Source organism: Scomber japonicus, chromosome 12, assembly GCF_027409825.1.
Source record: "Scomber japonicus isolate fScoJap1 chromosome 12, fScoJap1.pri, whole genome shotgun sequence".
NCBI classification, from domain to species: domain Eukaryota; kingdom Metazoa; phylum Chordata; class Actinopteri; order Scombriformes; family Scombridae; genus Scomber; species Scomber japonicus.
Window position 1 is genome coordinate 1,058,798 of NC_070589.1, and position 72,089 is coordinate 1,130,886.

The 72,089-nt window shown below is 40.5% G+C and overlaps 1 protein-coding gene across 1 annotated transcript; it reads right to left on the reverse strand.

Moving 5' to 3' along the window:
- Positions 1-23,694: 23,694 nt before the first annotated feature.
- Positions 23,695-27,367, reverse strand: LOC128369152 (uncharacterized). The gene is given in 2 exon segments (XM_053330142.1): positions 23,695-24,397; positions 24,400-27,367. Coding segments are annotated over 2 exon segments (3,588 nt in total). The 3' UTR covers positions 23,695-23,777.
- Positions 27,368-72,089: the final 44,722 nt, after the last annotated feature.

A 72,089-nucleotide genomic window follows, 5' to 3' on the forward strand; every position in this document is an offset into this window, starting at 1 on the left:
GAATATGAAATTATAATGTTCAAAGGCTTAAGTTTTTGTAAATGTTAGTGGTTTACAGAATTTCCCCCTTTTTGTGCTATTTTCTAAGCCTTTTTCACAGCCACAGACAGAAAATGTCCTGCGGTGTGACATATCACTACTGTAAAGATTCAATTTACAAATATTATTGATTTCAACTGCAAATCACATATGTTAAAGTTTAAGAAGCCCTTTATGAAAATCATTATTGAAATTCAACATGCATTTATTTTTCACAGCTGTTTTTCAGTTCCACTCCTTACTTGAACCTTCTTTTCTCACTCACTCGCATAGAAACTTTTTGTAAAATGAAGAAAAATCTTACTGCACTGTTTGTTTTTCTTGTGATAGTTAAATTATACAATGTTTTAAAAGCTACATTACAATAAAAATGAATGAACTTACTTAAAAGGCATTTAATTGCATTTAAAGTGATGTCACACCGCAGGACATTTTGTCACACCACAGGACACAATGAGGCACACAAGCGACAGTTCATTTTGAGGTAATTTTAAGTATCTTAAGTATTTCACCTGACTAAAAACATCTATGTAAAAGTGGGCACATATGGCTATAGAAAACCGCAACAATAATGAGAGTAAACTGAATGTAATGAAATTAGTTTTTATTACAGTGTAAACACAAATGGATCAAAGCCAAATAGGCTTACTATAAACTGATCACTGTATAAAGTGTAAAAAATTAATTTCCATTTTCATCTTTTTAGCATTTTTCATTTTTATATTTTATCTAGAAAATCTTTTTAAAACCATGAATTTGAATGAACATGAATTTGAAGAGAACTGTGAATAACACATGAATATTAAAACTTGACTGATGCAAGAGTAAAAAGAGCAAACATGTCAGATCTAAATGTATGTAAAAATGTAAAATATATTTGGCAAATTACAAGTTAAACAAAAGCCAGTCCAGGTCGGCTAATTTTGCGCCTCTCCCATAGGGCTCAGGCTCCGAAATCACCCCAATGATGTCACTTTTGGAGTAGTAAATGCAGTCCTCCTTTCCAGGCCACTGGAAAGCATTTTTATTTCCATGTTGCGCCATACAGTTGACTTGTATTTCTTCCCCCAGAATTTGCATGATTTGGCCCACATATCTCTTGTCATCATATTTCACGATGATGAATTTTCCAACCTCCAACACATCTTGTTCAAATTCATCCAGTTCATCTCCAGCCACTGAAGGAGGAGGAGAGTTCACCTCGTGAGTAGGGCTATCAGGGGTCATTGTGACTTGTGATGTTTTGAAGCAGTCACACATGCTCGGGTAGTTGCAGAAGCAGCTCACTATCCGATGAAACACCTTTCCTGGTGTTGTTGAGTAGATCTGGTGTGTGTTCAAAATTCCTTTTACAGCTGGCAGCACAGATGGAAGAATCTTATCAAATTCTGCTATGTCCTTTTCTTCTATCCATTTTATTTGAATTTTCATTCCTTCTTTCCTGGACAGCAAGTCATAGAGGGCCTCTGGAGTTTGCAGATCACCTCCATTCTGGACAAACTGGTCTGCCATCCTCTTTACACATGCCCCAACCCCATCAGGAGCTCCTTTTCCGTGACCCCGTTCTGAGAAATTCCATGTGACACTCTGGAACCCCCAGCTAAAAGGCACAGTACTCATGAGAAAGCAATTGGTCCTGTTACGGTACTGTGTCACTGGACCATCACTGATCAGATGGAGGGACTTGAACTGTGTGCCATGCTGTGTCTGTAGGTCCTCAATGATTGGCTGTAGGTGAGCCCATACAGCACGCTCATCGTGCCTCAGGGATTTTGAGATGGTTGCATAGCTCTGAGTAGCCGTTTTGGTGTATGCCACCACTGTGTGGATTGTTGCCTGCTGCCTATTTCCACCAAAGTGGAAACTTTGTATTTCAGAATTGAGCTTACAGGCGTAGTTTTCGGAAAAATCAATGTGCAAAGCTAGATCATTCTCCTGGAGCTTTTCTTTTAACTCTCGGAATTTCTCTGCTTGATGTCTCCAGTTGAACTGATGGGATGCTATGACCTCCAAGGCATGTTGAAAGGTTTCTGAAAGCTGACCCAATGTTCCACTGAGTCCTTTCTTCACCCAGTTTTTGTAAACTCTTTCTCCCACAGTCACTTCCTCCTTCTGCCACTGCTCCCACCTTGCTAATTCAGTTGGATTTTGTAGGTTCAGCTGTACTTCATCAAAACAACAGCTGGTACACTGCCTGTACGAGCACTTCTGATCTTCGGAATTGCAAGTGATGGAAGAAAGTAACTGAGAGAGGCTCTTGGTTGGAATCATACCCTTGCGAACCAAACACTCAATTGACCTATGGCTAAGCCACGCCCCCAAACGCGATGAGCAAATCACAGTGCGCATAGCTAGCCCATACACTCGGACATTCTCTGCTTCCACGTCCATTGAAATGCATTGCAGTTAGTCAGTTTTCGTTCGTTTTTATGTGTTTTTTCTTGACATTTTAAGTTTAAAATGGTCAAACGGTGTTCATGGGGTACATGCAACTCTGACACTAGGTATCCCGAGAGGCTGGGCGACGGGGTGTTTTTTTTACCCTTTCCCAAGCCACATCTCAACCGAGAGAAGTGTCTGCTCTGGATAAAGTTGTGCGGTAGACCACAACACCAACTAAACGTGGATAAGATTAACAAGGATGTCTACATATGTTCTAAGGTAAGTCAACAACGTAACATATTGTCACTCTGCTAGAGATGTTTAGATGTTAGAGATGTTAGTTATCTTTACATCTCTAACGTTAGCCTAACCCTTTCTAACGTTAGGCTAACGTTAGCTAACGTTAGCTTCTAGCTGCGTTGTAACTTACATCATGTCACCGTGTTTGCTGGGAGTTATGTGCTAGTTTTTGTACTTTGGCAATCGTACATCATTGTTAGCTGTTGTCCAAAGGGCTCTAGTTGTACTAACACGTTAACTTTTGGAGCTTAGCTTCATCAACGTATCTGTAACCGAGATAACAAATGTTAGCAATGTTGTGCTGAATGATTCATGTAAATACTGTAGTAACGTTACCAAACTAACGGAAAGGTACTTGTCCTGGAAACGTATGCAACTTAGACCTGTACATATTTCATTTGATCATGACAACTTTCTACCAAAACAACTGGGGAATTTTGTGATATACTGTATATATATTTTTGCAAAATATGTAACCTTTTCACCTCTTCAATATAACTAAATATTCTAACTATTTACATACAGTGTCAATAGACAAGAGGTCAGGATGCTCAAAAGGTCATTGATTTATGCTGATTTAATGTGGGTAATAACTCCAAAAAAAATCCTATATTTTTTGTTTAAGCATTTTGTCAATGGAGGGCCCAGCACTGAGTTTCCCCATCCTCACCAAGCTACAAGGACTGGATCTACTGTAGGACAGAGGTGTCGTCCATCTCCAAAAAAGAGGTACCTCAAACTCGTGTTGGGTGCACACATACATGAACACACGCAGGTTCAAGTCACACTTGATCATTGATGACATAATATCAAGCTGAAGGCAAAAATCAGAAAAAGGATTTGCATACTGTTGAAAAAATCCCAGCAGCTTTAATAGCAGAAAACATTGGGTTTTGAGAAACCTGTAGAAACATTTTATGACATTTATGAATCCACTTAATATCAATTAATCCATAAAATAATCAAAACACATTGATATGAAAATAATTGTTTCTTGCAGCCCTAATGATGTTATTTTTCTTTCATTTACAGGTGTGAATCAGCTCCCAGGACCAAGAAGGACAGAAAAAACAGGAGAGGAGGTGAGATCTATTTCTTGGGACAAAAGTTATTTACATGAAATTCATGAAGCTTTGCAATCATTGAATTGATGAACAGGACATCTTTGTGAACTCTCTCAATGTACAGATCTGCTCTTGTGTAAAGGACAAAATCACAGAAATTAAGTCCACTTAAAAGCAGCTGCCCTTGGATTTGATAGTAGCAGTTGTGGCTTTTTGATACTTTGATGTCTTGTCCATTGTTGATGACATAGAAGTCTTTGATAGTTGAGGCAGCTTCTTCTATGGTCATGTCTCTTGATCCAAAGGGGCACTTAATTTCGAGCAGTCCAGTTTCCCCATCATCACATATAATAGCATCCGGGGTTGCACCAAGAAACGGCAGCTCTGGCTGTAGCATTAGGCCAGCATCGTGTACATGCCTAGATGGATATTTCTCTTGGTAGAGCTCCTTTGCCTTTGGCTCACTGGCAGTGCCATAGCTCGTTGCCTTTGAGGTGAAGGGTTTGGGGTAGTACATCGACTGGATGAATTCCTCTGTAACTTTTTTTCTTTTCAATATTTTTCCAAAGTTAGAGGCTGTCAGCCTTCCCTCACGATCTTTGTGCCATTTCTCACAGGCAGCCTGTGCCTTTGTCGCCACTTGAATTTTCCTTGCTTCTTCAAGATTGAAGCTCTGATTGACTTGTTCAGTAGGTGTTGGTAGAGAGATGTCTGGGGTGAGGGGCCTGGGGATGTTGTCGGCACAGGAACAGGATACAGGCAGGGATGATGACGGCTTGTTTAACACTGGAAGCTACAGGAAAAGGAAATTGAAGTTATGGCAAATACAGAAACAGCAAAAATTACAATATAACTAATAATAACATATGAGAGGGAGTGCTCTGTTGTGGTCATTGGCACTGGTGTACTGCGGTCTTAAGGTATGCTATTTAGTCAATTCATAGTAAATAATTAATTTTTCCTTTTTTTTCTAACACAATTTTCTCTTCCAAATTTTAAAAGCATTTATGTTCCATGGCTATAGAGTTTTCTTTGTTTTACTTTTTTCAAATATTATGTGCTCTATGTGTGTACACTTCAGTTTGAATAATTTTACTGATATGTTGGTTGGTTTGTGACATTTGGCTTGTACCAGAACATCTTTATGTTTTCCTTCATTCATTTTAAACCATAAATTTATATTTGCAGTGCCGCTAGAGGATGAGCAACCACCCGTGCAACAGCAGCCAGAGGAAGTGCCAGATCATCTGAACCACCAGCATCCGCCACTGGAGCTGCCGTCAGGGGAAGGGGCGCAAGAGCTGCTGACGTTAAGGACTATGCTAGCTCAGAAGCTTGCTGAAATTGAAGATTTAAAAAAAAATCAGACTCTAACAACAACACTGACACCAGAACTCCTGCACCACAGCAATATTTCAAACTATTTCCGGTACTGCACTGGCTTCAGTTACAATGAGTTTAACGACTTGTGCTCTGTGTTTTCTGTGCCAAATACTTATACAGTTCCACAAACCTTTGTCCCATTAACATACAAGAGGGTTGATGGAGAAATAAATAAAATGCCACTACGTCACCAACTTTTGCTGGTTCTCATGAAGTTGCGCCAAAATTTTGACTTAAAGGATCTGGCTTACAGATTTCAAATACCAGAACGAAGCGCAGGCACTCTTTTCAACTCATGGGTCGATTACATGTTTGACATACTTGGCGAATTACCTGTATGGCCACATAGAGACACCATCATCTCCCAAATGCCGGATAAATATAAGATCAACTTTGGAACAACTCTAGCAATACTTGACTGCACAGAAGTAAAGATTGAGAGGCCAAGTTCATTAGTACTGCAAAGTCAAAGTTTCTCAAATTACAAGTCGACAAACACTCTGAAATCACTGATTGCATGTGATCCACGTGGCGCTATCATGTTTACATCAACTCTTTTTACTGGATCATTGTCTGACAAGGAAATTGTTCAGAAAAGCAAATTCCTAGAGTTGCTGAAAACACTCATGTCTCATAACTACCTGAACAAAGGTGATGGTGTTATGGTTGACAAAGGATTTCTCATTGAGAAAGACTTGGAAGAAATCGGACTGAGAGTAAATATCCCTCCTTTTGCTCAGTCAAACAAACAGATGTCCGCCGCTGATGTACACAAAACAAAAAAGATAGCTGCTCACAGAGTTCACGTGGAGAGAGCTATTGCCAAAATAAAGAAATTCAAAATTGTATCGGGGAGAATACCCAACATTAGGTTGGGCAACATAAATCAAATTTGGTATGTTGTGAGCATGCTCTCCAATTTCCAGCCTCATATATTATAGGCCTGTGTTGAGCAAGGTATTTAAAATGTCAAAAATAATTTTATTGTATGTGTGTATATATGTGTAAAGATGTTTTTGTGTGAATGGAATAGTTGTATAATCTACTGTGATTAGCTGTAAGTGTTTTGACCTCTGGGGGTCCCCCATACATCATTATAAGAAATGTTTTATATAAATAAAAATAAATTGATCAACTGTTAGCTGTCATAGTCTACTTATGTTGATATGAATATGAATATTTGAACCATCTTTCATCCAGATACTGTGCAGTGTGCAGACTGTTAGTGTATTATTTACCTGGTAACTCAAACCACATCCGATTGGAAGTTCCTTTCCCTGTACTGTCACCCTAGCAGCTGTCTGATTGACCAGGTAACTTATTGGGGCCCCGGTCATGTTTTTTATGACATCATATACCTCTGCTCTCACACCTGACTCTTTCCTAAAAAAGGCAGCAAGGTTGTTTTAGGTAATGTATTGCAAAACATGAGCTTCATATTTACCTCACAATGTTACAGCCATACTTGGATATTGTACAGTGCAGAATCACAAAGATGAAAACATGCTGTTTGTCTGAGTTCATGAAGAGAATATGAATGAATGAAAATAAAGCACACATACAGTACTGTTTAACTGCAGAATAAGTACTTTGCCCACCACTGTGTACTGTACATGAAATCAACCTATGATTACCGTACCTGTTTGATTTATAGGAGCAGATGACCGGCTTCTTCTTCCTCTTAGCCTTTGCTTTTGCTACGATGACAGATGTGATGGGTTGGCTTGTGATCAGCTTGCCTCTCGGCCGATGCCACTGCTGGGCCTGACTTGTACAGGACAGCTGATCTCTCCCCCGCAGCCGGTCAACGTAGTGGACTAAACCGATGATATGGGAGCAGTAACCCGGTTCCCTATGGATTCAATCCCAATCATATGTCAGATCAATGACATGGAACTTGTTACTTTTAGTGTGTTAGTGTATATTAACAGATGTTTAACAAAGCCTATATATAAAACGCTGAAGAAAAATCTAGCTATACCGGTATGCTAATACGGAGCTTTAAGCTAGGTTTAGATGAAAAATAAGATAGTAGCAGTTTAGTAGTAGATTAATAAATTGAAAGTAATAATAAATGAATAAATTGAAAGTAAATCACACTTCTTACCCTGCAGTGCATGAACAATGCTGATCCTCTATCTTGTTGTCTGATATGGTGATGACAACAAGATGCGGTTTATCCCGTTTACACTGTGACCTGTAAATTTTTGCCTGGAGCTGAAGCTTTTCATCAACCCTCTCAATAATAAAATTATTAATGTAATCCTCCAACGCATAATTCAGGCCCTTTTGGTGACTCCGAGATGATATGTGATCTTTCTGTCTCCAAAAATCATCAATTGCCTCCTGTGAAATGTCTCCTACTGTGACAGCTGCCATAGCGCCGGGTCACCGAATGTTGACAGTTGTCCGAGTGAGTGGAGGGGGCGGGGCTTAGCCATAGGTCAATTAGCAAATGCATGTTTTCATGCTCATAGCAAGCACAAGTATTTCTATCACTAGCCTTTGCCTCTGTAATGTATTTGGGCCTGTACCTAGTAAATTGTCGATATGACATGCGATGCAGTGGGGTACTTCCTTTGTTGTAATCAGCATGGAGCTCCATCAGAGTTTTGGTCAGAACACGTCGCTGCATTTTGTGTGTCCGCCCAACTGTGTCTTTTTTTCCTGCCAAGAGCCTGCTGTTCTCATCGTGGGAAAGAAAAGCAATGACTTTCTGCTTTTTTTCTGCGGCAGCTTTTTTGGACAACCTGATGGTGGGTCGACGGGCAGCTTTCTTTACTGAATTCCAGCGATGCTTTTGAACTCTCAACTTACTGATGGCTTTTTTCTTATGTTCCAGCTCTGCTTGAAGTTTCTTGTTTTCTTTTTGCAGTGTCCTCATTTTAGCTCGTAACTTGTTTTGGTGAGTTTTCATGTGACTGCTATTGCACTGTAAATGTGCTATGGGTGCATTAGTAGATGACAACATCTGAGCAGGTGGAGGAGTTGTTGACAGAATTGCCGCTTGAGGACTTGGAATTGGAGAATCATGAGCCGGAGATCCATGGCCTATAATATTGGCATCATCATGAGACACATCAAGTTGCTCAGGTGATGGAGGGGTTTCGTTCAAGATCACATCCAGGTCCTTTTTCATCTTTCGGTTTCTTGCTTTTCTATTCCTCCATACCTCACGAAGTCCGTGTTGCTTTTGTTTTGGCAGTGAGCCTATATTTCGAGATTTAATCTCTCCTCTTGCTTTCTTTTCTTGATACCTGTTGATAAAACGAACCACTGTTACATGTAATCGAGGCAAGTTGTAGTATATGAATATTAAAAGGAGAAGTTTGGTGTGAATCAATTGATAGCTCTGTTGTTTAAGGTCACCAGGTGCTGTCAGTAGGAAAAAGAATGAGAACATTTGATACAGCATGGACCAAATGCTGAACAGGCAACCAACACTGAGTGAATGGGGCATGGTAAATATATGCCCCATTCAGTTAACATTAGTTATCAGTTCGTTAATTGGTCTATGTTGCATGAAAGTATCAGGTTCTTTTTTTTCTCACAGAAAAAGAACCAGAAGTGACCTTGAACAACAGAGCTATTGATTGATTCACACCGGATTTCTCCTTTAATGTGCAACATTTTTATCATATTCAAACTCCCTCAATAACTCCCTTTCCCTATATCAACTTATTTACTTTCTTCTTCTCTCCCTAAGGATCTCCTCACGCCTGGCTTCATCCTCATTTAACCTCTCCCGGTACCTTCTTGTCCTCTCTTTGCTCATTCCTAAAAACATCATAAAGCACTTTAAAAACACTTTAAAAATAAATATCAGTGATTGTGGGTCATCTACATGCAATAAACATGAATACAAATACATCATATATTTAGAATTTTAAAAAGGCACTAGCAATACATTGCATTAAGCATGTCACACCGCAGGACATGAACGTCACACCACAGGACATTAACAGCATTGTGGCCACTTTAATCCCTTTCTATACATGACTGACCTTGGGGCTAATGCTAACTGACTAGTAATATTGCTTTTAACCTTAATATAAGTGTTTTTTTTAAAAAAACAAACTTTTTTCCTTTAATAAGGCCCGTCACACCACAGGACATCATAAATGGACACGAACATTGTCTAACAGAAACAATGAAATCTGTTCAAATATTAAGAGATTAGTACTCACCTTTTAACTTTCACAGCACTCTCCAATAACTGAGTTACTTCCTGGTAGGGGGCCTGTCTTGAAGACCTCTATAGTTGTCTATGCAACTGCCCGTTCAAAAACTTGATTTGCAAGTCACGCCGCAGGACGGCATTTATGTTACAAAATTGAACTTGCTGTAAATATTACTGTATAATGTTTTTGCATGTCAAAAACTTTTTTTTATTAAGTTAATATCTGCAAAATAATGCCAAAGCTTTTATGAATTATCTCAAATGTTTCTGGTTTATTTTATTGCTATTTATATCTCATGTGTCATTCATGTTACAGTCACGCCGCAGGACATTTGGCATTAAAACCTTTAAATAAATATGATAAAAATATATTTTTTCATACAAAAACTAAAATTACAACATAATATACTGTACTTTACTTCATTTATGCATGGTGTTTATAAGGAAAAACACATTTTGGTAAGTATTTACACTATGTTACATTAAAATCACACGTCACGTCAAACACCCACAATCATCTTCATGCATGACAATGCACCATCTCATGCTGCAAAGAATACCTCTGTGTCACTGGCTGCTATGGGCATAAAAGGAGAGAAACTCATGGGGTTGTCCCCATCCTCCCCAGACCTCAACCCTATTGAGAACCTTTGGAGCATCCTCAAGCAAAAGATCTATGAGGGTGGGAGTCAGTTCACATCCAAACAGCTGCTCTGGGAGGCTATTCTGACATCCTGCAAAGACATTCAAGCAGAAACTGTCCAGAAACTCACAAGTTCAATGGATGCAAGAATTGTGAAGGTGATATCACAGAAGGGGTCCTATGTTAACATGTAACTTGGCCTGTTAAGATGTTTTTTTTATTGAAATAGATTTTGATTTCAGTAATTATGACCTCCTAATGCTGCAAATTCAACAAATGACCATTTTCAGTTCTTTACAACCTATAAAATGTTTTGAAACTGTGTTGTGCATAATAATTTGGAACAGTGCATTTTGAGTTTTTTATTTTTGAAAAAAATACTGTTATCATTGGGACGTTTGTTCAATAAAATTTGAATTATACTCTAACGGTTGATGACTTGAAAATTATACTGACTGTCATTCTCATTGACTATTTAGGAAAATCTGAGAAAAATATCATTTGCATAATAATTTGGAACGCGGTGTAAACCTAACCTCTACCAACCCTAATGCCTAAACCTAACCCTAACGCCTAAACCTAACCCTAATTGGGAAGCTAACCCTAATCCTTTGCCTAACCCTAAAATTAATCCTAAATCTAATCCTAACCCCAAACCCGATCCTAACCCTAATAGAGACCCTTCTGTCCCCGAGTATTGTCCTTTAAGGACCCTTTCCGCAAGAAGCGATGAATAATTCCACATGGCCGATGCTTCGTCCACATACGGCAATGTAACATGTGAGGTACGCAAAAGTCCCCAGATAGGGCATTTCCGGGACGAAGGAGTCAACAGAAGGACGGAGAAGTGTGGGAAATTGGACACGAGAAGGATAAAACATAAGGGAATTCGGCAAAGAAATAGGGGCTAAAAACAATTTGGTGGGTACAGTTTATTAATAAAAAAATCAATAAATACATACAAACAATCATAAACAAGTTAAAAACAATTAATACTTACCTAAACCTAATACTTACCATAATTTGAAACCTAAAATAGAATAAGAAAGGGTTAAAAACAATTCGACACAGAATAAGGGCTAAAATACGGGGTAACATTCAACACGAAATTTCTGGGGAGGGAGAGTATAAAAGGGAGACACGGAGCAGCAGCACACAGTTTGGCACAGAGCAGGGAAGGAGCAACATCTCTCCTCTCTTAAAGCAGGTCCAGGTGGCTTGCCTGAAGAAGTCCACAGATATGGACGAAACATCGCGAGCGCCACCTATGGACCAAAACAAAAATGGTTAACCACAATTGAAAAAAATGAAAAGCCAAACCAAAAAACAAAATAAAAAAATACCAAAAAAATGGAAAAAACAAAATACAAAAAGAAATACATATTTGATATAACAAAGGCGAAATTGCAAAATATAATATAATCACACTAACAAATTATAATGACTTACGTGTACCCGACTGCCTGGTTCGATTTAATCCTAAAGGGACAGGAGTCTTCTGGAAGAAAGGACGAGCAAGTTTCAGTATTCCCAATGCGGTTAAGAAAGGACAAGCAAGTTTCAGTATTCCCAGTGCGGTTAAGAAAGGATAAGCAAGTTTCAGTATTCCCAGTGCGGTTAAGAAAGGGCAAGCGAGTTTCAGTATTCCCAGTTGGGTTTTATCCTGAAAAGGACAGGAGTCTACTGGACAGAAAGGACAAAAAAAGTCTAACAATAAACAACAATAACAACATAAATAATATGTGATCTAGCATAAATATAAACACTAATAATAAATAACATAATATAAAAAAATATATGTAAACAAAAACCTAAGAACAGAAGATGGGGATGGGGGACTGACCTCCACATCGAAGGACCGTGCATCCACTGGGATCTAATCCCGGATTCAGTTCCCCCAACCTAACCCTAACCCTAACCCTAACCCCTCCAGGATCGGCATGGATTTGTATAAGTAGCCTGGAGCTCCTTACCTAAACCTAACCCTAACCCTAATCCTAACCCTAACCCTCCAGGATCGGCATGGATTTGCGTAGGTAGCCTGGAGCTCCTTACCTCAACCTAACCCTAACCCCAACCCTAAAATGCCCAGTTGTGGCCCTAACCCTAATTTGTTTCCTAACCCTAATCCTAACCCCAAACCCTAACTCTAACCCTAGAACCCAAAAGGAGGTCTATAAAAATCCAAAAAAGGAAAATACACAAATATGCCGTATATAGCTAAGGGAAAGCAAAATAAAATATACGAGGTACGTTAAAAGGGGAACAGTGAAGGATGGGAGTAAGGTAATGGGAAGGAACATAAATTAAGGGAATATGGGATAGTTAAATTCATAAATAAATACAATAGACATAAATTATAATTCATAAATATGTTTATTGATAATTGGAGGGTTAACAATGGTTTTAAAAGACAAAAAGTTCACGAAAAACAGGGTTACAAAGCTAAAACTATAGACAAACACGGAACAAAACTTACCGTGACGGGAGTATAAAAGGGAAGAGCTCAGAGGAGCTGATTCAGTTTGGAAGAGAGAACCGAAGGAGCAGTATCTCCTCATAGAAGCCAAAGAAGGCACTTACCGTCTGGGGTGGCTAGCCTGAAGAAGGCCCGAATTGAGGCCGAAACGTCGCAAGCGCCACCTACAGACAAAACAAAGAGCGGTTAACCTGAAAAAGAAGAAGAAAATGAAAAATACAAAGAATACTTACCCAAACTGAAAAAAACAAAAAAAACCCTAAAAAAATGGAAAAGAAAAAGACAAAAAATGATTTAATACTTGATATAACAAAGGCGAAACCAGCAACAAACATATAATCTAAATTAATATCTAACCTAATAAATAAGTAAACATAAAAAAATGTTACAAACTAAACCTAAACACAGAAGATGGGGCTGAGGCACTGGCCATCCAGGGAAAATAAACTGTGGACCGTGCACCTCCAGGACCGTCCCGTATGGGTATAAGTGTCCTGGATCTCTACCCAAACCTAACCCTAACCCTAATCCTAATCCTGGCCCTGACCCTAACCCTAATCCTAACCTCAATCTAGCCTTATGCCTAAATCTAATCCTGAAAAAGAAGAAAATCAAAAGGAAAACACAAAAAAACAGTGTACTTACCTCTATGTTTAAAAGTTTCGTGTAAAAAGTTTCGTGTCGAATACAGCTCCACGGGAGAGTATAAAAGGAGAAGCTCGGCTGTCCCTCACTTTTGAGCTGGCTGTTGAAGAGTGAGCATCTCTCAGCTTTACACTGAGTCCCATTAGTTTCATTGAGAAAAATTACGTGTGCTTCCGCTTGAGAAAGACCAAGACAGGTCGAAACGTTGCGGCGTACGGCACACACACATTTTATTTATATTAAAAAAAACACGGAAAAAAATTAAAAAACACGAAAAAAACAGAAATAACTGAAAAACAACCTTTAAAACAAGCAGTTTTGATTCAATTTCATTTTAAGAGGCATTCTTTCATTAAACATCAAAAACGGAGACAGGACAATGGACACAGACGGGGAGTGGACATATGTGTACCAGAAAAAACGGCACCGATACCCCCCTTATGGGAATTGGTATGGGGGACGGGATACCCACCGGGAGATGGACCGTGCACCACACCCCCCCTATCCTTTTAGGGGGAGGACCTTCACCCAACCTAACCCTAACCCCTAACCCTAATTTGAATTCTAATCTGATGCCTAAACCTAACCCTAACCCTAATTTGGATATTTGTTTTATGCCCAGCCTGGAGTCTAACCCTAAACCTAACCTCAGTAAAACCTACGCCTAATCCTAACCCTAACCCTGGAATCTAACCCTAAACCTAACCCTAGAACTAACCCTACTGAAAAATAACACTAATTGGCTGTAACCCTAAAAATAAATAAATGAAAAATAATAAAAAAATCCACAATAAATTAGAGTAAGATTACTCACCTCTTTATTTAATTTTGTTCCGTGACAGCTCCAGCCAGAGTCTGTATACAGAGGAGAAGCACGGCTGTCCCTCGGTAGAAAGATTTCGTGACCGTAAAGTTTCGGAGAAGCCACACTATAAAAGGAGAAGCACGGCTGTCCCTCACTTTTGAGCTGGCGGTTGAAGAGAGAGCATCTCTCAACTTTTCATGGACTTCATTCAGTTGCATTAAGATACTTACGTGTGCTTCCGCTTGAGAAAGACTGTGCAAGATCGAAACGTTGCGGCGTAGAGCACACAATAGCTTTATTTTATTCAAATTAAAATTAAAAACACGAAAAAAATATAAAAAAATTAAAAAACAAAGAAAAAAAATTAAAAACACGGAAAAACTAAAAAACAAGCAGTTTTTACTTTGAAACAAATTCATTTTGTTCAAATAAATAAAAACTTTTTTAAAAAAAGAACATTTAATTCAATTTCATTTGAAGAGGCATTTTTTTTCGTTAAAATAGAAGAGGCATTTTTTCATTATTAGAGGCATTTTTTCATTAAAAACAAATAAAGGAAACATGACGATGGATACGGACGGGGAATGGACGTATGTCTACCGTAAAAAACGGCATCAGTACCCCCCCATATGGATATTGGCGGGGGTGGACGAGATCCTCGCTGGGACAGGGACCGTGCACCGTACCCCCCTTACTTGAGGGGGAGGGCCCAGTGTGTGCCGGTACCCATTTCCCGGGTCCGAATTCCTCCTGCTCCATCCAGGGGAGCTTCAGGTCGCCAAGTCCAGCAGACACGGAGACTGGACATGCCCACTGATCCAGCCTTCGGGCAGATGGTGCGGCTGTTCTATAAGGGGATCAAAATGGTACACCACCTGGACAACGTGACCCCAAGAGAGGGGCTCCCACAACCCAGGATGGTCACACGTACCATTTCTAATTTGGCTACCCTCATCCAACCGGCTTCCCCCACCTCAGGCACCCTGGACAGGATCGGGAATAATGCCGAATTATGGGGCCAGAACACCCTCCAGATTCTGGAGGACCACTACGAGAGCACGTTGGACTCCATCCTGCGGCAAATCTCATCGAAGCCTCTTCCTGATTGGAAAGAGGCCTTCCAGGTTGCCACAAAATGGGCCCAGAGGAACCTGCCCCGCATAAAGAAAGAGGTCCTTGACCGTGCGGAGGCAATGATTCTAGCTTGCGTGGAGGAAAACATACAGCCGGAGGAACCACAATTAGCTTCACCACCTCCACAGACAACAAAACCTAAACCAAAACAACAAACAAAACAAGCTTCATCCACTCAAATAGAGAGGAGGGATGTAAGCACACTGACCACAGTAGGCCCTCAGGAGACTCCTACTCCTGCTTCGATCCCTACTCCCCAGTCCAAACCCCAGATCAGACCTGTTTCTAGGGCACATAACCTGAATTTAGATGGGGGGGCTGGCCACCAGGTGCTGTGGACCGTGCACGTGCCTGGGACCAGCCCGTTGGGTGTAAGTGTCCCAGGACCCCCTTTTCCTCTACCCTAACCCTAACCCTAAACTGCAAAGACAGAAAAACACGAAACAAAAATACTTACCAGGAAAACACGGAACAAAATACTTACCGGAGGGAGAGTATAAAAAGGGAGAAACACGGAGAAAAATCAGTTGGAAGAAGAGCACTGAAGGAGTAACATCTCCTCATACTTACCTGTCTGGGGTGGCATGCCTGAAGAAGGCCCGAAATGAGGCCGAAACGTCGCGAGCGCCACCTACAGACAAAAAACAAAACCATGGTATACCTAAAGGGAGGGAAAAAGAAGAACAATGAAGAATAAATAAACCAACTGAAAAACAAGAAAAAACAAAAAGAAAAAAAATGATTTAATATTTGATATAGCCAAGGCGAAACCAGAACCTGAAAAAAGGAAGAGGAAAAGAAACCCAAAGAAGGAGTGGAATAAAACCTAAACAAAGGAGAAGAAAGAAGAAAAGAAACGTAAAAGAAGGATTAGAAAAAATAACCTTAATATAGAAGATGGAGTGTGGGAGATTGGCCACCCAAACGGAGATGCCCATGCACCACGGACCCTGGTGTGAGCAGGGACCCCGTTCTTTCCCCTAACCCTAACCCTTTCATTTCTATAGTGTTGTCCCATGAAAAGATATAATAAAATATTTGCAAAAATGTGAGGGGTGTACTCACTTCTGTGAGATACTTCCAGCAGCTCCTCATCACTGGGTTCCAGCACGGCAGAGACACCAGCCCCCTCACGCGGTGCAGCGGCGGCAGCAGCGGTCGGAGAGAGAGAGGGGCCTGTACTTGGGAGGCTTAAAGAGAAATACAGTGTTCAATAATCTCAAATATTTGCAGAGTATAGAGCAAAATATTAAGAGCAGTCAAAATGAATCCCAGCTTCTCTTTCATAAACAATATTCCATATTTAACACTTTATTTTTACTACTTACACTCTTCAGTGTCAACTACCGCCTTGACCAGCTCTTCATCTGATGGCTCCTCAGATGACAATGAGGGAAGAGCTGGTCTGGAGGAGGCTGCAGTCACACAGTCAGAGGGAATCAACAAAGAGCAAAAACAGCGAACGAGAAAAACAGTCAAGTTGAACTCTGTGATGTGATCAGACTGTACTGGAACTTGCCTGGAAATGCAGGCTTTGGTGGCATCAGCTTCTGCAGCTTGGCCTGCATTTCCAACCCAGACAGAACGCCGCCCGGAGAGAAAGGCCTTTATGGCAGGGTCAAGAGGTCTACAATGAGAAGAAACACACAACAGCATGTATAATGTCACAACATGACAAATGCGTCTCTGCAGAGAGTGCATCTATTCAACTAACATCACAGCTTTAAAACACTTGCGTAGATCCACTCTTGGTGGCCCAGGCAGAGGCTGTGCTGCTGCTGCTGGTGGTGCTGGTACTGGTGGTGGGGGCTCTCCTAAAAGTTGGATGTTCAGTCTAAGCAGAGAAAATGAACATCAGCGTTATGAAAAGTGCAAGTACAGATATGAAATGCAAATGGGGTGAAGACACATGTAGTACTTACAGTCATACTTTCAAAAATGATCTGTATAAAACAAGAAGACAACACAGTTACATTAGTGTTCAGCTGTGCTCATAATTTCTCTCTTTTAAATGTCACTGTGTGTGTGTGAAAGTAATGCAGCAACTTATAACATGTGTTCAGCTGTGCTCATAATTTCTCTCTTTTAAATGTCACTGTGTGTGAAAGTAATGCAGAAACTTATAACATAGGTTTACATTAGTGTTCAGCTGTGCTCATAATTTCTCTCTTTTAAATATCACTGTGTGTGAAAGTAATGCAGCAACTTATAACATAGGTTTAATAATGAGCTGAGTGGCGGATAATGGTGTCTCAGCCATCAAACACATGCTATCCTTTAACAGTACTTTGATAGGAATAGTTTTGGGGTGTATGTGTGAATGTGTGAATGTAATGTGATTAAACACTTGACGCTGACAATATATCATATGTGTTACAGGAGACTGCTATGGTGATGGAGTCCATCCTTGCCGAGTTCCGGGGACCAGCTGGCCTTGACATTGATGGGATCCACCTCTTCAAGTCGCCCGAGGCAGTCGACGCACACTGGGTAGTTGCGAGCAAGCACCTCAGTTGCATGCAGGTGGGTTAATGTCTCTGCAGTCATCGTGTGTCAAAACCATTCAAACTTGTGGTAACATTTCAAAATGACACCAGAATAAATAAGGACCTTGCAATATGTTGTGTGTTACAGGATCCCCCTGGCATACAGCTGTATGTCTCTGTGAAGGTGGTTGTGATGAACGGCATCCGGCTGAACAAGTACAAGTGCCGGCGAGGCAGCAACTCTCTCGAGGGGTTGCACGCCCACCTGTTCAACGCCGTCCCTTCACAGCGATGTGGGATCATGCCGTTCCAAGTAAGTGATTAAAACACGTGTGTGTGTGTGTGTGTGTGTGTGTGTATATATATATTTCAGACACATGTTCATACGGTATAATTTAAAAAGAAAAGTGTCAATGATCGCTTCAATGATACATTTTATTTCACAGCTTCAGTCATCACTTGTAAGAATTGTACACAATAACAGTCAAATGGAAATGTGTGTTTCAGGTATACTTGGTGTCCTTTGCCGTGCAGTGGAACCACCGCATGGCATCGCTCCGTGTCGCTGGTGGTCATGGCCGGCAGACGTCTTGCTTGGACCCGCGGCAGATCCAGCGCGTCAACCAGCAGGCCGAGGTTCTTTTTGGCAAGGAGCACGTCCTGGAGCCCAACTTTGCTGCACCGATGCCAGTCCCCGAAGCGTACGAGCACCCCGACAAGGAGGAGCTCCTTGGTGTGGAGTACGCCATGTGCCAGTCCACCAGCTTCACTGCCAGGGACTACTACGTGCAGAAAGGTACAGTAGTTAAAGCACACACTTAAACAATGATGACAAACCTGTTGCAAAAAAAACTATTGTTTTGTAGACATGTTTGTGATTAGTAAAATTATATATTTGCAGTTGAGGAAGAGCAGTCGCGTGAGGAGGAGGAAGAGGAGTTGGAGTCGACTGAGCAGGCGGCGGATGAGGGTCTCGGAATGTCTTCTGATGCAGAAGAGGACCCGATAGACCGCGTCGGTGAGAAGCACGTCGTCCTCACTCAGGCAGAACAGGCGGAAGAGGAGGACAGTCCTGCCCTGCAAGACGTGTTCATGACCCACCGTCACCTGCATCTGCCAGGTATAGAGGAAGTGGAGGCACTGGCCGTGCTCCTCCTAGAACTGGCTGACGACAGCGACCGTCTCCTAGTGCCGGCCGACCTCCAGCAGAAGATTGCCACCGCAGCCAACGCTCTCCGTGACCACGACAAGACCGCCGCCCGCTTTGTCAAGCAGTATGAGTCAAGGTGGGGCTACACCTTGTTCGGTCGGTGTCTTGGGGCGGACTCTCCTGAGACCAGAGCAGCCCAGAAGACAAAGTTTGGCTGGATGAGGTATGCTCAGGCGGCACAGGTGACCGAGGACAGTCGCCTGCTCTACCTCCTCCTCAAGATGCTGAAGCACCGCGCGCCGGCCAACCAGCTCACCTCCCCTAGCAAGGTCACGGCTTCTTTGAAGGGACAGTACAAGAGGATCGCTGACCGTATCCGAGACGACCCCATCCTCGGCGGTCTCGCCATCCCACTGCCCAACATTAACGCCAAGTCGATCTCGACCTTCACTGCTAGGGAGGAGAAGAAGGCCAACTACAGGGCGACAGTACCACCCAAGGTGACTCCTCACCTGAAAGTGCTGTGGGACGCACCGTTCCCGGAGGCTCCTGCGCTGCCAACAGCCCTGCCTCCGCCAGACCGGCCTCAGGTCCAGTACCAGCACATCCATCACGAGGCTGGAAAGAGACGTGGTGAGAAGCGGAGGTAAGTTGCACTTTGTTTCACCTGTTGGCTGTGGAAAGCAAATAGCACACACGTCATATCAATACTGATCACATGTGTATTTTATATTTCCAGATTATTTGTTGATGAGCCAGAGCCTGTGACTCCCGCAAACCGGCCCGTTCAGCCCACTGCGTTGAGTCTTCATGTTCATTATTGCACTTTTACCTGTACAAGCCAATTGTTAATTTGTATCTTAAGTACAAGTGTGTGTTTTTTAATTGTTGAGTGTTTTTGATTATTGTTGTTATTTAAATGTGCCTGTCCTTGTGATGTGTGTATGTCTGTCAGCTCCATGTTTAACTAAATGTTTGCAGATGGTAGTAAATGTTTGTCTCTCGTGTTCTCGCTCATAGATCTGTACCTTGTCGTGGTGAGCGAGCTTTAAACTAAACAGATCTTGTTTACTTGTGTTTTATATGCATTGCCTTTTTGAATGAAACACATTCTGGGTGAAAAATAAAAGTTGTAAAAGTATTTTGGAGTCTGTGTGTGCTTGGGTTTCACAAGGGGTGGGATAGTGGAAAGAAAAAACACACCAAAGCAATTAGAAGTCCTTGTGTCTTCTCCCCTGCTACCAGAGCTGTGAATACAGCCCCACTGTGCTGGCCGCAGCCCCTGTGTGGTCAAAACAATAAGTGAATGACTGATGTCTTCCAGACAAAGTGAGAGTACACTGAATACATTCTTACACCCTTTTTCTTAATTCAGCCCAAAAATGTAACAATTAAACACTTTTCCACTTGATTATATGAATCTCGTAAGCTACATCAACTCAAACTATGAAAATAATAAACAAAACATTCAGCAGACCAATGGATTTTGATAAACTAGGCCTTGTACATGACATTTCTGGAAATAAAACCTCTCACCAGTGGCCAGCAGATGGAGCTGTCCGTTTTGATCCTTTTTGATCGATCCCAGGGTTCAGCAATAGGTACTTGGGGGGGGTCATGAGCCGTTCCCAGGCGGTCTCCCATCCAAGTACTAACCAGGCCCGACCCTGCTTAGCTCCCGAGATCAGACGAGATCGGGGCGTGTTTTTTTTTTTTCTCTTTTTATTATCAAAAAAAGTTTTTACAAGACATATTATTTACAGAGAGAACAACAGAAAGAAAACACTAAACAAAACAAAAATAAACTCAATTCATTTGTCACAAAGCCTGTAGCCAAAACACTCAGGCCAAATAAATAAAACAAAACCCAGACACCATGAAGAAAATATACGCCAAAATAAAATACTCACAAATCTTTATGTTTGTGTAGCCTGCAGCCAAAACACTCAGGCCAAAAAAAAGAAATAAAAATAAGAACCCAGACAATAAAAGGAAAAAACACGCAAATAGAAAAACCATAAAAAACCACAAATTATACTCTACACAAGCCTGTAGCCAAAACACTCAGGCTAAAACAAAAAATAAATAAATACATAAACAAAATAAACAAAGAGCAAATTAAAAAAGGAAAAAAGAAAAAAAAACAGACAAACAACAAAACAAACCACACACAAAAAAAAGATATCAATGGAGAGGCAAGACTGCTAACCCCAGTCCACCTGTACCTCTCCATCTTCCCCAATCCTGATGAGGGTACTCCCCATAATGAACCCTCTCTCAAATTCCTCACTATCTAATGATCTGTACATCATGTTGACATCCCTCTTCAATCCACTCCTAAATATGCTCCAGACGTCAGCTTTCCTCTTCTCATAATGGGCCAGATTCCTCCTCAGTTTGACTGCAAACCTTGCATGGCTCAATGTGTAGTTCAAGAGACTCACCCCTTTCATTCTTCCTTCCACTCCAAACAACCACAATTCCTTCCACTCCATTCTCTCTACATATCTTTCATTCCAACATCTGTTAATTAACTCCTTCAATCTCTCAAAATATCCCTGCAACTCCCCACATTCAACAAACTCATGCATACATGTTTCAACTTCCACTCCACATACATCACATTCTTTCTTCACATTCACGTCAAACTTACTTATAATTAAATTATTAAAAACCCTATTGTGTCTTAAAAGAAAATCAAAATTCTCACATTCGCTACTGTTCCATTTCACTCTCAGATTCATCCATATTCTTTTCACATCCATGTCATTCATCACTCTCATCCATACTTTCTCTGCAGCTGGTCTCCTCACACCCCCCCCCCCTCTTAAACATTTATACAGCACTCTGGTTTTCACACTCATCAGATTCACTCTCTTCTCACTTTCTCCTACATACATCTCAATCTCTCCTTCCTCATCCACCACATTCTCTCTCTCAATCATTTCCATCCACTCTCTGGGCATCCTGTTGAGGAGTTTGTCGGTTTGTCCTCGCGTATTCTTTTAATGAAATATAAGGAGAAGCATTTTAGTTCAAAACAATCAGTTTTATTTTAACACCAGTAGAATGTGCAATATTACAGAGCTCTGGGTCTGACTTATAGTATCCCTGACAAGCAACAGAATGTTCATCAGTTCACGAAGTCTGACTAACTATCTCTTCCCTGACCCAGTGTTTTAAAGCGTACAGAGCAATAGGTGTAACGCAAGGCGGCGTCCTCTTCTGATTGGCTCAAGACGTGTCATTCATTCGCCTCGTAATATCTGACTCCATCCGTTGTGGTGACGCCTTAGAGCCCAACCTGAAACACAACTGTTAAGAGACAAACATCCTACTTTCTCATACTTGCTGAAAACACATTCAAGGTCATCTTTTCACTCTCTGTACTTTTCCACTTCAGTGGAAACCTTGTGTTTTTCTTCTGGTACAGTGGTGTGATTCTGGCTAAGACAATGCAAGCATTCACTTCTTATCACTTATAAAAACCCTTATTAATTAGTGCAACATAGTTCCCTTTAATCATCACAGTCATTTCCCGTATAGGCTACTCAGCAAATTAAACAATGCAACAGTTCAAGGCTACATGAAAATAATATAACAACTTACAACTTATATAACAACAATATATTGACACTCTTGCTATAATGCTCAAATGCATGCAGAGGTGTGTGTGTGTGTGTGTGTGTGTGTGTGTGTGTGTGTGTGTGTGTTAGCACAGTGTATGTTTGTAAAGGGCTGTAGTGTAGTGCATGTTGTACGGCCTTGTGCTCTGTGTGTGTCTGTCTGCTTACATCTCCTGTCACACTTGATACTGACCATTAAGATGAACTTAATACTGCAAAAGTAAAGGTTATTTAGTTAGTGTTAGTGCAATTATCAAAACCAGAATATGATCAGGGTGACTTTTGAACACTGGAAGTAAATCATGTACTCATCCAGGCAGCAGTCCAGTGGCACTCAAAGTTTGCATATAATATTAGTAATAAAAACAATAAAACATAATAAAAACAATAAAACAATAAAACAACAACTTCAAGTCCCCCTTTTGATCTCATTTTACTGAGATCAACCAAAATAGCTGTTTTCACACTGCTTCATCTTCCCAGTCTGCACAGGCCAGTGCAGAATCATCAGTGGCTGCAAGCAGAGGCATCTGATAAGAAGGGGGGTTGGGATAGTCCTTCTTTTCAATGGCTGCAATTATAATGCGGTTACAAAGAGATCTTATACATGGGATACAACAGCATCCAATCAGCACCATCACACACATCATACCAGCAAGGGACACAAACACAGACACCAAAACACCTTTCCATTTACCGAACCATTTGTCCAGAATATCAGCTATGGGGTTGGACACTCCTGAGTTCTCTGCCATCTCTGTAGAGAGGGCTCTCAGGTGGGACAAAGCTCTGGTCACGGAGCCATCGGGGGCTGTATTGTTAGTAATGAAAGTACAACATTGTTCTCCTTGCAAGTTACATGTGTGTGTGTGTGTGGGATGCTGGACCTGATCCTCGGATGCCTGGGTCGGTGAGTGGTTCAGGTGGAGCAGCTGGATCTCTTTCCATCCTGTGCCGAAACTCCCACCACAGTGGAGGTGCTGCAATGATCAGAGCAGCCAAAACAAACACACCAATCCATCCCCACTTAGTTTGGGGGATGCACATGATTACTTGCTATATCTGTGTGTCCAATATAATGCTAAAGTGATGATAAGTACAATAATGAAAAATATGATTAGGACAAAAAGAACACGACCGTGTCTATTTCTCTTTATGTACTCTCTATGCTGTTGTTCAGACCACTGTATCAAAGCCTGTCCTCCTCTAGTTTGACAGATGGGAATGTTGTTTGGAGGATAAGGAGTATATTGGACTGACATAGGTCTAAAAGAGAAAAAATAAAAAGTATGCTAAATAGCTCTTTCTAGTGGAGTCCTATTCTTATCCTTGTAGCTGAGCAGAACCTCTCTCAACGTAAGATGTGTTATGCCTTCTCATTTAATGACTCACACTTTCTATTTTGGCAATAGCTAAGTAATAATAAAAAATGATTAAAATGTCTCTTGACTTCTTAGCAATCTAAGACAGCTCTTTTAGGTCTTTTCTTATCTCTTCCATGGTCCTGGTTGGTGGATCAGTTGCCGTGCACATCGACCAGTGAAACCAGGTCTCTCCCTTGCCCTTCAGCCGAACAGCGTGGGATGTCCTCTCTGTCACCTGATATGGTCCGGTCCACCTTGGCTCCGACCACTTCCGCTTAAAGACTTTTAGCAGAACCCACTTGGTGTCTCTCGGTGGAGGCGCTTTTTCCTCTCCCCCTTTTATCTCAGCAACCTGTTTGGAGAAGACTGAGACAAGTGCAGTGAGCTGGTCATAGTACGGTTTATACTCTAGAAATGGAGTGGTTTGACAGATTACACCACCAGCTCCAGGTCCTGGAAATTGTTGTCCACACATAAGTTCATATGGTGTAAATCCTGTAATAGAGTTTACTGAGCTCCTGATTGACATCAAAGCTATAGGTAGAGCATCCACCCAATTAAGCTTACTGTCTGCACAGATTTTCCCAATTTTTCCTTTTATGGTCTGATTCATCCTTTCAACTTTGCCCTGAGACTGGGGATGATATACAGTCCCAAAAGCATGCTTTAGGCCTAGCTGAGCTTCTACAGCCTGTAGGTGTTTGTTCTTGAAATGCCGTTATCTGATCTTATCTTTTTGGGAAATCCATGTGTGGGGATGTACTGATTCAGTAAGAATTTGACTACTGTGAGTGCATCCTCTTTCTTTGTAGGTACAGCCTCAGGCCAGCCAGTGTATGCATCCACTGCTACCAAGAGGTACCTGTACCCTCTAGCATTGATCAACATGTCTGTGTAATCAATAATGATTTCCTGTCCTGGCAGGGGAGGTAATGGAAATTTGCCTTGGTGTGGTTTGATAGTTGGTTTTACATTATAGGCCTTACATGTGCTGCACTCTCTGATGTGATTTTCAATTGCTGCAGGTAGATAAGGATGCCACCAATGAGTCAGGTGATGTTTCATTTGAGTACTGCCACAATGAGTTAACCCATGTGCTTCCTGGAGCACAGCTGAGGTGAGTCCCGGAGGAAGTACTGGCCTCCCATCCGGTGCTCTCCAAATTCCCTCACTCTTTCTGGCTCCTTTATTTATCCACACACTCTTCTCTTGAGGAGAAGCTTTTTCTTGTTCTAATCCTACTACATCTTCCTGACAAGGGGAAAGTACCAAATCATGTATAGTCTTTTCTGACTGTATCATAGTGTACTGCACACCATATCCTGCTTCCTGTTTTGCTGCCTGGTCAGCTGCGTCATTTCCCTTTGCAGTCAGTGAGTCAGTTTTGTCATGTCCCTTGCATTTAATTACTGCAATCAGTCTGGGTTTCATTAAGACTTCTGTCAGTCGTTTGATGTCTTTTTCATGTTTGATAGGGGTTTTAGAGGCTGTGAGAAATCCTGCTCTCATCCACTGGCTCAGTTCCACATGTATTGCTCCTACAACATATGCTGAGTCTGTGTAGATGTTAACGCTCTTTCCCTCAGACCATTCTAATGCTGCTATCATTGCTTGTAGCTCTGCTAGTTGTGCTGACTCTTTGCCTTTCACTTTCCCTGAAAGTATTGTCTCAAACCCTGCTGGTGTTGTTCTTACTACCGCCCATGCTGCTTTCAGACCTTCTGTTGGATGTCTGAAACAACAGCCGTCAGTAAACAATGTCTCCTCAGCTCTATCTATTGGCTCTCCCTGTAAGTCTGATCTTATCCTGACATCTTTCTGCACCCTTTCTTCACATACATGGGGTTCCCCTTCTCCCATATTGTCTGCCATGTTAATACCCTCATGTGTGAATGTTATGTGTGGTGCAGTTAGGGTTTTTTCAAGCCTTGTTTGTCTTAGTGAGGTCATAGTGAATGCTTGTGAGTTCACATATGCCACTACACTATGTGTGGTGAGTACAGTTATTGGATGTCCCATAACAATGTGTGCTGTTTTGTTCAAAATTTTTGCCACTCCTGCTGCATGTCTTGTGCATGGTGGTTGTCTGTTCTCTGTTGCATCTAGCGTGACGCTTGCATATGTCAGTATCTTCCTATCACCCCCCTTTTTCTGAAAAAGCACTCCGTTAACAGAGCGTGGTTTTTCAGAAACATCCAAATAGAACGGGAGTGTATAGTCTGGGACAGCCAGTGCGATGGCATTTGACATGAGCTGTTTGAGAGTTATAAAACTCCGCTCAGCAACTTCATCCCATTCTAATGTGGCTGTGAGGTTACGCATGCCTTTGGAATTAACCATAGCGCGTAGTGGTGCAGTGAGTTCAACATAGGCTGGTACAAAATGTCTGCTATATCCTGTCAGGCCTAGAAAAGAAAGCATGTCTTTGACCTTTTGTGGTTTTGTGTGGTGTAGGATTGAGTCTTTGTGTGCTGGGGACACCCCTGTACCTTTCCCTGAGATAACACGACCCAAGAAGGAAACCAACTGTCTGCAGCACTGAAGCTTTTTCTTTGAGACTTTGAACCCTACTTCAAACAATCTGCGCAACACCACGTCTGTGGCTGCTAGACACACTGATGGTGAGGGGGAAGCTATCAATAGATCATCAACATACTGTACTAACACGGAGCCCTGTGGTAGCTCAACTCCTGCAAGGAGATCCTTCAACACATGGTTGAAGATCCCTAATGACAAAATGAAACCCTGTGGGAGTCTGCTGTATGTGAACTGTCGACCCTGATATGTGAATGAGAAAATGTGTCTTAAGGCTGGGGCAAGGGGAAGGCAGAAAAACGCGTTCGCTAAATCAATACACGTGAACCACTGATGAGAGGGAGTAACTCTGGACAGAGCAATGTATGGATTGGGTACTGGCAATGTAGCTGTGGTGATGACGTTATTAATGCTGCGTAAATCGTGAGCCATACGAAATTTGCCAGTGTTTTGCTTCTCCACAGGTAGAATAGGTGTATTCCAATTACTACTGCTGTCAATTAGCACACCAGCAGCTAACAAACCCTCAATGGTGTCTGCAATACCCTCTTCAGCTACCTGTTTATGGGGATACTGGTTTAGCCAAATAGGTCCTGCATCTGGCTTAACATCAAAAGTGATAGGATCAATAGTGGAGCAAAATCCAACATCTGTCGGTCCTGATGACCACAGAGAAGGTGGCAGAGCCTCTAGCATACTAGAGGAGTCAGGATGATCAGTTTTCTCTCTGCCATGAAATCGTTCGATCTGCCTTTGCTCCAGTAGAACAGAATCTACTGCTGTTTTGGTGATTTTGTAAGCTTTTTCAGACTCAGAGTATGAAAGCTGTGGGATCTGTGTTGTAACCCAATCAGAGACTTTTAACAGTCTTTTTGTCATGGGACCTAATTCTTTGGTTTGATGGTCAGCATGTACGGCCAGAGTGATGTGCGGGGCTGCTTCAGCAGCCATTTCATAAATTTTTATTAATTCATAGGGTAAGGTTACTGCAGCAGCCACTCCCTCAGGACCCGCAAACAAACAGGTGGATATCACCTCCGACCCCTTACCCTCCACATCCATAAAGGCCTCATGATACACCCAATTCTCATCGCGATCATAGAACAGAGTTACATGGAGAGGATCAGGTGGGGGAGCGTACGGATGTAACATGTGCAGCCAGGTTTTCCATTCGGTGTACAGAGAATGCACCCCACCCCCTTTTGACTCTTCAGGCTGTACCAACCCCCAATAAATGTCTGCCCATTGCCTCTCAGCCCCTGGTGAGTTACCTGGAGCCAAAAACATCTGGGAATGCGATCGAATCTGTCCAACTGAACAGTTAAAAGACTTTCCATTAGGAAATGTAACCACTAGGCCATCAGGGCCGCACAAAATAGAGGCTCCACTGCGCACCAGTAAGTCTCTTCCCATCAAATTGACAGGACACTGAGGGGAAGATACATATCTGTGAGTGAAACATTGTCCAGCTATCAGTGTAGGTAAAGGAGCGGTTAAAGGCAGCAGATTAGGTTGTCCCGAGAAGCCAGTTAATTCAACAGTGTCTGTAGTCATTTTGGAATTAGGCACGCCACAGTTAAGTGTAGAGTACCTTGCCCCAGAGTCCACGAGAAACGGCAAATTTCTCTCCAATATTTTGACTGAAAGATAGGGATCTGCCAGCCCTATCTCAGAGGCTCCTGGGCATCTTCATTGTCCATGAGGTGGGTCTATCCACTCAGGAGTTGGATAGAGATCGGGGTCGTTGTGGGGGCTGAGGGCAGGGTACTGACTGCCTCTGGGGGCGGTAGCCGCATTAGGGGCTTGGTGGGGGTTATGTTGACGTGCAGCTTGTGGGGGCGGACCATGGTTATGATGGGGTTCATAATAACCTGGGGTTGGATTGGTGGGACAATCTCTAGCCCAGTGACCTTCCTGGTGACAATACCAGCACGCCCTGGATCTCTGCTGCTGTCCTCTCCCTTGTCCCTGTCCCCCTGGCCTATATCCTCCCCTCCCTATTCCTGATCTACGCTGAGAACGGGCAGGATACCACTGAGGCTGCGTGGGCGGATACACCGGCGCAGGAGGGGCCACTATCTGCTGCGGACCTGATTGTGGAGTCTCTACAGGTTGCTGCACCATCTGTTTAGGGCCCTTTTTGCCCTCGTTGAGCTTATTACGCTCATTTGTTAGTTGCATTTTAACTAACTGGGCTGTGTTAGCAGATTGTTCATCAGCCAACGCTTTTTGCTTTGCTTCCTCTTGCCGCACATGATGAACTAGATGCTTTTCCCACTGTACTGTGGTGCATCCTTGTAAGTCTGGATTTGCTGCCATCTGTGTTTGTACTGATTTAGGCATACAGTCTAAGATAGCTTTTCGGAACAAAGGCGTTTGCAGCGCGTCGTGGCTGGGGAGAGCCCCTGCCACATTTAGCCAAATTTCAGTGCATCTCATTAGAAACTCTGGCATGCTCTCATTATCTTTTCTGCTAAAGGTTAGGGAGTGTAAGGCTCCCTCTGGCACTGGATACATGTCACGCATTGCACCACCTACTGAGGTGGAGTGCAGGAGAAAATTAGCTTCATCCCCCAACCCGTATAGCATTCATCTCAATTTGTTGTCTGGAATGGGCGGGGATCTGGCGGCCAATTAAAGCCCTCCAATCTCCCATGGCTAAAGTTTTTCCCTGTGTCAATTGATCTAATTTGCTCATCCACTTATTCCCTCCCTCAGCAGGTGCAGGCATTTTCTCTAAAATGCAGTTCATATCTGTGAATGAGAACGGCTGATAACTGTGCTCCCGTTCCCCTTAGTTAGCAGAGGGAAATTCCCTGCTGCAGGTGGAGTTTTAGGTGTAGCTTGCAACAGGTTGTGGTGATGTGTTTTTAACTTTGTCTGTGTCTGGGTTCGTGTGTGACTAGATATGGGGGACTCAACTCTATCTGCAGCTTCCATTCTAGCCTTCATCTCAGCTCTCTCGTGCTTCTGCTCACTCTCGAATCTATCCCTGTGAAGGTCGGTATAGCTCATCACCCCCCTAAAGGTACACGCTACTTCTCCCCCTCCACAATCTCCATCCTGTAGTTCTTCCTCCCCATATCTGTGCAGATCTTCCCTCTCGTCCTCCTCTCTGCTCCACTGTGACTGCCTGTCTTCCTCATCTGACCCTTCCTCTTCTTTTCTACCGCTGTCTGCACCCTGTGTGGCAAACTGCACCTTGCATCTTTGTTGCCTGTCAGCAAATGGTTCAGTACTAGGCCACACTTCCCCCTGCTTCTCTGTCCCTGTCGGAGTTTTAGTTTTTGGTTTTACAATTTTTGGAGTGGAGGTTTGCATGCGCAAGAGTGGGTTATCAAATGGATCACTACGGGGCATGGAGTTGCTAGGAGCCTGCGGTTCAGTCCTGTTTAAGTCAATCAATGATCGTTCTAGATCTAATATCCTTCTAGCTGTAACTTCTTTCTCCTTATGAAACTGTTCTCTCTGCTTGTCCATTGACTTCCTCATGTCATCTAACTGTTTCCCTGCAGCTTCAGTCTGCTCAATATCAAGCACTCCTCCTAAAACCTCCATTAATGGGGCCTGTATGACGCTCTGAGATTTTTCTGTATATTTAGGCGGAGGAGAAGGGGTCGAGATTGTCACAACTGTGGTAAGTGGGGTCAAGTCTGGGTACAGTGGTTTTGCTACTGCGTCTTCTGGTGGGCCACTTTTAGTCACAGTCTGAGTCGGGGTGTTTATTTTTTCTCTGTTCAAATAATTATTCACTGCCATGCAGGCAAGAGTCATACTATGAACTACTGCTCGCTTATCTTCTTTCTCCTGTAACTCTCTCTCCCACTTCTTTTTAACCCCAAACTTGCCTGGCTGCTTCGTCCTGTGCTCATTCACTTCCGCTAGCAGAGTCCTCTCTGTCCTAGCTAGATATGACAACAATGGCGTCTTCTCTAACTCCCTAGGCATGTGACCTTGCTCCTTGAGCCAAGACCAAATACTATCCACTTCTTTCAGTCTCTTATCTCTCTTTTTGCAAGAAAATCCACTAGCTAGCTGCTGTCTTATCAACTTCCACTGTCCTTCAAGTGAGTCCGGAGCACAGCCCCCGTACTCTTCACACTCTCTCACAAACTCTCCGTCCATGTTAACACACTTTTTCTGTTTTCGTACTACTGCACAAATTAGAGATAATAATTACAACACATACAGGTTCAGTGTGAATGACTCCTCTTGGTCAGTTATTTCGTGCAAAACATTGCCCAGTGAGACAAGCTTCTAGGCTGAGCTAACCTCAGTCCGGTCTCACTCTGGGGGTCCTATCCCAGGCTTTACACGAAAACTTTTTAGACACACTTTCCCCGTATCCAACCACCCTTTTCCCCACAGAGCAGCCTCCGAGCGAGATGTCAGAGAATCTCACGAAAAGCTCGGTGACTGAAAAACCTCCCACACAATTTCCCTCCTTTGTTATTCACACAATATACATAGACATTTTATACATGTAGCGCTACTTTTATTTACACTAGGTTGCTGCTTTTATGCCGACTTAACGGACAAGGGGCTCGAAACCTAAACCTATGAGGCTGCTGCTTTTATGCCGACTTAACGGACAAGGGGCTCGAAACCTAAACCTATGAGGTTGCTGCTTTTATGCCGACTTAACGGACAAGGGGCTCGAAACCTAAACCTATGAGGCTGCTGCTTTTATGCCGACTTAACGGACAAGGGGCTCGAAACCTGAACCTATGAGGCTGCTGCTTTTATGCCGACTTAACGGACAAAGGGCTCGAAACCTTAGCCTATCGGGCTGCTGCTTTTATGCCGACTTAACGGACAAAGGGGCTCGAAACCTGAACCTATGAGGCTGCTGCTTTTATGCCGACTTAACGGACAAAGGGCTCTAAACCTTAACCTGTTTTTACTGCTTTCGTGGGGACTCTAACCACCACGGGGAAATCACCCCTCGGGCTTGCTCGCTGCCGCAAGTTCCCTCGGTTTGTCCTCGCGTATTCTTTTAATGAAATATAAGGAGAAGCATTTTAGTTCAAAACAATCAGTTTTATTTTAACACCAGTAGAATGTGCAATATTACAGAGCTCTGGGTCTGACTTATAGTATCCCTGACAAGCAACAGAATGTTCATCAGTTCACGAAGTCTGACTATCTCTTCCCTGACCCAGTGTTTTAAAGCGTACAGAGCAATAGGTGTAACGCAAGGCGGCGTCCTCTTCTGATTGGCTCAAGACGTGTCATTCATTCGCCTCGTAATATCTGACTCCATCCGTTGTTGTGACGCCTTAGAGCCCAACCTGAAACACAACTGTTAAGAGACAAACATCCTACTTTCTCATACTTGCTGAAAACACATTCAAGGTCATCTTTTCACTCTCTGTACTTTTCCACTTCAGTGGAAACCTTGTGTTTTTCTTCTGGTACAGTGGTGTGATTCTGGCTAAGACAATGCAAGCATTCACTTCTTATCACTTATAAAAACCCTTATTAATTAGTGCAACATAGTTCCCTTTAATCATCACAGTCATTTCCCGTATAGGCTACTCAGCAAATTAAACAATGCAACAGTTCAAGGCTACATGAAAATAATATAACAACTTACAACTTATATAACAACAATATATTGACACTCTTGCTATAATGCTCAAATGCATGCAGAGGTGTGTGTGTGTGTGTGTGTGTGTGTGTGTGTTAGCACAGTGTATGTGTGTAAAGGGCTGTAGTGTAGTGCATGTTGTACGGCCTTGTGCTCTGTGTGTGTCTGTCTGCTTACATCTCCTGTCACACTTGATACTGACCATTAAGATGAAATTAATACTGCAAAAGTAAAGGTTATTTAGTTAGTGTTAGTGCAATTATCAAAACCAGAATATGATCAGGGTGACTTTTGAACACTGGAAATAAATCATGTACTCATCCAGGCAGCAGTCCAGTGGCACTCAAAGTTTGCATATAATATTAGTAATAAAAACAATAAAACATAATAAAAACAATAAAACAATAAAACAACAGCATCCCTCCCTTTATCTTATCCATCATCCCCTCTGCTGTACCCATCCACATTTCATCCCCCCTGCCCCTCACCTCATCAACTACCACCTGTGCCCTCATAAACCCTGGTACATATTCATATACTAAATCCCTCACCTTCCTAAACCCAGCCCTCCACATCAACCTGTTATAAAGTGTTTCCCCTTCCCATGTGATTTTTGGATTTAAAAACACCGGCTGCTCCCATACTTGCCTTACATTCTTACATTCATACTTCACACACTTCACAAACTCACCCCATGATCCCAACACCTCCTTATAAAAATCAGACACCTCACTCAACATTCCTTTCTTCAGTTCCATAAACACTGCACTATCTCCACACCCTCCACATTTATCAATCGCTTCTTTTAAAAACACCTTCCATGTGTGATCCCTGTTGTTTCTTAAATACCTCACCATCATTTTCACCCTAAGTGCTTTCTTCTTCTTTTCTAAATTAATCAGTTTCAGTCCTCCATCCTCATACTCATTCTCCATCACCTCCCTGGCTATTCTAACTCCCTTCCCATCCCACAGAAACTCACTCACTACTCTCTCCACCTCCTTCATCACTCTCTCAGGTACATCTAACACATTCATTACATACACTAACTTACTCATCACTAACGCATTCACAACTACCACCTTCCCTTTCAACCCTAACCCTCTGCGCTTCCAAAACCCTAATGTCTTCCTAATACTATTCACTATCCCTTCATATTGCATATCTCTCCCTTCCTTATCCTTTATCCCTAAATTAACACCTAACACTCTGAAATAATCCTGCTTCTCTTTTAACCCTATCTCCACCCTTCCTATGCTATCCTCTCCTATATACATGATCTCTGACTTCTCTATGTTAACTTTAGCCCCTGATGCCCTCCCATACAGCTCTAAACTATCTAATACCTCAACTATACTTTCCCTGTCCTTCACTGTGAGTGTTGTGTCGTCTGCATATTGATATAGTAAACTCTCTTGTCCTCCTGGTAGCTCTATCCCCCTGATTTTATTGTTTTGCCTTAATAGTAGTGCTAGTGGTTCAGCTGACAGTGAGTACAGCATTGCTGACATTGGACACCCTTGCCTAACTGACCTTTCTAACCTAAATGTGTCTGTGACTATACCATTAATTTTAACACAACTATGTGCCCCCTCATACATCCTCCTGATCCATCCACCTAATCTATGCCCAAAACCCATTTTCTCCAACACCCTGTACAAATAAGTGTGATCTACCCTGTCAAATGCCTTATTTAAATCTAAACTTACTACAATCCCTCCCTTTCCTTTCTTCATATACTCTATTGTGTCTCTAATGCTACTTACTGTGTCTGCTATATCCCTACCTGGTATACTATAAGCTTGCGTACTCCCTACCACCGTCCCAATGACTCTTTTAATCCTGTTGGCTAACACCCGTGCTAATATCTTGTAATTTGTATTCAACATTGTAAGTGGTCTGTAGTTTTCTAATCTATCCCTATTCCCTTTCTTATATATGATACTAACTAGCCCTGTCGACATATCTGCTGTCATCCTATCCTTCTCTTCGATCCATCTAAACAATCTACCTAACACTGGCACTAATTCCTCCCTAAATTCTATATAAAACTCCCCAATAATACCATCTATCCCTGGACTCTTATTCCTACCTAACCCTGCTATAGCTACTTCTATTTCTCCTGTCCCTATGTTACCCTCACACATCTTCCTATCATCATCACTCACCTTCACTTCTACTTTCTCTAACACCTGCCTCATGCTCTCTTCATCCACTTCTCCTGCCCTAAATAATCAACCCAGTCTCACGGAAATACGTGACACTGTCACGTATTTTAATCTATTGATTCGTTGTCTGGGACACGAAATTTCCACTTTTTTCGTGTCACCAAGAACGATTTTCAAACTCATGTATTTCAATCGGAGGTATTTTTCGTGTCACTCAGCACGACTGTCAAACTATTGTTCTGTCCCGGAGCTTTCTCCCTATTGTCCCTTAAGGGTCTCCTACAGATAATTTATTGTTTATTTTTTTTATTTGTTTCAACATTTTTCAACACAAAAACAAAAAAATTGTCCTTGATAACTAACAAATTGACAGCTTTTGGTCACCCGGTTATACTTTCACCTTTGGTTCTGGAAATTGTGACAATTCACGGATATATTTAGTGCAGGTGCGCTGCTCTGCTGGCAATAAACTGGTTGTGCTGGGCAGTAACATACGTTTAGAGTGATCGTATTGGGCATTTTCCTACATGTGAATTAAGATCAAATATTTGAAAACGAAGGTAACAGGAATTACTTTTTAAATGAAGATATTTTGCTTTTACAGCGCATCTCAGTTAACGTGCTCTGTAACACATTGTATCTAAGCGGCTCTCAGAATAAATAATTAAATAAGTAATCATTCAGACAGCTGGATTTATTCATTCGTCTCAATTACAAAAGCATCGGCCTTTACTTTTAATGATATCTGTAAAAGTTGACAGCGATTTACTGACTGCGTTAGCCATGAGCTTTCTCCGCTGTTGCCATGGTGAAGACTCAAGCTACCTGGTGACGAAATCACTGTCATCAGTTTTAGCGGGGATTTCGCTCTTTCGCTCCCAAACCACCATTAAGGTAAGTTGTATGACTATACGTCTGCTATAAGTTTTGTTTAATATGATAAATTACTTGCATGGTTTAAATATTAGGGCGAATATTAAATCCCCACCAGTGATTCAACATTGGTCAGCACAAATGAAAAAGGGAAACTCTTGAAATTAACATAACCTATAAACATATAAACTAAGGCAATACAGCATTAACGTTATATCCAATGAATTGTAGCGTTGAGCATTAAGCAGATGTCATAATTATGACTATAATAATGTGTGAGTAAATTAATTGTGTGAGCTCATCTAGACGTTATTTCATCTGTCACTGTGGATCACTGTTAAAGTTAGCTGTTGTGGATTTTGCTCTGTGTTAAGTGTGTAGAAAACAAGTAAGGGGCTCACTTTGAACAATTTATTCAGTACCCATCGGTAAGGTATTCAATACCTTTCCTGCATTATTAAATTATATTATTAAAAGTCCGCCATAGAGATAAAGAAAAACCCGCTAAAATAAGTACAACGAAACCCTCCCTACTGCTGGTCTTCCATGCGGTCCTTCAAAATAAAATTCCGCTTCAGAGTAAACATTATTCCAAAACCCTGTACCTAATAGCGCAACATCTTCACATTACTACAGTAATACAGTGTGTACAGTGCACACAGAGATTTACCCCTTGACCCTTAAGTACCCTTAAGTAGTTATAACAAGACCTGAATTCACAATTTCTCCATTTTTTATTCAATGTAAATATAAACATACCGTAGCTAGGGATGAACGATTAACAGTTTAAAGGTAAACCATGGTAGTATTCCTGACAGTTAATATTAGGCTATTGTTTCAAAACTTAATTATCATTAAAACCACAGTTAATCACACCCTCCCAGGCACAGGTGCAGTGTGAGTTAATATTAATTCACATCTGATATGGTTTTCTTATCATTAGGTATTGGCTATATTAATATTGTATTTTTTTGCAAACCAAAAGTGCACATTGCTGCTAACTTGGTTTGTGATTGATGGTTGACTTTTTTTTTTTTTTTCCCTGCAGCTCCTGTATAGTCAACCCCCATCACACCTTATTGTCAGCATTTTGAAGACCCAAAGGCACTTTTAAGAGCCACGTCCACCTGTCTGCTTGTCAGTCTGTCTGTCTAGCTATCTATCTGTCTATCTGCCTGTCTGCTTGTCAGTCTGTCTGTCTATCTATCTATCTGTCTATCTGCCTGTCTGCCTGTCTGTCTGTCTGTCTGTCTATCTATCTGCCTGTTTAGGTCAGTCTGTTTGTGTTGCAATGGCCACAAGACGTACCCTTGACCGCCAGCATCCAAGCTACCAAGAGGGGAAACGTATGGCGCTTGAAATGGAACAAGACCATATTCTAGCTGAAGCCAAGGTTAGTGTTTTTATATCACTCAATCTCATTCATTTTGTACTAGAACAAACAGATGGGTGGCAAATTATTTTAATAGAATACCTGGATGATATAAGTGACTTTGTCATTTGTCACCTTTCTCGGTTTCAGTACCTTTAACTATTCAATTTTCACTTCAACACACAGAGAGCAGTTGAGGAGAGGAAACGGGCAAATTCTGGTGGACAACCTCCACATAGGTCCAATAGTGACTGTGCCAGACGAGGCAAGCCGAGGGGGAGGCGTGGAGGGCGACGCCAAGCCTCAGCTACAGGTTCTTATCTGAATTATTTGACATTTATTGGAATTTAATGTGTAAATACTGTATCAGTTTGTAGCATGACATTTTTTTTTTATTAATGTTAATTATTCTTTAATGTACTCTTTTACAGTCACATTTCCCCCAGCTCAGTGCTCCCTGTCATCCAGTGCGGACGTTCCACTTACTGCACCCTCAGCACAACTAAATCCTCAAGAGGCATTTGGTAAATCACACTGATGAGTTTAAGTTTAAATCTCAAATTTAAAGTTATCACTGAGAGAAAAAAGCCCTTTTTACTCTTGGTCCATGTACTTTTACTGTCAGTTACAGTATGTCAAAGGAAAAATTTTGGCCAGTTCGATAATGAACTGTGAATCCGTTATAGACAAAGTTTATATTTTCTTTACAGAAAAGTTCATGGAGAGGCTTTCTTCTCTAAATGCCTCGTGTCCTTCTGCTGAGCCTCAAAGAAGCTCTGCATCGTCATGGACTTTTCGGCAGCAGAAAGCCTCAGAGCGCTGGAAAGAAGCACGACCATACCACCTGCAATGCCTCATTGAAAAAGAGGCTGTTGGTCGTCCCTTGTGTTGCCTCTGCCACAAGCCTGCTGTTATTAGGTTGGATCACATTAATGTTAAACTTTATTTACCCAGGGTAGGCTTGCTAAGCATTACAGTAATTCTCAGTGCCCTGCGATAGGCTAACATGCATGTCTTTTGGGGTCGGAGATAAATTGGATTCCCAGAGGAAACCTACATGAATGTGAAAAGTACATTCTGTACATCTAGGACTTTCTTATCAAACTGATTATCTATCTTAATTTAGAATACTGTAGCTTACTGTAATATATATATAGTCGATTATATTAATTTTGTATTTTATCCCTAGGTGCAGAGAGTGTCTCCCTGAAGAGTGGTTCTGTGAGGACTGCGATGTACTGCATCACAAAAAACAGCCACTCCACAACAGGGAATGTCTGATACGTGGGTTTTTTGAACCGATTCCTCCAACCACACATGTCATTAGAGGGGAGGGTCGATATAACACTCAGGAGCAAGGTATATTCTCAAAAAAGCTTTTATTTTGCTGTTCACATGTGTCTACAGCTTTTAACAGATAATATGAATAATAAATGGTCTTCTTTCTTTTTGCCAGCTTGCATCTTGCCAACTGTGAGAGTGTCAAACTGCGTCTGTGACAGCACAACCTTCACTGTGTTACCAGGCAAACCAGTGATTTTAATTACCATCAATGGTAAAAACAATTCACTATTTAAATTTCTATTTCAAGATGATTTCCAGAAATCAAATCACATATCAAGATATTGAGGGTGTTATAAAATGTGTGCTAAGCATGTTTTTTTCTTTCTTGTTCTAAGGGCGTTATGACTTGCATCAGCCGCTGTATACATGTCAAACATGCCAGCAGCAGTGGACCCCTGACATGAAGGACTTCCTCCGGAGTGGATATTGGCCAGCCTCTGTCAATACTTCCACGTTGTACACGTTGGACCTCTTGAGCTCCTTTCAGGAACTAAAAGTCATCTCTCCGGGATTCTCCAGACAGGCCTTTGCGAAGCTGCTGGAGCATCGCACCAAGTGTGGAGGACGGGTTAGTATTATTGTTCTTGGCCATAATACAACATTTCTGTACATAAGCAGACAACATCACAAAGATGGTTTTATTCTATGTATCTTCCAGCCTGGACATATCAACGGCGACACTCTGCAGCGCAGCTTCTTAGAGTTTTCCTATGCTTCGTTTGAGGAAGACCAACTCTGCTGTGGTGCTGATTTCACCTGCCCAGCCTGCACACCAGAAATGTTGGCTGTTTCAGCAGATGGAAACAGAAAATTGTATCGCTTTCGCCAAAATGGAAGGTGCCTTTTGTTCCAATGTTATTATAGATTGATTGATTGATTGATTGATTTAGTTATATATTTAATAAATTGATTTCCTATTTGTCTTCCACAGTTCTGGTGACAATGCCTTTTTTGAGGGAGTCTTTGTGGCTGAAGACAGTGCAGTGTCTGGATTTGTGGACATAATTCAGAAAGCCGTGAAAAAAGCAAGTTTGAATCGTAATCTGTAACTAAAATAACCATATATATCCAACCTAGATTTCTTCCCCAATTGCAACTTCTGCCTACCAACTACAAAATCAAATTGAGAGAATACATGGCATATACAGTGTTTTATGATACCATAGATTTTATTAGATTTATTTTTGTTTACGTGTGTCATAGACACATGGAAGAGGCACGTGTGGGGACTCCCAGTGGACAGCAGCAAGGGAGACTTCAAGAAGGGCTTCCAAATCGGATGAAGAGGGCATGGAAGTTGCTGTGTGCCGGCATGGTGTCCTTCTCAAAGCCCTTAATATGTACAGGGGAGAAATATTCGCGTACCCCCTGTACCTTCAAAAGGAGCTGATGCCAGCTAAGGCACAATTCTTCGCCATGGATGTGGCTTGCTGGCCATACCTGGAGAAAGTTGCCAGTGTCCTTCCTGCTCTCCAGGAGCTGACCACCATGAAACCATTTCTCAGCATAATGCATGCTCGAGCTCATGCTACTAAGTGTGAGGTATGTTTTTTTTTTTTTTTATCATATGTAAATTGTAATGTTTAATAATATAAAATTGAAGTTAATGGGTAAACTATACTATGTATACTTTTTGTGTTACCATTCCACTCAACCTTTACTAACAGATTAAATGGAGTGGTAGGAATCAGGAAGGAGCAGGGACAACTGCCGGTGAAGAGGTAGAACAAGTGAACAGCTACCTCTCTCGTTGTGCCCTTACGACAAAATATATGTCGAAAGCAGGTGATCAGAGTGTTTTCCATATTTTTGCATACTTTTTTTCAATGACTGCATGCCATAAACCCATACTTTGCCTTCAATAGCCCGGGTGGACATGCTTACATTGCATGCAATGGGGTGGAACCGCAAAAAAAAGGATTCCTTACATCAGGCACTTTCCACAAGATATGTGAAGGTAGATCTAATGGTTTTATTTTGTGCTTTGTTGTTGTCATTTGAGCTGTTGTTAATCATAGACTTTATCCTGATTACTGTGTAACACTGTTTATCAGACTTGTCAAAGGCTCCTGGATGAAAATGCAAAGCTAGCAGAGCTAAAAACACAACTACATTGCTCTGATGAAATGGTGTCACAGTGGATTTCTGATGTGAAGGAATGGGCAGCTGGTGGTAAGCATGACCAGATAACAGAAAATAACACAATACTTTTCCACTACTATTTGAATCTTCAGGTTTGATGTTAAAGATCAGCTAATGATAATTTCTCTGTAGGAAGTACACATACCAAATTGTACAATCAAGTCAGGTTAAAAGGGGTTTATGTGTAAAATGATTTCAAACATTGAAACTGTTATGTGTTGTTTTATTGTGAATTTTACTATTATTTCTACAGAGACAGGAGATACATCTGACAACCTGCAAGGCACCACACACACAGGGCTTCAGCGGTCCATTGAGGGGCTCTACCTCAGTGTGAGGCAGCAGAAGCAAAACCTTTACCGTCAGAATGGTATTACTACTGTATATAATACAATAGGTTAAATCTCCACAAACAAATACATGGAATTAGTACACAATGTAGAAGCCAATTACAGCTCAATGATCATTACATTCTCTTCTGTTTGATTGTAACTGATTATTATCTAGATTGTCATTATTACATACTTCAGTCACTGCAGCTTCACTTTCACTTTTTGAGTGCAATGCATGTTTTTCTTGTCAAACAGTTTTGTCAAGAGCCTTTACCCGTCTACTTCATGTCATTCTAGACAGCAACAAGCTTCGCCACCGGCTTCGGAGGAAGCTGGCAGAAGGCAAAAAGCTCCTTCTTCAGGAGATAAAGAATTACAACGAACTTCAGACTGCAGCAAACATTGATGCAGCTGTGGTGGAGCACTCCCTGAGTGGAGAGAGCACTGTGTCCCCAATATGGCCTTGGGAGGTTCATGACAGCGGTATGTCAGTTTTCAGAAGTTTTTTTTTTTTAAGTTCAGCTGTATACAGTATACTGAAAAAAGTGTGCAAAACATATTAAGTGGTTTAATATTCATGTAGTTTCTATGTGTTATAAGTTTTCTTATTTTGTATAAAATTGACAAAAAGTACAATTGTTGTTGCTAAATTTTTGTTATGTTTATATGCAACATTGTCTAATGTATTCATAAAACTGTCATTGATTTTTTAGCAAACATTGGAACCAAGAAACGGCTTCATGACCAAGTCATGGCAACGAAGCGACTGCAGGAGGAAAAAAACATTCTGGTGATGGAGATGGCACAACACTGCACATGGTTGCAGAACATGGTTTTTGGTCTCAAAAACAAGGTGGCTGAGGAGGGTAAGTTGAGGCAAAACATAGCTATCCAAGACCAACTCACTTTCAATCACAAACCTTCAATAGAGTAGAACAATCATTGTTTGCAGTGATGGTCATTTAATTTACGTTGTTTGCTATGGTAACAAGTCAGTAGGGCTGTAAAGTGTGTCACTTTTGCCAGATGTGGAGATTTTTAGCACTGTGCCTATAGCCTGAAATCAGAAACTAACAAAATAATTGTGAATATTGGAATATGTGGCTAATGTGTCACAACAGGGTTAGCATAATAGTAAACTTGTGCTTACTATGATATCTAGCTGAAGCTTGCGTGGTACCATGGCAACTATTCACATATGGTATGTAGATTTGGACAGGAGAGACCTTTCTACTCTATTGAAGTTACAGTATGTGGTCTCATGAAGCAATTTTACTATGTAGAATATCTGAAATGTAATCTCACGTATACTTTGAGTTGGAGACAAAGGAAACGAAGGACTTTGCAGTGTCTTGAGGAGAAGGATGTCAGAGGTGTCAGAGAAGTTGCAAGTGGTCCTTCAACAATACAAGACTGCTTTAGGTCCTGAGGCCTCTGTCCTTTTACAAATTGAAGAGGAAGAGGAAGATCAAAGTGTCCACAGCAGTCCAGACACCAGTGAGGATGAAGAGGAAAACATAACTTAGGTAAAGTGTGTGTGCGTGTGTGTGTGTGCGCATTCACATATCTAGACAGATTAGTGTTACTCTTTAATGATTATTTATGTATTTATTTATGCTTGTTCATTCTAAAACAGCTCAACTTTAGCCTTTGAGTTTACCTCTTGTTGTTTTTATTCCCCAGATTGAAGCTGCATTGAGGATTGTGGCGAACGAAATGGACTTGCCCTTTATCTTTGTGTTATTAGTAACTGCAACTTCACACCTGACACTGTGCACCCGTGGGTCCTCTGCAATACACCCACCAACTGTAAATTAATGAATGAATGCGTGAACATTCATTGGTGCCACACTTGACAGCTCTCAGCACAGTTACATAGCATTGTGGTGAATGTTCAGAACACTGTTTCATATCTCCTCTTCCAGTGTCACAGATTATCAATCTTGGTGATGGAGGCGCTGGCATTTTGGTGTGTTGTTATTTAGTTAATGTATGTAAAAATTGACTTCCTCAAATGTCTTGTTTTGTTCTGAATTCAAAGATATTCAGTTGACAGTCATAGAAGTATAAAGAAACCAGAAAATATTACATTTGAGAAGCTGGAATGAGATAATTTTGATTTTTTTTATTTTCAAAAAATGACTCAAAATGATTAATCGTTCATCAACGCAGTTGGTTATTAATTCAAATCAAATTGTTGCAGCTCCAACAGGTCATGTAAAATGTAAACCATGAGTCACCTGAGTTTTGTGACGTCAAAGGGGTCATGAGCCAAAAATGTTTGGTAACATGGTTTTATTATATTATTTATTATTATTATCATTATTATTATTATTATATAATATATTATATTATATAATATGTATGTAATATGCGTTAGACTGAGTGTAACAAATAGTTGTATATGTTCTTATTATATGTTTTTTTGGTATGTTAATATAGGTGACATACAGTATAACTTGATTCCATGTTCTGTTGTCAGTGCTTGTGTAAATCTAACCCCACAGTCCTTTTTTATGAAATACAGCCCAATTGTTTGTTCCAGAATTCTCCAGAATTGTTGTAAAAGATGAATAAATTATTGCCAAAAATGACAATTTTTGGTTTTACTTTTCCATCATGTTTAGAAACAGCATGTGAAAGTTTTGTGTTTTATAAAAAAGATAGCCTACTAGCAAGAGAAAATATGGGAAACAAACATAAATAATGCATAATTACATTTGGAATTTAGTTAACATCACAATACATTATTATTTAAGTGGGATTACATTAATGAACTGATCTCGTGATATATTTCACCCAAATCATCTATATACAGTATAATGTAACCCATGTTTTATCGTAGATTTTTGATTTAGTACAGATAATTTTCATAAACATTTTCATAAACTTAAATTCAACCCTCCTTTTGGTGGAAGAACTACAAGTATCCCTTCTAATTTGTATGCTTCCTAACAAAAGAAACTATTGTAATGGCCCTTGTATTTTTAAATACATTGATGTATTCCCCATGATTAGAAGTTTGCAGTATTAAACTGATGGAGGGAGTTGGGAAACACATTACAATGTTATTAATATATAAATGTAGTATTGTTCACTCTATTATATTCGGTTATATATATATATACATATATATATATATATATACATATATATATATATAATGTTATATGGTACTTAGATAACCTAAATTGTCATGTTAATATCAAATTCAAGTTGGGGTCGACTGATGTCTTGAAAACCTTGGGGTGTGTTCACTAGCCAGTAAGGCTATTGCTAGTTATCTGCTATGGTTATCTGTGACTGCTATCGTTTATTAATCCATCCTACTACAGGTATACTGAACTGAATGGTCTTGTTTGGAAGCCACCAATATTATAACAACAAATTATAAACCACATTAACACTTTATAGCGAGAAAATAGATCGAGGGATGAGGTCTGAAAGATATGTTTTGAAACGTTGCTTAATACGTTACGCCATTGAACACACCACTTTCTGTCGGCGCGATAGAGCAGCAGGAAAAACGTGAAAATAGCACTAATAAATGTATATATTTATTGTTTTCATTACATATATCTACTCACAATATAAACACATACGTTATGGACATACTTTGCCTGTTAAAAAATGAGCACATATATGATTTCTGAACCCTAATGTCAACGTGTTAACCCTAAACCGGAAGGTTACCAGAACTACAATTTGTGCCAAGTTACAATACACACCATTGTGCTGCGTCATAGCTTTTGTAGTTCCAATGAATTATCTCTATTATGTAAAACTGTGATCACGAAGTTTGCAAGCTTATTATATGTTTTTAAGGGTGGGAAGCACGCCTGTTTAGTCAGATTTTAACTTTGATATTGGTAAGAGGGTGAAATCATGTTTTTTATAGGTTTTGACCCTACTCAGTGGCGCCCCCTATTGGTCTGCTGTCGGGTATGATAGTAGAGGTGCAGAGCTTTCCAAAACTGTTGACCCCATGTCTGTAGCATATTTTGTTGTTGAACTATAAGCCTTCAAAAGTGTCATAGGTACAAGGTTCAAAGGGCACACCTGGGGAGCAGGAACTGCCCACAAATCTCATATTGACATATATTGCTCCTTAGGTCAAGACCTTTCCAACGATGTCTTCACTGTTGTCCTACTACAAAGTTTGATTTTCTTGCTGGTACACATCATGGCTGTTTGACGTATACATTCAGAGACCTCTTTAAGGGCCAAGCTGGAAACAATCAGTCAAAATCTTTTAACGGGTATTTTGTGGCCAGATTAATTTCAGATATCGATGATAGTATTATACACAGTCATACTTTTCAATTTGGACCAGTTCCAAGTTGATTTTCCCCTTAAACTACTGATTGTTTCACCTTTGACATTTTCCCATTACCTTAATATGGCTATTTATAGACCCTTTAACCCCTTCCTCAGCCTGACAGGCTGATCCTGGATGATCCAATTTATAATATATCTTAGTGCTAATACCTTTCTGTGTACAGTTTAAGTTTTGCAAACATATCTTATAAAATGACCATCATAGGACCTTTTTATCAAAAAGGTCAGCAGGCCTAACATGCTGTGCGGAGGGAGATACATATACAGTCACCTCTCCTCAAACCATCCAGAATGGTCCTATATTGTCCGGATGACATCGTCCTAAAACCTGTGTGTATAGTTTCACGTATAGATATATCTCTAAACATGAACTTGATGACAGCTGAAGCTAAAAAATGACTGAATCTCAATGGTTACTTTCTTAAAATCAAAGGTGTACTTTGTCCTAATATTTTACAATATCACTACATTTTTCTGTTTACCTTCCTTTTCTCCAGGCTTGGAGTCATGTGTTGTGTTTCGCCTAAGAAACTCTTTCTTGTCCAGAAGGCTTTCTTCTTTTCTTTTTGTGTCAGTGTTGCTTTGGTTGTGTTGGTGAGGTCAGATCACTGTAGATAGTTGCTCTGACCTTTCTCAGGCCAGGGAACAGTCAATCATGCTACCGTATCAATGTATCCTAACCTCCAAATACTGATGGACAAATCAAGGCTCATAGAGGCAAATGCTCATTAAGTAAACTGAGGGCAGTCAGACAATTTATGTTATGTATTAGGAAAATCATTATTGGATTGGATTAAAAGCGGCTAATTTTACAACTGTGTAAAGCAGTATGTACTGTATATTCCTTCAATACACAGGTACGCATTTCAGAAATGCTGATACTGGAACTGTTTCTCTACTCTAATGTAAAACGTGGAGTGAAAATTTTGTCAAACCGTGCCAAAATTTCAAATTCACTTCAAAATGGCCGATTTCCTGTTGGAGTGAGGGTATGGGTCTGAGAGACTTTTTTGTACGTCTTTAGATGATACATAAGTGTACCAAATGTTGTTCATCTATGTCAAACTGGAGGGAGGGGCTCAATTTTCTTAATCTTCTACAGGGTGCAGTACCCCCATTTGGCCAGCAGTTCCTGTTTAATGGCAAAACGTCAAAATTACTCACGTCGCAACGAAGCAACCAAATCCCTATTCAGAAAGTTTTTGATAACTTTTCATCTCCAATGTCTCAAGATGGTTCTGAGTGAATTTGAAGTCGGTCGGATTAAATCCCTAGGACAAATTCGTTAAAGTACCAGGTGTGGAAAACAACAAAATCGCACATATTTTTCAAAATGGCCGACTTCCTGTTCGAGTGAGGGTATGGGTCCAGGAGACTTTTTTGTCCGTCTTTACACGATACATATGTGTACCGAATTTCGTTTCTCTATGTCAATCTGAGTTGAGGGACTCAATTTTTTTTTAATTTTCAAGAGGGCACTATTGTATCCAGTAGGTGGCGCTATGGAGCTGACACAGTATTGATGCATAGACATGCTAGAGTGGGACCCTCTACATGTGTGATTAATTTGGTGTAGATCGGACAATGTCTGTAGGAGTTATAAGGACTTCCTGTTTAATGGCGAAGGATCGAATTGCAAAGGAAATTATCGATGCCGCCACGCCCAAAACCGGATCCCTAATTAGAAAGTTTTTGACACTATAGTTCGAGTGACGCTATTGTTCAAGTGCTATGCTCACATCGTTACAGTCATTGTTACAGACCAATCTCCCACAATCTGGAGTGAGCAAGCAAGAGCGCGCGCTAGAGAGTGACTGCGTGTGTGTGTGTGCGACTATAAATGCAGCGCGTGTGAGAGCAAAGTATCCTTATAGCTCTGTGTTGCCATCGCACCCCCCCGCTCCGCCCCTGCCCAGGGACATGTGGGTGGGAGGGCACACTGTCAGTCAAACTAAAGAAGACAGGCCACGCATAGAGCAGGTGCCATGGTTAACAGGTGATTTTAAGTGCTGCCATGCCACGCGTGCCTAAGGTTGCCGACCACTGCTGTATACTGTATGATCTGGGTGAAAGAAATAAGGGATGTTTGATTGATTAAAGTACCGTAATCCACTTAAAAAAGTGAAATAAAAATGCGAAATAATTGCAAGTATAATCATGCTGTATTTATGGTTATTTTCCTCATCTTCTTTAGCTATTACCTTTCATCAACTGACACTATCACATTGTGTTTTTAAATAAGATGATGTATGGAGAAGTAAAACCAAAAATGTTCATCTTTGACAATTTATTTATATTTCATAAGAACAGAAAACACAACAATCAAACAATATGTCACTTATATTAGCAAACAAAAAAAATAATAAAAACTATTCATTCATTCGTTGAAGAATATCCTTTGGTTGCCAGGAATGGGCCCACTCCTTGCCACTGAAAACAGAAGGGATGTCTGTTACTGGTACTTGTTGAGTCTTTCCAATGAACTTAAACCATTAAACATGAACCAGCACACATCAACACATCACAATCAAAACAAAATATTGAACACACTATGAAGTAAATTAATGATGCATAAACATATGGGTCGCTTTAACTAAAGCAAAGGTAAAAAAAATGAGACTGGTGGTAGGATAGCCTGTAGGTGTGGACGTTTGTAATGAATTTGTAAACTCTTGTGTTTGTTCTCCAACATGGGACAAGAAGAAGCAGAAAAAAGCTGAATATATACCATACTGGACAGGGCTCCCAGTCAACCAAGATTTCTTCTTTGCCCTATAAAGAGAAAAAAATCATAAATTCCATTTTTAGGATTAAGCTATTATTTTTAGCAGTTAATTTTCATTGATGCAGTGGGATGTAGTTGATATTTACAGTGTTTTGAAATTCATTTTTCAGTACAAAATATGTTTTTCAGTACAAAAAAAGGAGTCATCACCTGGTGTTTTACATATCTTGTCTCTCTTTGATTGTCTTAAAATTATTTTTTAAAATGTGTTTTCCAGGTGACGACTCCTTTAATCTTACTCACAAGGAAGTTTCACAATCCAAATAATCATAACCCTCTTATTATTATATGATTGCTGTCTTACATTTCTCACTCTTTCTTTTACAATTTGTCTGATGGGAAAAACCTCTAGACGAGAGTGGTAGGAGCAGTCTGTGCACGTCAAAAACATGTACATATATTTTTAGATTAGTAACAAAATAATACAATCATAATGACTTAAAGCAGAAATAAGTGATATATTGTTGTTAATATAAGTGTTAAATAATTCTATAGTCCTAGAGTCATCAGTGAATTAGAGTGTTTGGTCATTGACGTGGGTCTTCCAGTCCCTCTGCTCTGCAGTAAATGGAAAAGAAATGTGTGGAGTTCTCCCTCCTGATTGGCTGAAAGAGGGAACAGAACACCAGAACATGTCTTTTCTGTTTATTGCAGAGTGGAGGACCCCATGTTAACCCTCGTATTGTCTTCGTTTTTACTACGCACCTTTTGTCCTCCCGGGTCAAATTGACCCGGTCTTGTTCAACTGTTTATAAAGTATGTAGTATAAAATGATCCTCAACTCTTTTTGTTTCACCTTTTCAGTGAACTTGTTTCCAACACATTAACATATATTTTACACTTTTTTTTGTAATATATGGTATTTTAGCCTCATTTATATAACAGTATACCTCATTTTTGAGTTAAAAAAAGCAGAAATTCTGAATTATTTTCACTATGGTTTTGATCAGAGGCACACAATTTGATGGAATATCACAGATTGGTATATGTCAAAGTTTAGTCAGGATATTGTTTTGAAACCACTTAAATTTTTTTAATGGCAGCAAATAGTCACACCTGTTGTCCTCCCGGGTCAATTTGACCCGGTCTTGTTGGACTGTTTATAAGGCATGTAAGTATAAAATGATCACACAATTCTGTGTTACACCTTTTAGTCAACTTGTTTCCAACACATAACCACAGATTTTTCATTTTTTTTTTGTAATGTATGGTGTGGTAGATCTCATTTACATGAAATGTCAAATTGACCTGTCTAATTCGACTGTTTATAAAGCAGAAAATCTCAAATGGTCACACCATTCTGTTGCATATTTTTAGCCAACTTCATTCCAACTCATTACCACATATTTTAAACTTATTTTACACCTCTTATTCTTTTTTATTATGCTTAATTTATGAGCAATAAACCTAATTTACATGAAATTATACCATGCTTTTGAATAAAATAAGCAGAAATTATTACTTATTTTTGGATAACCACTGACACTCCAAAGGGGTCAAAATAAGGTCAAGAGGCTGTGATATAGTGTCGGTCATCTTCATCATGCTGTCTCAGAGTGAAATGTGAAATGCCCCAAGGATGCTATACACTCTGTCTTTTGTTTATTGTCATCTTGTCCCCAATTGGGGAAAGGCATATCAAAAGTGTAGCTTGTGTTTTGGCCCAATGTAAAAGCCCAGTGCTTTGAAATGTGTTTGAGTGTGTGTAGCCCCATGTAGGTAGATCAGAATTGTGATGAAATCAGGTGTACACATCTGTAGCTTTGGAGTTGTGTGTGTGTGTGTGTGTGTGTGTGAGTGAGTGAGTGAGTGAGTGAGTGAGTGAGTGAGTGAGTGAGTGAGTGAGTGAGTGAGTGTGTGTGTGTGTGTGTGTGTGTGTGTGTGTGTGTGTGTGTGTGTGTGTGTAGCCCCATGTAGGTAGATCAGAATTGTGATGAAATCAGGTTTATACATCTGTAGCTTTGGAGTTGTGTGTGTGTGTGTGTGTCTGTATGTTGGGGGGGGGGGGGGGGGGGGTGTTAGAGGTCATTTTGTGTGTGTGTGTGTGTGTGTGTGTGTGTGAGTGTGTGAGTGTGTGTGTGTGTGTGTGTGTGTGTGTGTGTGTGTAGCCCCATGTAGGTAGATCAGAAGTTGTAATGAAATCAGGTTTACACATCTGTAGCTTTGGAGTTGTGTGTGTGTGTGTGTGTATGTGTGTGTGTGTGTGTGTGTGTGTGTGTGTGTGTGTGGGAGGGGGGCGGGGGGGGACGGGGGGGTTAGAGGTAATTTTTTTGTGTGTGTGGGTGTTTGTGTGTGTGTGTGTATATGTTCATTGTGCTGGAAAGCGCAATAGCGTGACCAATTACACCACTAAATGTGACCGGGTCAAATTGACCCGGGAAGACCACAGGTGATATAAATTTTCATAAAACACACATAATTTAACAAAAATATTCATAATTAATTTTACTTGCAAAGAGCATAGTCGGGGACCATCCATGTCATTTTGAGGCAATTATATATAAGAAAACCAAAGTTATGACATGTTAAATACGAGGGTTAACTGACCTGTCTGTGCCATGATGATTAAAAACATGAAACATTTAAACTTACTTTTCTGTGTCTTTTTCCTCACAGGCAGATGCTTTGGTGCCTCTGTGGAATAGAAGATTACAGTCCAGTCATATGTCCACACCAAAAAATCAGCTTGACAAATGAGCTATGGTCATAAATAGTAATCAGAATACCAATTAAATTCATTAAAATATTATAACTACCCTAAAGACAATATTTACGTACCTGACATTTTCTTTTTTCGTCTGTGATTAAGCACTGTGCCCGTGTCTGACCCTGTGGAGACAGATACAGGTTTGGAGAGGGAAATGAGTCATATACCAAATGAATCGTTAACTAATCAATTCAAAGACTAGACCATCACACCACAACTCAAATGCAGCAGTACAAGTAGGTAAATTAGTAGGTGTCCATACTGTATTTGGTTATCCCAATTTGTTTCAACAAGTGCTGATCCTTCATTTCTGGCTTGGTAAGGGAATGCAAGGGGTGAGTAAATGGGTCAAAACAGACAGGGCTGATCCTGTGGAGAGTAAACCAGATATACAGATTTTCAGTACTCTACCCACCTCTGCTCTGCTCCTCCTCAACAGTTGGCACCTCCTCAGCATTCTGCACCTCCTCAGCAGTCTGCATCTCCTCAGCATTCTGCACCTCCTCAGCAGTCTGCAAATTCTCAGCAGTTTGCAACTCCTCAGCAGTCTGCAACTCCTCAGCAGTCTGCAAATTCTCAGCAGTCTGCAACTCCTCAGCAGTCTGCTCTGGGCTTAGGCTTAGGGCTCGCTCTTCATAGGCCCTGATCAGTTCAGAGCTGTAGGCTGCAGCAAAGAGGAAAAAAGACACTTGTAATGTAAACACTGACAATGTTGAACATTTTATTTTATATGTAAAATAATAGTTAAATGAAAATTCAGTCATTATCTACTCAACCTCAAGCTGTTGAGAAATACAGTGTAGTTTTTTAATACACAAAATCCTTCTGGACTTTTACAGGAAAACAGCTCGCAGCCTGTTTCCAAACAACAGAAGTTTACAGAGACCAGCAGTAGAACGTAATTACTCAACCGCCAAAACCTTAAAATGCCTCCGAAATACTTTTATTCCTTCTAACAAGTCTCCTGAAGCTGCCACATGCTGAGATGATTTGATTTTTAACAAAAAATCTCACTGTTGCAGCACAGCTACCTGTAAGAGCTAGCTTTGAGATGCAGTCACATGTGTGTGTGTGAGGAACACGACACATGACCGTAGCTCTAAGCTAGCTCTTCGCTAGAAACACAATGTAAATTATGTTTTTTCAAGTCAGCTCTGCATGTGGCAGCTTCAGGAGACGTTTAACACTGGTCTCTATAGACTTCTCTTGTCTGAAAAAACAATCAGTTTTCCTGTGAAACTCCAGCAGTGTTGAGTGGATTAAAAATACACCGGACTTCTCATTGACATGAGGGCGAGTAGATAATGTCAATTTAAGTTGCCACTCATGAAGACTGAAGGCGATTCAAGTCGAAGTCACAATGACTCAGCTTTTTTTCATACAGATGCTGTAGGGTGCCTTGTGCTTTGGTGTAAAATTTGAACAATTAAAAAGCAATGTCTTTTTCCAGACATCAAGACCCAGTTACCAAGACCAAGATAATCCACAGACCTTGTTGTGCACAGTTTCATGTATGTAGTAACTACTTTTTTTTCGTTTTTTACACAGTGGATGGCAAAGTCACGGCAAACTCTACTTTGCAAAAAACAGCTATCCTACCATTTATTTTTAGATTTGTTCAAACTAGATTTTTTTTTAAGTGACAGCACTAGTACCGGACAGGTAAGAGGAAAATTATGTATTTTTAATCTAGAACTGCCCTTTTAAATCTGTGAGGCTATAGACAGCAGATGTTTAATGTTTTTATTACTAATTTACTTACTGACCAATTGTGACAAATAATCATTACCCAATTATTGCAAGTTTTTGTGACTAATTAACTGATTAAGCAGTCACATGTTTCAGGATTTATTAAGAGAAATGTAAGGATGGGTATTTGGTTTAACAGCAGACACTGTTTATACTGTAGAACATAACATGAAAGTGACCTAAAACTCCTTGGGTAAAAAGTTGTGCAAGGTAATCCATGGGTCCAACACTTTCAGCATGTACAATGAATTGTAACACTGGAAATCTGCCTTAATTACCTTGTCCCTCTGTGCTGCTTGCCTGCTCCTGGCTATTGACCTCCAAGGGGTCACACGGTGTCAGGTTAAGTGTGATCACCTGATCATCAGCTGCAGGAATTTCCTGACTCCAACCTATGCAAGTTAAACAATAGTTGTGTTATGCTTACTTAGAACAAAGAGGTCAACCAAGAGCTTCAACTGTGCCCGATTTAGTCTCTGAGAATTGTGTAGTCCTATTCTTCCCAACTTGATTTGTGGTCACTTTAGATTACAGGATGATTATTGATAGTTTACTGTCTTTTATAGTAGATATCTGTAAATTTGTGTTTGATTTTATGTGACTATAACAAATAAATAGAGTACACTGTTTATACATGAAAAAAACATAGAGTAATCATAATATCTATTCAAAGAATGACACACTGGACTGTGTGTGCTAGAAAACTGAGTCGTGATGTACACCATCATGGTTTTCTTTTGGTTTGTGCTATTTTTGTTATTGGGCCATCTGCATTTAAGATCATAATTTGAGAGTATATTGATATTCATATTAATTTGATTCATTGGCTCAGTGACCAAAACGTGTGATAGGTAATTTGTAAAGTATTATCCATGTCTCATTAAGTACACAGTCATTCTGTATTCAAAAAGGTACATTTTATAAGTAGTTCAGCTTTGCTCTCAAAATAAACAGTCATGCTTTCTCATCTGCAAATCTTGCGCAATTACCCTGCAGTACCAATAAAAACAGTGTCAGTGAACAGGTAGAAAATGATTTTAGCTCAGTTTTCTTACAAGTTGTAGTTTGCAAAATCTTACAAAATGGTTTTTCAAACCAAACACTAGTTGTGAACTGTAAATTCAAAAATACAGTGCGTCCATCTCACCTTCACAAATAGACTCATAAAATGAGCCCATCTTCTGGAGTGAGTTCTGGGCATAAGGACTGAGTTTACAACGAGGCGTTAAAACTTGACAATTTGTTGCTCCCGTCTTTGTCTCCTTGCCAAGAAGGAGAACCGGCTTGTAGCCCATGGCATGGAGTTTCTCAAGCTGCAACGACAAAATGATGCATTTGCTGGTTAAAAAATGTAAAAGCAACAGTAAAAATCAGCAAGTATATTACTGTAATTATTAAATATAAAAATACATCAAAAAATATAACATTCATGATGGCCTTATCATCATGGTGAGGAAAAGGAAAGGCTCAAACAGTAAAAGCAGAAACTAACTCTTCTACTGTATATAGACAAACAGCAATGTATTATCTCATACACTCTCCTCCAAGCAGAAGTTGAAAATCACTATGTATGGATACAATCAAACTTTGTGGCACATTTATAGCACAGGTTTGGCATCTACATAGATAGGAATGCTAACCTTTGTGATTCTATGACTGAATGGGTCATATGTACATTGTTAAGTGCTTTGAGTAATATGAACAGGGTTCATATTACATACTGTAGCACCAGTCACCAGCAAAATTCTGGTAAAATGTGCAAGTGAGTGGTAATACTCACCAGTAAAAAAAATCAGTGGTACTCTATTGAGTGACTGGTAAATTAAAACTAAATAAAATTTGAACATTAACTATCCATTGGCCGATGGACAAAAAAGTTAATTTTGAAATCTGAGTATGAATGAAGTTCTGACCTTGTAGGGGAATGCTCTCTTAGTCATAAATGGTACCACTAACTATAATTCATTTTCTAGATTATCTGGACAATTTAATGTGTTATAAAAACAGTACATACTACATACCAGGACTATAGCTTGATCGTTAATGGATGCCAGGTTGTGGTTCTTTCTTAGCCCAACCACCCATTCCACTCGCTTCTGGTCAAATTTTTGCAGCTTTTTATTCAGTCGCTGCTTGGCAGGCTGCTCCATTTTACATAATGTGCATTTTTTTGGGGCACAAAATAAAATGGCCTCACAAAAGGGGCACTTCTTTTTGATCGACCCCCCTGGCATGATAAATAGACAGACAGACAGACAGGCAGATAGATAGATAGCTAGACAGACAGACTGACAAGCAGACAGGTGGACGTGGCTCTTAAAAGTGCCTTTGGGTCTTCAAAATGCTGACAATAAGGTGTGATGGGGGTTGACTATACAGGAGCTGCAGGGAAAAAAAAAAAAAGTCAACCATCAATCACAAACCAAGTTAGCAGCAATGTGCACTTTTGGTTTGCAAAAAAATACAATATTAATATAGCCAATACCTAATGATAAGAAAACCATATCAGATGTGAATTAATATTAACTCACACTGCACCTGTGCCTGGGAGGGTGTGATTAACTGTGGTTTTAATGATAATTAAGTTTTGAAACAATAGCCTAATATTAACTGTCAGGAATACTACCATGGTTTACCTTTAAACTGTTAATCGTTCATCCCTAGCTACGGTATGTTTATATTTACATTGAGCGGTTAAAAAATGGAGAAATTGTGAATTCAGGTCTTGTTATAACTACTTAAGGGTACTTAAGGGTCAAGGGGTAAATCTCTGTGTGCACTGTACACACTGTATTACTGTAGTAATGTGAAGATGTTGCGCTATTAGGTACAGGGTTTTGGAATAATGTTTACTCTGAAGCGGAATTTTATTTTGAAGGACCGCATGGAAGACCAGCAGTAGGGAGGATTTCGTTGTACTTATTTTAGCGGGTTTTTCTTTATCTCTATGGCGGACTTTTAATAATATAATTTAATAATGCAGGAAAGGTATTGAATACCTTACCGATGGGTACTGAATAAATTGTTCAAAGTGAGCCCCTTACTTGTTTTCTACACACTTAACACAGAGCAAAATCCACAACAGCTAACTTTAACAGTGATCCACAGTGACAGATGAAATAACGTCTAGATGAGCTCACACAATTAATTTACTCACACATTATTATAGTCATAATTATGACATCTGCTTAATGCTCAACGCTACAATTCATTGGATATAACGTTAATGCTGTATTGCCTTAGTTTATATTGAACGTTAGCTATCCAGCAAGCAAGGTTATGTTAATTTCAAGAGTTTCCCTTTTTCATTTGTGCTGACCAATGTTGAATCACAGTGTCACGTATTTCCGTGAGACTGGGTTGAAATAATTCCCTGTAAAATTCTTCTACCCTTTCTGCTATCCCTACAAAATCTGTAATTTTCTCTCCCTCCTTTCCTTCTACCTGTTCTAAATAATTCCTCTTCTGCTTTGTTTTCTCTAGCCCTAAAAAATACCCTGTACATTTCTCTCCCTCAATCACATGTCTTGCCCTACTCCTAACTATTGCTCCCTTACATTTCCTCTGTTCTATCTCCTTCAGCTCTTCTTTAATTCTTATATAATTCTTCAGATCACACTCCTCATCTATCCTCTCTACCTCTCTTTCTAACTCCTCCTTCAGTTTTCTCTCGCTCTCCTATTCCTACCTCTACTATAATTTATGCTCAACTCTTTAATTTCTATTTTCAAATTCTCCCACCACCCCCCAACATCCTCCTCATACATACTGTCATTCATTCTCATGTTTATACATTCTCTCACTTTCTTTTTATACAGTTCATCTTTCACTAGTTCACCATTCAAACACCACACACCCCCTCCCCTCCTTTCAATTTGTTGTTTTAAACTAAACTCTAACACCATGTGATCACTTAGTGCAGTAACTTTATATTCAATCTTCCCTATCCTATCAACTATGCCCTTTGCTCCCAAAACTAAATCTATCCTGCTCTGTTTTAAAACCCCCCTCACCACTTGTCTCCTAGAAAAAGCCCTCCCCTCTGGATTCCTCTCTCTCCACACATCAATCATCCCTCTTTCTCTCATCATCTTTCTCAACACACCTCTTGACGAATCACTCCTATAACCCTATAACATACACTCGATGACGCATCCAACCTCCCACAATCATACAGTTGTCCTCACACATTCCTCCCACCCTCTCAAAAAAACCCTTCTCTCTCTCTCCTCATTCGGTGCATATAAATTAATTAACTTAAACGTTTTCCCCATGTGTTCAAATATAATACCAATCATTCTCCCTTCCCCATCATCCACACACTTTCTGACATTCTCAATCACTCCCCTCTTTACTAAGATTGCCACCCCCCTTGATTTATCTCCCCCGTTATTCACATACATCTCACCCATCCATTCTCTCTCAGTCTCTCTCACACACACACCATCCCAGTGAGTCTCTTGTAAACATATAATATCAGCATCACACACCAGCAAGGTTTGCTGTCTCCTGTCTCGGTCTCTGAGCCCATTACTATTTACTTTTTCCAATCTCTTACTATGCCTCTTACTTTTTCTCTTTTTCCCACTTTCTCCATGTTATCATCCTCACTCGCAGTCACATCCGATACCTCCCACTCCATCCCACTCACCCCCGCACCCCCACTCATTCCCAGTCCTCCCTTCCCCAACATCCTTACCCCGCTTGTTTCCCCGTTCATCCCTCCTCCCGTTCCTCTGACTTCTGCATCTCTCTCCCCTCCGTTGACAGTCTCCGCTTCCTTCTCTCCTTCCGTCGGCGTCTCCATTACTGTCTCTACCTCTCCGTCCTTCTCCTCTTCCTCTTCCTCTTCCTCCTGCATCCTCTCCTCTCCCTCTCCTTCCAGTCCTGAAGTCGCGTCCACTTCTCCATCTCCGCTCCGGCTTTGATCCTCTCCGTCTATCGCCTCCTGGCTCCAACCTCCTTCTCCCGTCTGCTCCTTCTCCTGCTGCTGCTCCTGTTGCTCTACCTGCTGCTTCTCCGCGCACTCTCTGGCGTAATGTCCTTGTTTGCCGCACTTATAGCAAGTGAAATCCGGGCAGTCTCTAACTATATGTCCTGGCTGGATACAGAGCCGGCAGACTTTCACCTGCCTGTCGTGGATCACCCTGAAGTGCTCAGATCCTCCCGCTGTTTCAAATTTTGTGGAGTACGGGAGCGATTTAACAGTGTCTGTAAACTTCACTTTAAGATATCTTGTCCCGTCTGCAATGGTAGTTCCCGGCCACATCCGTCTCCTTATCCTGGATACAGGGATTACTCCCCAGTCACGTAATTTGCCCAATATTGTATCGTCATCAATATATGTGGGCAAATTAATAAAAGACACCACCATCTCATCATTGTTAATTTCTCTAGCCGTTACAGTGTTATTTTTAATTCTCAATCCGTCCATTATTTTCACCTTCCCTTCTTCAGTTTTCATAGTTAGCTCATAGCTTTTAGGATTCTTAAATCTGCAGCCAATCACCTCACCACACTCCTCCTTTACTTTCCTGAGAAGTTCCATCATCGTTATCCTGTCAGTTCCTTCTATTTCCACCACTAGAGTTAATCTTTTTTCAAAGATTGTTTTTTCCTTTACTCCATTGTCCGTAATCCGTTTATCTTGTGTCATTGCCAGTCCATTGTCCTTTGCCATGTGGTCAGTCCCAAACATTTCGCACAGGAAAATAAAGTCCCCCAAACAGCAGGGCTGTCGGGGGGAAAACTACAAAACTACAAGTTTGATAAGCAGATAAGCTCAATCGGTAACACCTTTGTTACCTCACGGTTAGACTACTGTAACTCTTTGTTTGTTGGTCTCGACCAGTCAGCACTGCGCCGTTTACAGGTAGTCCAGAATGCAGCCGCCCGCCTGCTGACTGGAAAGAAACGGCGCGACCACATCAGTCCTGTCCTTGCATCCTTGCACTGGCTGCCTGTTAACTTTAGGATCCAGTTCAAGGTTTTATTAATTGTTTTTAAGTGTTTTAATGGTCTGGCACCATCTTATTTATCAGAGCTTATACAGCCTCACAGTACATCTAGAGCACTGAGGTCAACAAACCAGCTGCTCCTGGCTGTACCTCGGTCCAGACTCTCTACTCGGGGGGACAGAGCCTTCTCAGTGGCGGCCCCCAAGCTGTGGAACAGCCTACCTTTCCACGTTAGAGCTGCACAGTCTGTAGAGCATTTTAAAACACTACTAAAAACATATCTGTTTTCCTTGGCGTTCAATCCCAGCTAGGCGAGAATCCTTGGCTTCCTACTTTTTATTTATTTTATTTATTTTACTTTTTATTTGTTTTATTCTAATTTTAGTTTTTTTAAACTGAGCTCTTACTATTCATTTATTGTTTTTATTTATTATTATATTGTGTGTGATTATATTGTATTTTAATATCTGTACAGCACTTTGGTTCAACTGAGGTTGTTTTTAAATGTGCTTTATAAATAAACTTGACTTGACTTGACTTGACAAAAACAAAACAACACAACTATAGACAACGAATACAACGAACAAAAAAACAAAAGGAACAAGGATAATTGATATTCTGGTATCTTCTCACTCTCTCTGTCTCTCTGGGTCCATTCACTTCCTGAAAGGGGCGTGTTCAGGGTGGTATGGCCGTAAGCGACGAAACAGGCTGCAGAAAGCCCATTTAAACATGCTGTGACACCACTGACAGTTGCTCACACCAGCTGAGTGGCGGATAATGGTGTCTCAGCCATCAAACACATGCTATCCTTTAACAGTACTTTGATAGGAATAGTTTTTTTTCTGCGGAGAAACACACAGCTGGAAGGACTGTGTTGGAATTATTGTATATAAGTTATCCCATATTTACCCTTTCATTAACCTTTATAGTCTACAAGCATGCTGTTTTAAAGTTGTTTTTCAGGACCTGTGACCCTGTTCAGGAAGTCTCCGAAGTGTGTGTGACCACCATTGATCAACTTCTGACCTGATCAGGAAATACCACCATTGATCAATTTGTTACCCTGAGTAGAAAATCTTTACAGTGTGTGACCGATTTGTGACCCCCAACCTTTAGTAGCAACACTATGTAAATTAGGGACTCCCTGAAACCAAATAAAAAGCAGGGGTTCGGCAAGGTTTGCTCAGAGCGGGGTAGAGATTGTAACTGAGCAGATCTCTGGCGTTCTCCTTGCAAGTATGAAAACTCTAATCCTGTTGTCTTGTCTCCTTTGTTTGATATTTTAAGTGTTCTAGGTTGCCTGAACCTGACATTGACTTGGTCCTTCGAGCAGGATACCAACAGACTTAAGGATTCCAGCAGGCTGGTAAACTCCAGGAAGACCGTGGCCACGGCAAAATCTAAAGATCCTTTTCCAGGACTGGTTTTTGCCCGCCTGTTGGGATCTGAAGGTTGACGGTAGTCCGAGAGGAGAAAGACAACAGTGGTGAGTTAGAGTTTGTTAAACACAAGCGATTGACTGAGGGTCTTTGCGCGTTGTGATAAAAACCCTGAGAATACTAGTCACTATCAGGTAACGAGGGAGGACGGAGTCCGACAATATCCGTGTAGAGTAAACTAGGCCTAGTGGGCGACGGAGTCCGAAAATATCCGTGTAAAGTAAAATAGGCCTAGTGGACAAGGGTGTCCTGTAAGACTCAGTGAAACGTACGTGAGTGAATGTGAGTGTGAGTGGAAATGAAATACCATTAGGTATCTTCATTTCATACCAAAATAGTAGGATTGTAAACAGCAAACCTCTTGTGGATGCAAAGGCAAGAATTCTCCACTCGAAAGAGTTGAAGTGAGAATTACCACAAAAGGAAATTTTCTTGCTGTCCTACTAACAAGAAACCAGTTCTTAGAACACCCTAGGTGTTGAATAACTGGACTAAAATTACTAAAATGGGGAAGAAGTGAGTAAACTAAAAAATAAAGTAAGAAATAGACTCAAAAGATTGGAAATATGTTGAAACCCAGGATCCTGGTAAAATTAAGGACGTACGGATAGAGATACTAAGAGAAGCAACTAAAAGATACTAAAATGTAATAAATATTAAAACTTGGGGAGACGTCCCTAGAACATAGAAAATAGAGAAGTATAACCTTTGTACAAAGTAATGAGTATACATAAGGAAGGAGAATAATATAATAATGAAATAAACTAGTTGGAAATTGTTAAAACTCAGTAATGAGATATATATATATATTTTTTTTAAGAAATAAGCCTGTCAAGAAAAGTACAAATAGGAAGTTACTGTGAAAAAGTAAGAATGAAGGAAGTGTAAGAAAGAGAGGCAAGAGAGAAAGGAATAAGAAAGAAATAGACAGTTGATGTTTCAAAGAAAAGAGGATGATGAAACAGGGCCAGTGAAGTGAAGGGAAGTTAGAGATAAGGAAAAAGGTGAAGAGGTACAGCAGATTTGGATGACTGTGTTGGGGCCTGATTGGCATTATGTGAGAGGGGATTGGAGTCCCCTAAATAACAATAATGTGGTGTTGGCACATGCTGATAGTGAATTGACTACTCGGCTAAGACACCTTATTGATAGAGTTACTCAACGCTTTAGGTGAAGAGCAAATTATGTGGAGATAGGAAGAAGTTGAGCAGAAGGAGGATGAGCCGTTTAAAGAATAAAAAATAATAATGACCACTGCTTTTAAGACTTATAGTGGGCTTCAAGATGATAATCAACCAAATGGGCCTTTCCAGCAACAGCTAGAAAATGCTCTTCATGCAGGATCTAAAGATGCAATCCGTAGTTGGGTGACTAAAACATTACATAGGACTTCCAACAGGAACTCTTGATAAATATGTTAGTCATGCTTTGCATGCAGAGAAAGTTGTAAAGGAAAAGAACAAGAGTAAGAAGGCTGTAGAGACCTTTTACCATGACGAGGAAAAAATCCTCTACCAGGGAGGAGCAAGAAGAGGAGGAGCAGGAAGGGGAGATTTTAAGTAGAACAGAAACCCTTTCTGTTGTTGGAGTTGCGGCAAAGAAGGCCATATGGCCAAAGATTGTCCAGACAGAAAGTATAATTCAGCCTGACTAGACCAGGGATGGCAGGCAAAGTGTTATCAGGAGAGTGAACAGGATAAGATAAATGGAGACTTTTTAAATTTACAAGATATACTCTCAATGGATGATGTGAAACCTGAAGTAAGATTGTTGGTAAATGGAAAACTTATTACATTTTTGTGTGACACAGGAGCTTGCAGAACTACCTGTAGGGAAGGTGTACCACAGGCTAAAACTAATGGCAATGTTGTAGTAGTAAGATCTGTGAAGTGTCTGTTCTGCTTGGTCATCGGTACTGTGATAATATATGACATCCTGGAAATTCTGTATCTCTTGAACAGACGTTTACTTAAGTAAAAGTTTACAGCTAGCCATAAAGGACGAGACAGAGGCTATTTCCTTAGACTGACCATTTGTTAAAACAAGTCATAAATGAGGGGTCAGGACTGTTTTTCCAGATTGGACATTTGTTTAGAAGGTGGAATTTTTAAGGACTGTATATATAGTGCTGGAAGACTTGAAGAAAGAGAGAGAGCTTCAGATTGGACCAGGACTCTCTCAAGATTGGATGTTTGACATTGTTCTCCTTTGTAATAAAATCTTTCAAAGTTACAATTGAGACGTGTCAGCGGTGGTTTCCTTCTTCATCAACAACATCAAGAATCTACCTATTATAAGAAACCTCAAAGATGGCGTTGTCGGTTTGGGCGTGATTGTGATCGTTCTGCGTTCAGCGGTGGCTTCTGCGTGCTGGCTCCCGCATCTGGCCAGTTTTAAAGGGGTGAGTTTTTTCACTATATTTTGCGCTGGCTGGCCCACTGAAGCTGCTGTGTGTTCGCTGTTTTTGATCACACCGTTAAAAAGAACTTGGTTTAAGGGGAACGTTTTGATGTGCTGATGTTAGAAGTAATCCATCGTCTAAATTTATTATTTGCGTTTGCTAGCAACGCAAAAAGGGGGGAGTACAGTAAAATAGAGAAGAATAAGAGAAATAGAGAAGAATAAGAGAAATAGAGAAGAATAAGAGAAATAAGAGAGAAAAGGAAAAAAGAGAAAAAAGGTATAAATTAGTATCATAAGTTGAAGTGATATCGTGCATGTGTCAAATACGGCCTCACGGCCTTGAACTGTAAGTCACCTACATTTTATCTATAATGAGAAAAGTATAGCCTTATATGAAGAGAAATAAGAGAAAAGGCATAAATCAGTATCATAAGTTGAAGTGATATCGTGCAAGCGTCAAATGGCTTCACCGCCTTGAACTGTAAGTCACCTACATTTTATCTATAATGAGAAAATTACAGCCTTATATAAAGAGAAATAAGAGAGATAAGAGAAATAAGGAAGCAATCAGTATCATAAGTTTAGTTAGAAATAATATCGTGCGAGCGTCAAGTGTACGGCCTCACTGACTTGAACAGTAAGACACATACTTTTTAACGACTATGAGAAAATTGGCCTTAGATAAAGATGAAATAAAGGAAAAAAGGAATAAAAGGAAATAAGGAAAAAGCCCAACTTAGTAACATGAGTTTAGTTAAAAATTATATCGTGCGAGCGTCAAGTGGAAAGGCCTCAGCTGCTTGAACAGTAAGACACATAATGTTTTAACTACTGTGTGAAAATTGGCTTTAGTGATTGGATTAAAGGAAAAAATTATTCAAAAATTACAACCTTGGGCCCAAGGGGAATTTGGAACTTTGGAAAAAGAGATAAATTAAAGGAAAAGAAGGAAATAAGAGTTGAAAAGAGTAAAAAGAGAATTTAGAGGAAATAAGGATAAAAGAGAATAATAGGAATATAGTGGTAAAAAGTTAGAAGCTGCAGTTAGTTACTTAGGGTTGTGATCACTAAAATCGTTTGTGTTTGTGTGTCTTTGTCTGTGTGAACCGGGTTTTTCTGTGTAAAAAGACTGATATGATAGATATTGTATCAGGTATAGAGTTAATGATTTGAGAATAGGAGATTTAGTAGTGTGTATATATGTAAATATATGAATATATGATATAAAAGAAAAGATATTTTGTCTTTAAAGAGTAACTAAACCCCAAAAATCAAAAAGTTATGTATTAATTGGCAGATGTATGAAGTACATATTTCTTGTTACTTTTTAAAGGGATAATATCTATGAGCCTGAGAAGGACGTTTTTGATAAAATATATATGAGCTTTCTGTGGGGACTTTTTTAGTTAAAGGTCGATGAGCCCTGTTTTAGGGGACTGAGAGTATAAATACGTCTGATGAGCCCCAGAAGAAGGACTTTTTATGCTAGGGAAAACTTTTAATAAACTTGAGTGAATTTGAGAAAGTGTTTATTAAAGTGAGAATACTTTATAAAATTGTAATCCTAAATGTATAATAGTTTCTCTGATAAAATAAAAAGAGGGGAAGACCTGGATGTTGGCAGATAATGTGTAAAACCTATTGGATTGTTTATTTATTTAGACACTAAACTGTCTTCTGTCTTCTCTCTTCCTGTGGGGGAGAGTTTAAGGAGGAGGCAGAAAGAGCCTGGGGGTGTCTGGATTCAAGGAGACAGCTGGCTTACGTCACATGGATTGGGCATGGACGCATGCACCTGGATCCACTGATTAAGGCCAGTACGATTTTGTCCACGAACTCTTTTTCCATAAAAAACAAAAACCTGCATTTCAATATATGTGTATTCATTTACAGTTATTATTGTAGATGTACATTTAGTTTGTTTGGAAATAAGATCAATTTCCTAATTTGCATTCATTTGTGTACATACATAAAACAGTTGTAGTTATTCAGAAAAGAGGCTTGGCAACAGACTGACTAATCAATTAATGGAGGATTGGTGTTTGGTTTAAAGATTGATGAGGGTCATGAATGTGGATTTTGTTATTTGTTTATGGTTTTTGGGTTAAATTGGAGAAATTTTAGTTTTTGCAAGTTGATGGTTTGCTTGTAGTGTTGTAAGTGGACTTAGTGTTGTGACTTTGTTTATTGTTATAAGTCTATGGTATTCCTTTGAAGTTGGCAAATTTATTTTACCTTTCTTTTATTGACAATTAAAGAAATAGGGTTGGTATAAAACAATAAGTGAAATAATTGAGTTTAATTTGGAATTCAAGAGTAAAAAGAAAGAGAACTATAACAATGTCAAATATGAACAATACAAATCCAAAAATAGTAACTCCTGTTGAGGTAGTAGAAAAGAATAATCCTTTAATTAAGGGTATCACAGAGTTATCAGAGAAATGGCATAAGCGCTGGTCAGAAATTGACCAACCATGGCCAGTGGAAGGGACTTTCAATCCAGATGTGATTAAAACAATTCAGGTACTTGTGTCTACGTACAAGATGAATGAAAAGAAAGGGAAAAAAGGTGAAAAACGTAAGGAGAAGAAACAAAGGGAGCTTGGCATTCTCCAGTTGTTTGAGAAGGAGGGACAAAGATGGATAAAGGCTGTGAAGGAGAGGAGAGATAAGAGTATGGAAGAAATAGAAAAGACTGTAGAGAGAACAGAAAAGTTAATGACAGAAATTGATGCACCTTTTTCACATGTGGCCCCGGTACAGAGACCCCCACCTTATGAGAAAAAAGTAGAGTTTAAGGAAGTATATCCCCAGCTCCCAGTGATTAGCCAGGAGGGTAAATATCTTATTACAGATGAAGATGAGCGAATAATAGAAGAGGGAAAAGCAGAGACAACTGTAAAAATGTATCCAAGCTCAAAAAGTAAGAGGAAATCGACACACCTGGAAACTAAGGGCACACTGAGGATTAGGAGGATGGGATTTGGAGATGATGATGATCAGAGTGATAGGGAAGAGAGCATGGGAGGATATGATCCGGTAGTTAGACGGATATTAGCAAAAGCGGAAAAAAGAGGAAGTCGAACAGGAAGGAAAAAGGATGTGAGAGATATTAGTTCTAGTGAAAGTGAAAAGGGAGACAGTGATGGAGATTCAGAAAGTGAGGATGATCCATCTTCAAAATGGTTTTACCCGACAGCATCAAGTCCCAGAATTGAAGAGGATAGACCCCAGACCTTACATGAGATTGAAAGAAGTATGGACCAATGCCGTACATGTTTGGACAAATCTAGTGATCTAGAAACTCAGAGAGAATTGGAGGATCAATTACTAGGGTTGCATATACAGAAGAGAAAGTTGTTGAAAAAAGATCCCAAAAAATTGGTTAAAAGGTATGCATTGCGCTCAAGGAAAGAGAAGGGACTTGAAACACAGTGTCCAGTGATTATCCGAGGACAGAATCTGGAGTACAAACCTTGGCAGAATACAGATATGTCAGATATACTTGAGAAGTTGCCCATTCTTCAAGAGGGAGCACATCCTTGGATTTCAAAGTTGGAAGAGATTATGATAGGAACACAGCCTGCCATAGGAGATATTAAGAGACTTTTGGCAAATATTCTTGGGGTTCCAGCTATGGAAGAGGTTTTACAAAGAGCTGGACTTAATCGCTATGTGGGCACTGCTGTAAATGACTCAGAGTTGTTTTCTGCAAATAGAGGTAGAATGTGGTTAAGTTTGAGAGATACTTTTCCCACAAATGTACATCCTGATAATATTCTGATCGAGCCACTAGGACAGGAAGAAAACCCGAGGGCTTATGTGTCAAGGGCTCATCAAGTGTGCAGAGGTGTTACAGGAAATGACCCGGAAGGAAGTCAAATGGAGCAGTCCATTTTAAGAGCCAAAATACAGAAGGGGTTACCCCTGCCAGTGAGGAACAAATTAGCAGAAGTGGTTGGTCTTGGAAGTATGACAAAAGGTGTCTATACAGATCATATAGCACATCAAGTAGAGTTATACCGGAAGAAGGAGCATGATCAGAAGGAACAGGACCAAGAGACTCTTAGAAAACTTAATCAAATACAACTTGTGGATAACAAGAAGAAGGAGAAGAAACAGGCTTTAGTTGCACAGAGTCCGTCTGAACCAAATCAATCATTACCGCAATTACAGCCAAATCAGATTCAGTTTCAAACACCTCAGCCGCCATTGGTAACTCCTGTTGCATACAGTTCACAGCCAATTTTTGGCCAGCCACAAATATGGAGAGGAAGAGGTCGAGGAAATTTTGGAAGAGGTAGAGGAGGAAATTTTAATCCAAACTTTCAGCAGTCTTCAGAAATATGTTACAATTGTGGACAGCCTGGCCATTTTGCCCGTGATTGCAACAGATCAGGAGGAAATTTTAGAGGAAATTTCAGAGGAGGATTCAGAGGAGGATTCAGAGGAGGATTCAGGGGTCAGACAGTGACATCCCAGGGACCGGTTAATCCCTACAGGGGTCCGGAGCTAGGATTTTAGGGGTGCCCAGAAAACTCGAAAGGGGGGTGTCAGCTGGTAGTGTCAGGGCCTGAGCAAGAACCAACCATAATGGTGAAAATAAATAATCAACCATTGGAAGTGATGGCAGATAGTGGAGCTGCTTTCACCTGTATTCGGCCTGAAGATGCTACTTATCTCCCCATGTCTGGTCAATTGATACGGACAATCGGGTTTGAGGGAGTGAAACAGCTGATTCCACTCACAAAACCAATTGAGCTCTGCTATAAGAATCAGAAGGCTACAATACCCATACTAGTATCGGAACACACACCTATTGCACTTTTAGGAAGAGATGCTTTGTGTAGAATGAACTGTACAATAAAGTGTACGCCAGACGGCTGTCTGGTAGAAGTACCTAATAATACTGGTCGTCAATTATTGATGAAAACAGATGTTGAAGCTTCTTCAGTATTTTGGATTGGAAATCTTAGTACAGATTTTTTGGAACCTGTTAAATTGTGGGAGAAATTTATTGTAGCAAATATGCCTGATGCAAAGTCTCCAGTATATTCATTTCATTGTACGCTTAAGTATTTCAAGAATGCTGCCCAATCAAATTCTGAGGATTGGTTAGGTTGCCAACCAGAGCAAGTTCAACTCAGCTCATGTTGTATAATTTTGGGACCACAAGGAGCAGCTATGAAGATAGACAGAAATGAATACTTGGATAAAGAATATGACATTGAAAAGAGTGTACCACATGTGACTTTGATGGTGTCTGAAGAATGTGAACAGAAGCACATAGGTGAAATGATGGCAGAGGCAGAAGAAGCTGTTTTTGAACCGGTAACAGAGAATCTTGCCATCTGGAGGAGTAAGGATCAGCGGTTTATTAAGATTATGATTTCTGCTCATGGTCAGGGAAAACCGCAAACTGTCCAGATGACATATGAGTCAATTTGCAGTGCTAAAATGGACACAGATGCAATGATAGAGGAGATGTTGCAGCAGGTACCCGAATGTTTATGGTCTCGACATAGTACGGATATAGGTCTTGTGAAGTCAGCCCAACCAGTGAAAGTTGAACTTAGACCAGGGACTAGACCTCCTTGGAAGAATCAATATCCACTGAAAGAAGAGGCAATTCAAGGGATTGAACCACAAATTGAAGGACTTTTGAAAGCAGATGTTTTAAAGATAACTCAGAATCCTCAAAGCAACACGCCTTTGTTGCCAGTGACAAAACCGGATGAATCTTATCGTATGGTACATGATTTGAGAGCAGTAAATGAAGTGGTAGCTGATTTTGCAGCAGAAGTACCGGACCCGCATACTTTGTTAGCTCAAATTCCCCCAGATGCTACACACTTTACAGTATTGGATTTATGTGGTGCATTTTTCAGTGTTCCACTCAGTATAGAAAGTCAGGGTTTGTTTGGGTTCACTTACAAAGGACAGTCTTATGAGTATAAGAGATTGCCACAGGGATTTAAACATAGTCCTCACATTTTCAATAAAGTATTGAAAGATGACTTGGTAGGGATAGATAAGGAATTAAAGAGCACAGTTGTTCAGTATGTGGATGATATTATCATCTGTTCATTGGACAAGGAAACATGTCATAAAGACTCAATTAAATTGTTACAGATACTGGCAGAAAAGGGGCATAAGGCCTCTCAGAAGAAGTTGCAGTATTGTAAGGAGAAGGTAGTTTATTTGGGTCAGACAATAACACATGGACACAGAAGTATTTCTGATACTCATTTAGAAGCTATTCGAAAGGCTCCTAAGCCTAGAACAGTCAGAGAGATGATGACATTTCTTGGTATCGCTGGTTATTCTTCAGCTTGGATAGAAGATTATGCTAGTTTAACAGGGCCTTTGAGGGCTATGATTAAAGACACTGGAACTACTCAACTTCATGGTAATCTTCTCTGGACACAGGATGGTCTTTTGGCATTTGAGACGATTAAAAAGAGGTTACAGGAAGCTCCAGCGTTAGCGCTCCCAGATTATTCTAAGAATTTCCTGTTGTATGTGTCAACCTCTACTGGGGGTAGATATGCATGTGCAGTCCTTAGTCAACCAACAGGTACAGGAATAAGTCCCCAACCCATTTCATATTACTCTACTGCTTATTCAGAAGTAGAGTTGGGACTACCGCTGTGTTATAGAGCGATGGTGGGAGTTTCTTTAATGTATGACAAGGCATCATCTGTTACGATGGGATATCCCGTGACAATTGTTACTCATCATAGTCTTAGGAATCTTTTGAACTATGGTAAATATACATTGACTATGCCTAGACTTAGAGATTATCATAGGCTCTTAGAGCAGGAAGATGTCACATTAGCAAGATGTGTCACAGTGAATCCAGCTGAGAATTTGCCAACTTCGGAGGATGGTGAACCGCATGATTGTGTTCAAGAAGCAGAGAGATATTCAAAGCTTAGATCAGATTTGCAAGCTCTCCCATTACACGATGCAGACTTGGAATATTGGACTGATGGGTCCTGTTATCGTGTAGGAGATAAATTGAGTGCTGGTTATGCAGTGGTAAAAGCCCAGGGAACAGAGTTTGTTGTTGAGAAAGCTGCAGTGGTACCACAGCCTGCATCTGCACAGCTTGCTGAACTTGTGGGATTAACTGAAGCATGTTTGTTAGCGGAAGGAAAGCGAGTGACAATATATACAGATTCTGCGTATGCACATAATGTGTGTCATTTGTTTGGAGCAGTGTGGAAGAATCGAGGTTTTAAGAAAACAGATGGTTCTCCAATACAACATCATGCTCAAATATTGAAACTTTTGCATGCTGTGATGAAGCCTAAAGAAATAGCAATAGCTAAGTGTGCAGCACATAAAATTGACATGTCAAGAGTTACTCAAGGTAATGTAGCGGATTTGTATAATTATTATTATAATTAACACTCATTAAAAGGGGCACCACCGGACGTAAGATCCGGAAGTTATGATTATTCAATTAGGATTAATTAAATAACCATAACTCAATTAAATAGATTTGATTAAGGCAAATTTGATGAATCAGTCAAATATCTTTAGGCTCGTGAATTCTAGGCGTCAGGGAACCTGTTAGTGTATTTAAACCAGAAATAATGCACACACACACACAGTTTGTCTATGATACTAACAGGCTATTTATTTAAACACATGGATTAAGTAACAAAAGATATAGCGTCATGAAACATATGCACACATATAACGTCAAAGAGGTAGGTTAATTATGCTCAGTGAAGGTTAATAGCGACTCAAACTCATGATGCAGCAGTGATGACTGAAAGTCTACTCCTAAATACTATGTAAAGCTACTCTGTCGATATTAATAACTATAGGGCAGTGGGGTTTAAAAGGTCAGCTACAATCTTTCACCAGCTTGTGTAGAATATGGAACCATAGCCCTACTTGTGCAGAAGACGTCGATCGTCAGCCCTGGAGTGGTTTTGGTCGCGAACTCAGCGGGGGTTTGGCCTCTCCCTCTCTGGGTTCAGCAATGCGGGCCCGGTTGACTGGCTTCGGCGGGTGGTGACTGGCTTCGGCGGGTGGTTCGGCTGAGTGGTTCTGCTGGCCTCGGGAGCTGCAGATGCCACTGGCGCTTCGTGGTGGATCACAGGCGGTGAAGAGACGATGTTGTGCGGCTGACTCAGTTATTCTTAGTACCTCAGTTCAGGCTGACCAGCACAGCCGAGGTATTTTATTCAATAAAAAGGTTCAGAGTGGTTCTCTTGAATTCAGCTTGAATTACTGAGAGAGAAAAGTCTTTTAGGCCGTGCTGAGCCTTGGAGATGCGGAGTCAGATGTGGTTTTCTGGCTGAGTCCGAAACGGACAAAGGTTGAAGCACATGGGCTTTTAGAAAAAGATAAAAAGGTAAATAAACTACGCTGAGCTAATCAAAAAGGCAACGACGTCAACTGGAATACGACTGATTGGCTTGTAATAAAAAAATCAAAGATAACTGTGCAAAAGGAAGAATGCTCTAAGCTGCGAAAATACTAAACAAAGGATTACGTACTAGAAAAAGTTTAAGAGGTTATAAACGAGCAGCAAGGAGCAAAACAAGTAAGCAAAGGAAAAAGAAACAAGAGAAGAGCACGAAATTTCAAAATCTGGCGCTTATGTATCAGGGGGATGGCTAAAGACAACGCCCACCATCCGGAGTGAAGGCTTTTCTCTCCTCCTTCGAGATAGCAGGGAGGAGGGGTCGTCTCACTATTTTAATCGGAATACTAGGATTTAAATTTTAATATCTCATCACTGCTGTCTCATCAGCACGAGGGAAATAAAATAATCCTTCACCCTAATACAGGCATACAGATACAAAATGGCATAACATTCGTAGATATTTTTGGACTCCAGTCCCACAATCAATTGAAACATGCATGTTCTTCCTAAATAAGATTAAGCTGATTTTATGTTAGCAGAGGTAGCAAACTTTACTCATATCATATCTCCTACATTCCTGTTGGATCTTAAACCTGTTTGTAGTTGTCAACAATGATAGTCATGCATGTCACACTCATATGGGATTTGTCGGGGTAACATAGGCATCAAAGAATTATAAAACAGAAATATAATGTTACAGAGATCACATTGTTCATTACGGAAAAGGTTAACATGTCATTTTAAAGTCATTTATCTTGATTGTCTGTTGCATTGAAGGAAGGCATAGAGTTCATTTGGAGTTTAGTGTAACAAGAGGATGATTCTCCTTAGAGTCACACATGGGTTCTGTTTTACCTCCCAGAACCCAGGGGATGTCACACGTAGGTCAAAAGGTCTCTGAAAAGGCCCCCTGGAGGGATGGAATGGGGGTGAAAAGTTTGTTGGGATCGTAAAAGCTCCCATCCTTTTGCCCAACTCCTACTTCGTGACAGGAGAGGGGGTAAAGGAAAACAAACCAGCTCCTTCATATATTTGAATTATCAGTTTACTGCCCCTTTTTCAGGGCATCAAAGCATTCCATTGTTGGAGAACTTGCTATGGATCAGTCCTCATGCTACAGTAATAAGACAGCTGATGAAGCTGCGAAAGCAGTTACAGGAGCAGATAAATTGGGTAAAGTTTTTCTGATCATGCATGAAGTAGACTTAGAGGACAAAATTACGCTTGAGGAGGTCATTTTGATGCAGGAAGCTGTTCATGCAACAGATAAACAGTTGTGGCTAGACAGAGGAGCCACTCAAGATTCTACTGGTCTTTGGAGAAATCATGAGGGGCTAATAGTAGCGCCTCCAGATCTGTTGGGTCTGATGATTCAGGAAGCACATGGGTTAGCCCATGTTGCAAGGGGGGAGGTTAAGAGAAAGATCATAAAAGAATGTGGATTTTGGGCACCATACTTGCTCGAACAAATTGATTATGTCATAGGTAGGTGTACTATCTGCTTGAAAAACAATGTTCGGAGGGGTGTGTTGGTTCCACCAGGTCACATTCCAACTCCGAGGGGTCCTATGCGAGAATTGGTTGTGGATTATGTTGATATGATAAAACCAGTCGGAGGAAAGCGATATATGCTAGTAGTCGTGGACAGATTTTCACGATGGCCGGAGGCATGTCCAACCAAGCGAAAAGATGCTCAGTCAGTTGCCAAGTTTCTGTGTAGAGAGGTCATAAGCAGGTGGGGACTTCCAGATCGGATATCCTCAGACAATGGAAAAGAGTTTGTGGATAAAACGGTAAAACTGATTTTGCAAAAATTGGGTATTAAACAGCGCCTAGGAGCAGTTTATCATCCGCAAAGTCAAGGGATTTGTGAAAGAATGAATGGTGTTTTGAAAAACCGCATTGTTAAGATCTGCCAACATACAGGTTTAAATTGGGTAGCGGCACTTCCATTAGCATTAATGGTGTGTCGTTCAAGTGAGTTACGTGATTTACGTATGACACCTTATGAGTTGGTTATGGGAAGGCGGATGCCAACGCCTTGTTTACGTACAAGTGGAAAGGGTCCGAGTTTGGCTGTTTTGGAAGATGAAATGCGAGCATATGTTACATATATGGCCACTCTTCATAAAAAAAATATCCACATATGTTTCTGACAGGCAAAGACAAGAGGAGGTGCAGGAGAGACTTGATGAACAAAAAAGGAGCACAGTTCAACCTGGAGATAAAGTGTTCGTAAAGGTGTTTAGAAGGAAATGGTATAACGCACGTCGTGAAGGACCATTT